The 72,089-nt window shown below is 38.0% G+C and overlaps 2 protein-coding genes across 3 annotated transcripts; both read right to left on the minus strand.

Annotated features, from left to right (window-relative positions):
- Positions 1–14,142: 14,142 nt before the first annotated feature.
- Positions 14,143–23,804, minus strand: LOC110680518 (serine-enriched protein-like). 2 transcript variants are annotated; one of them, XM_021856316.1, is made up of 4 exons: positions 23,724–23,804; positions 23,263–23,384; positions 14,892–15,238; positions 14,143–14,436 (listed from the first exon to the last, which is right to left on the minus strand). In XM_021856316.1, the coding sequence occupies exons 3-4, from the start codon at positions 15,219–15,221 to the stop codon at positions 14,380–14,382; spliced, it is 387 nt and encodes a 128-aa protein (XP_021712008.1). In that variant the 5' UTR covers positions 15,222–15,238; positions 23,263–23,384; positions 23,724–23,804; the 3' UTR covers positions 14,143–14,379. The 2 variants fall into 2 exon arrangements, with proteins under 2 accessions (XP_021712008.1, XP_021712007.1); XM_021856315.1 differs by having other exon boundaries at positions 14,146–14,436; positions 23,017–23,384.
- A 42,186-nt stretch (positions 23,805–65,990) lies between these two features.
- Positions 65,991–67,814, minus strand: LOC5568575 (alpha-amylase 4N). The gene is made up of 2 exons (XM_001652354.2): positions 67,126–67,814; positions 65,991–66,855 (listed from the first exon to the last, which is right to left on the minus strand). Exons 1-2 carry the CDS (start codon positions 67,777–67,779, stop codon positions 66,004–66,006), a joined length of 1,506 nt encoding a protein of 501 aa, XP_001652404.1. The 5' UTR covers positions 67,780–67,814; the 3' UTR covers positions 65,991–66,003.
- Between the last annotated feature and the right edge of the window lie 4,275 nt (positions 67,815–72,089).

Raw genomic sequence — 72,089 nt, forward strand, 5'->3', positions numbered from 1 at the left:
GATCATCTCGAGGAATATGATTTACCCACTTCTGGTAGAATTGATTTACCCTCTCGGGAATTACTTTACCCCTCTCGGGGAATTGCCTTTACCCTCGTCGGGGGATTACTTTACCCTCTCGGAAGGAATGTTTTCCCTTTCGGGCTGGAATTGATTTACCCTCTCGGGGGAATTGCTTTACCCTCTCGGGGAGTTACTCTACCTCTCGGGGGAATTGATTTACCCTCTCGGGGAATTGGCTTTACCCTCTCGGGGGAATTACTCTACCCTCTAGGGGGAATTGCTTTACCCTCTCAGGGGAATTGATTTACCCTTTCAGTGAGATTATGCATTGCCTTGATGTATTTTGACCTTATAACAAATTATTAGGCATAACACAATAAAGTCGGGCTTATTTGAAGGATTCGCGCAATATCATTTTTACATTGTGTTCCAACTTAATCATTTACATTACACTGAATAATACCGGGTAATTCATAAATATAAAATAACATTTTTTCTTATCCAACATTTAAATTCATTACAAGCAACAAGAAAAACAAATCTTAAAAACACATGAATCGCGACCTCTGAATTCCCATCAAAGCAATCCAGCAAAAAATCAACAAACAAAATTTACCACGAGAATATGACGTCACTATTGTGCTTATTCTACTTGCAATACTAACACAAATGATTGCAATGGAATAATTCATCTTCTTGGTTTACATCAAACGACAATGCCAAACAAAACTGAAAACATTCAAAGTTTTTACCACTTTTGTACCAGTAAATGTCTTCCATTTCCGGCCGAGACTTTGAATGTTTGGGAACGCACAATATACTTACCAACTGTGCCATTGTAGTGTCCGGAAGGAGGAACCAGCACATTCAAATCTAATGGCTCAATCAGCCGAATTGCAACAGGAGCAATTCTATCGCTCGAAACACTTTACAAGACTGAAGTGTCGTTCGCCTTTTCCCGTTTGCTTAGGTTTTCATTGTAACTGGAACTATATGCCCTTCTGCATATTTGATTTCTGCATACTGCTCATAAAGGCATAACTGTCCCATATGGAAAAAGTAGGCATTGAGAAAATAACGTTCAAAGTTTGAAGTTTGCCATCGCATACAAATCTTTATAATTCTCCAAAAAATGTCTGCATGCCATACTTATATAGCTCCAACGCACAGATAACTCATTTTGCTTCTATTGATCAGCAAAAAATATGAACTTGAACATAAATCAAGTTTCACAGTTGCTGTTGAGATTGAAGATTCATATAGAGACTGTTATGCCTTTATTTTTCCATATGGGACTACACTTTCTTTATATTTTTCCGCAACATTTTCAAATAAAATGTGTTCATTTTTATATGTATAGTAAAACATACATTAGAACATGATTGTTGCGATGAAAAAAGGTTCGAAAATCAATATGGGACATTTCAAAAGCAGTTCACTGTTCATATTTTTTCTGTTTCCATGAGCGCGCAAAATCTTCTTTTCTACCAGATGGATCAAAATGCGGAAACTCGAAAAATTTCCTATATTTAGAGCGTGAGCATTTAGCATTAGCATAATTTGTTTTCATTTAAAACAAGCTAGTTTTATCTCAAAAAGCTTAAATGATTTTTTTTATTTTAAATTAATTAACTCATTACGCGTGGTGAAGATGGACAAATTATGGGTGATATTATGAAAAAAAAAATGGATGGATTTGAACCCAGCACTCTTGTGTGCTAGACGAGCGCTTTACCAACTAAGCTACTGAGGCACTTGGTGACCCAATGACTGAGTTAATTACAAGTTGTAGAATTCAAATCCCCTCAGATCACGCAGACCCCTTTCATAACCCACATCCATATCCATCTCATGTTACTACACTATCTGTTAATCTCATGTTACTAGAGCTATCTGTTAATAAATAGTGTTTTAGTTATTCTTTTAAAAATATACTCGTTCTTTTAATAAATTAGTGCCATTAATTTAATCGCATTAACAACTGGATTTTTCACAATTAGTGAATTCTTTATTCCTTAAGAAAATTGTTCCTGTCACGAATTTTCACTCTATAATTTTTATTCACTCTATAATTTTAATGGCTGAAATTCGGCTGACGATTGTGCCATTTAAAAGCAACTTGGTTTTTCAGTTTTGTTATAGAAGCATTTATTGATATCATATAAAAAGTTTGAAAAGATAGTGAAACGTCTTTGCAGTAATTCTGCATGGAAAAATATCAACTATTCCAATCTAAAGAAACTGAAACTGAGAAAAGAAAAATTGTTTCTCATCGGTCAAGATTTAAGAAATCGAAACCTTCACAAGATAAGGAAGATCAGGAGTCGAGTTGGGTTTCTTTTACATTTCGCTAGCTTAAAAAGGGAGTAGCTCCGGCAGCTACAATCGATGAACTTCCCATAAGACATGCTCTGACATACGGTGAGAACTTTCCTTTTATCATTCTACTTTATAGCATTTGAAAGTGTTAGTTGTATTGTTTGCAAAACCATTCCTTATTTTTATTCCGCATTTCAGTTCGTTTCATGCTTGTGATAACATTAGTTTGTATCATGGCAATGTTTCATTTATTAAATCACTAAACAAACTATGAATGGTTCATCACTGTAAGTGTCGGCATAAGGCCTTATTCCTGTTTTACAAATTTTGAGCTACACGAGTATATTCTTTTACATATTGGTTGCAATAACTAAAAACTACCCTTTGAATAGTCCGACAATAAAATTGTCGACGACAGTTAGATAACTTTTTTTCAAATTGAGGCTACATGAATCGCATCACTTACCAAGGTGAATCCTGATTATGTAACTTTTTAACCCTCCCACTAACAATCCTCCTTCCTGTGAAAACCATGGAGATGCAGAGGCAGGCCCGGATTTAGGGGGGTGCCAAGGGGGCAAATGCCCCGGGCCCCCCGATGAAGGGGGCCCCCCGAGGAATCAAAATTAAGAACAAAAAACATTTTGAAACACCTTACAATATTTTCTCTTTAGACATTTGGACATATAATTCTAACGTAAGGTTAACTTTCCGTATTTTTTTTCTTTGCCTAATCTCACAGTATGATTTGGTCAATTATCATGCTTCAATATATTACAAAAAATATGAATATTGGGCCAACATTTTCTAAACTCAATTCTAATTAGTTTTTAAAAAAATATTTGAATTGAAAATGCGCTTAACGTTTTTTGCAGGATCTGAAGAAATACGGCTATAGGGGAAGACGGGGTAAGAGCGCCCGCCGGGGTAAGACGGACCACCTCCAGTTTGGCATGAAAATGGTGGTTTTCTTGAAAGTTCACCAAACACTTTGCATAAACACATGATTGTTGACATTCCAAAGCATTTAGGGTGGTACCAACATTATTTTTTCAATGACAAATATCAAAAACAAAGTTTTTGCTCATAGATACTGAATTTGATGTAATTTTAACAGATGCTGACTTAAGGATTTCGGAAGGGTTTTTTTGTCAAAACATATCAAATTACTCGTCCACGCTTTAACATAAATGTGTAATATGCTTCAGTGAAGTGAAATATGAATTTTAAATATTTAGCCTAGAAATAAGGCCCTACTTGTGAAAATTGCGCAAGCGGGTTAAAACCGACCACTGTTAATGGGGTAAGACCGCCACCCCTAATTTATACCAAATAAAATGTCGAAATCATTTTAAAAGTTGTAACTACGTTGTACATTACTATTTAAGTAAAATAAAATCAATTTTGTAAAAAATACAAACCAAATCAGCATATTTTTCCAAAATATGGGTATCTTAAGGTAATGATAAGTATATATCTCAGTTTTTTGACCGAATTAACCTTAAAAATTATTCAATATCCACGTTAATCAATATAGAAATCATAAAACAATATACTTTTTAGAATAACAGGGAACTGATATATTTTTTCGCAAAATTTTGAACGAAAATCGAGGTGGTCGCTTTTAACCCGTGGATGGGCGGTTTTACCCCGTCGCTAGAAAAAATCGTGATAAGAAATCACTTTTTCAAGCTTCATGAAATAAATAAATTTTAACGAATACAACACCTGTGATATATTTTGATCATGCCCAAGGCCTCAAAAAACGACATGCTGCGTCGAAAAAGTATTTGTTGATTCTTGATTTTGACACATGAATTTAATTGCTTAGGCGGGCGGTCTTACACCGTCTTCCTCTACCTGTAAAGTACTGCTCAATTCAAAGAGTTTATCTAGTTCCTATCAGAACCTTAAAATTTAAACATATTTGCAATTCTTTCAAAAAATTGAAGCGTAAGGGAAATTCTTATTTTTGAATACTTTTTTTTCCGTAGTTGATGAAGTTTTCTTTGAATTTAGTAAAAGCTTAGAGTAAAATTTGAATATAATTAATAGAATATACAGTTTTTCCATGAATAACGTACATGAAGATCGATTTTCATTCAAAAATGCTCAAGTTTAGGGAACGTTATACAGTTCTATATGGTTATACATCTTTTAACGTGAACTACGTCTCATAAATAACTTGAAATTTGATTTATTGAAAATTAATAAAATTATATTCAAGAGTTTGGAGCTAATAAAAAAATATTATATTGAGAAAAATGAAAAAATCTTTCAAATTGGAATATTTTTGAAATGTGAATATTTAACAAAAGGCATGTTTTCTGTTTGCAAAATATCTAAGTATCAACATTTTGACATTTTTGTCAAAATGGGTGGAGTTCAAGTACTTAGGCATATTTGCATAGAATTTGATGATTTGTTTACAAATCTAATTTGAAGCTACATATTTCCAACATGCAGTTCAAATTTCAGGTCAATCGGCCTTGTGTAGTTTATTTTTGCTAGTAGGGGTAAAGCACTAATTTTCGACCTACAAGAAATCTGTGCCAAATTTCGGACTTTCATTCAAAGTAGGCCAAAATCGTATTGGTACTTTTTCCCTACTGTATTTTTTTTTTTTTTTTAGAGAATGCGGCAACCAGAGAAAACTGGAAACTTGTTCTGAATAGAAACAAACGGAGCTTTGAAAAAAAAAGCTTTTAAGATTTTAATAGAGTTTTAACTCCATGCAATTTATATAAAAGTCAATCTCCTACGAATTATTATATTTTTCCCTTTGGATGCAAAAATCACATCAAAACATTATTGAAAAGCTTAAGAACAGTCGAATTTTCAATTTATATAGCTAACAATCGAAAATGTCACGAACACTACTTTGAATTTGAGCCCTCATATGTTTGGACCGACCATCTCGTTCAAAACGCAAATTCAATGCGTTAGTTTGTGGAATCCCAAAACGTGCTGAATTTTGCATAAAGGGGCCCCTTCATGAGATCTGACCCGGGCCCCCCGAACCCCAAATCCGGCACTGTGCAGAGGTGATCTCGGTCTCTAGTAACAATGGATGTCATACTAACATTGCTTCCCTTCCTCGATGACCGTAAGGACGTGGCCGGCGCCGTTATTGACATTACTATTTTCAGAGTTCTCGAAAATGTACATTGAATATGGTATGCTACTCCCAAGCTATATCTGTTGGTTCCCTGTACAATTTCGATGATTCTTGTCAATCACGGAGTAGCAACGAAATACACGGTCATCAATGCTCATGCTCATGCTCACGAGGGCTCATAAATTAAGTATGAACAACAGTCAAGGTTCTAAAGAAGGAAAACCTCAAAGGGATGCTTTGTCTTAAATGCTATAAAAATAAGTTTATACACGGTTAGTAATTCAGTATGGTAATTCGCCTATTGTCGAAATATTCAGAGAGTGTAACACAGACCTGCTCAACCTTGTTGGCTCTTTTTCGACATAAATATTTGGTGCGTTCATAAGAATAGACCAATATGAACAGAACTAGTCTCAAATGAAAGCTTTGTAGTATATTTGTCTAATCCATGCTGCAAATTTTAAATTTATATCAACCTCTTTGCTACCAATGCAATTAAGAAATTAAGGACTGATTTTTACCTTTGCTTGCATCGCTAGCAAAGAGTTTGATATAAACTTAAAATTTTCAGTATGGATAGATATACTACCATACCATGCTTTCATTTGAGACTGATTTCATTCATTTCAGACTTTCTTTGCGAACGCACGAACAATTTATGTCGAAAAAATGACAAAAATGTTGAGCAGGCTTGGTGTAACAGTTCGTTAATCATAACAGTTCATTGCTGCCGTTATACGCATAATTTTCCCATGTTCCAAAATATGCGATCGAGAAAAACGCGTTTAAAGATTTTAACACATTTAGGCCTCGTATTGACCAGGTGTTTGGTAAATTAAATTAAAATCTTTACAGTAGTATAAAGAATAGCGTGTTCATTAGAGTCAAGAGTTTGTGTTATGGGAAAAATGTAAATTTAGCTACGAAATTCATAGTGGGACTGTTATGCCTAGAAATACGGGGTTTTTGGTGAGTTTCTACGCATAAAAGTCGCACAGATAGTAGTGATCAATTATGTGCTAAGCATACTGCTGTAGATGACCGTTCCTATGTATATATTGTACCGAATGTAGAGGACGTATATCCTCAAGACTATGTTAAGGCACCTAATGAAGGCTCAAGTGACATGTGCTAAACGGAGCCTCGTGTAGGGAAGTGAAGAAATACGATTTTATAGTTTGGGATGGAACGCAAAGTTTTCTGTTTGTGTGATAATGAGAAAATGTATGAGTTTGTGAAAGAAAGAGTGGATGAATAAGTTAGAGAGTTTATAAGGTACACCGGGCAAGTTGAAACGCATGGGGCAAGATGAAATGCAAAGTTTTCAATAGGATACCAATAATTGTTAGTAGATATTTTTTCCCTAAAAGTTTGTTCTATCTGTTAACTGAATGTTTCTCTAATTGAATTCCTCAACATTATGAAATTTCACTATGATACCTTGTCATTTCATCTTACTCCAGCCGTTTCAACTGGCCCCGGTGTACCTTATGATGTAATAAATTCCTATATCGACACTTCCAGCTGCAGGTTTTACAGAAACTCATCGGCGAATTCATGGTTATTTAGCGGAGTAAATATTCATCTCAAAATTCAAGACACAAATATTCACCCGATTTGATATTTCTTTGGACTTGGTTTACAAAATCATCGCAAATTGAGTTTAAGAACCGCCAACATATTTGCCACTTGCACCGAAGAACCAGTTATCCAGAATAACCACGTCATCCAAAACCTCTTGAACTATTCTTCTTTTGACTTGATTTGCAAATTCATGAAGTTTGGGAACTAAGTTTCAGAACCGACAATTTCCACATGGGATGTAACATCGGACAATTATGCGTGAACGAGGAAAATGGGTTGTATCAGCTCTCTCTCTCTCTCTCTCTCTCTCTCTCTCTCTCTCTCTCTCTCTCTCTCTCTCTCTCTCTCTCTCTCTCTCTCTCTCTCTCTCTCTCTCTCTCTCTCTCTCTCTCTCTCTCTCTCTCTCTCTCTCTCTCTCTCTCTCTCTCTCTCTCTCTCTCTCTCTCTCTCTCTCTCTCTCTCTCTCTCTCTCTCTCTCTCTCTCTCTCTCTCTCTCTCTCTCTCTCTCTCTCTCTCTCTCTCTCTCTCTCTCTCTCTCTCTCTCTCTCTCTCTCTCTCTCTCTCTCTCTCTTTCCAGGAGCTGGCCCCCATGTAATCCTCCAAGAATTCCTCCAGGAGTTCTTCCAGGGATTCTACCAAGAGATCCTCCAGAAGCTCCCCCCGGAGTACCTCCTGGAGTACCTTGAGAGGTTCCAAAGGAGATTTTCTAGGATTTCCTCCAGGAATTCTTCTTGGTATTTCGTCGGGGATTTCTTCACAAGGATTCTCTCAGGAGTTCCTTTGTGGATTCCTCCATAAGTTTCTCTATGGTATCTTTCAGGAGCTCCTGCAGAAATTCTTCCAGGAGTTTCTTCAGGAATAATTCCAGGAGATTCATGATTCCTTCAGGGTTTCTTACTAGAATTCTTCTCCAGGTATATCACCAAGATTTCCTTCAGGGATATTCCTCTAATGGAGTTCTCCCAGGATTTCCTCTAGGAGTTCTTTCTGGTATTTCGTCGGGGAGCTCCTCCAGGAATTCTCTAAGGAATTCCTTTATGGATTCCTCCATAAGTTTGTCTATGGATTCTTCCGGGGGCCCTGGAGAAATTCGTCCTGAAGTTTCTTCAGGAATTCTTCCAGGAGCTTCTCCAAGTATTTTACCAGGATATCCGTCATGGATATTTCTGGAGAAATTTCTGGAAGAATCCCTGAAGGAATAGGTGGTAAATTTGCAAAAAAATCCTGAAAACCCCGTAGAGGAATGCGTGGAGAATACCATGGAAGAATTCATGAGGAAATACTTGGAAAGAATTCTGAAAAATAAAATCATGTAAACATCTGGAAAAAATTCTGGAAGAATTTCCCAAGGAATCCGAGTCTGAATGCTTTGAGGAATCTCTTGAACAATCTTGAAATATCCTGGAGGAGGATATCTCTGGAGAAAATGCCATAAAAGTTGCACTAGATATTTCTTTGGAAACTACTTAAGATTTTTTTTTCCAATAATTCTAATAATTCTAATAAAGCATTCATAGACATTCCGCAAGTTATTTGTTAGGGAATTCCTCCAGGAATTCCCCCAAGTAGTTCCCTAAGAAATCCTTCAGATAATTATTCAGGCGTTTATGTAAGGTATCCTCGATGATTTCTTGATGGAAATGCTGGATGACTTCCTGAAGAAGACTCTTACATTGCAGAAGGATAGTCTGGAAGAATTCCTCAAGAATTTTTTGGAAGAGAAATTATTGATAGATTCCCTGAAGAAAAAAGTAGAAGGAACCTTCCTCAGCCGAGTGTTTAGAGTCCGCGGCTACAAAGCAAAGCCATGCTGAAGGTGTCTGGGTTCAATTCCCGGTTGGTCCAGGATCTTTTCGTAATGAATATTTCCTTGACTTCCCTGGGCATATCATTGTACCTGGCACACGATATACGAATGCGAAAAATGGCAACTTTGGTAAGGAAAGCTCTCAGTTAATAACTGTGGAAGTCCTCAGAGGAAGACGAAGCTGAGAAGCAGACTCTGTCCCAATGGGGACGAAATACCAAAAAAAGAAGATGGATCTTCAAGATTTGCATGGGACAAGAAATGTAAGACCTATTTACTTTCCTCAAATAAATTAATTCGAAATCAAATTGAATTTCCTAATTAAAAACATTTTTTTTTTCAATAAAAAAAATACAAAAACGAAAGAGATTTTTGATATGATCTGTCCAAGTGTTCAGCTAAAGAATAGAACAGAGAACCCAAAATTGCGATGTGTAATCAAGAAAAAGATGAATAGTGTGAAGAAGAATAAACTTCAAGAATGAACTAGCTTCAACGCTCTATGGAAATGTTGTCTGACGAAAGCGTAAATAAGCTGTTTCAAATGGCTCATGATGAATGGAAAATTCAATAACTGATACAACTAATTGATTTTTTTTTTTTTTTTTTTTTTTTTTTTTTTTTTTTTTTTTTTTTTTTTTTTTTTTTTTAATTTCTTTATTAGTATCATTCCAAACATTACATTCATTTCTTATATCTAGGTGTTCTGTGTTATTTGACAACACTATCATCCTAATTTGGTAAAACAAATTTAAGATTTAATTAACATTTTGTTAACAACATATTACATTTCATTTGCCGTAGCAGTTCAGTTTTTTTTTACAGGTGAGTTGATTTCACCTGCTTATAAGAGAAAAAAAAATGTTTTTAATATACTTAACCTAACTTAACCTAAACATATAACGCATTAATCGTGGCAATAGAAGATTGTAACGATTTTTGCCTGAAATTATTAATGATTGTATTTGACATTTGTTCCAATGTTTCAACATTGGATATTCTATGTAACTCATTGGTACTATACCAGGGAGGAAGCCTCAGAATCATTTTCAAAATTTTATTTTGAATTCTCTGCAGAGCTTTCTTCCTGGTATTACAACAGCTAGTCCATATTGGTACAGCATATAACATGGCTGGCCTGAAAATTTGTTTGAATATCAAAAGCTTGTTCTTAAGACAAAGTTTTGATTTTCTATTAATAAGGGGATAGAGACATTTTACATATTTATTACATTTGGCTTGAATGCCCTCAATGTGATTTTTGAAAGTTAAATTCTTATCTAGCATGAGCCCTAGATACTTAACTTCATCTGACCAATTTATTGGAACCCCTCTCATCGTGACAACATGTCTACTTGAAGGTTTCAAATAAAGAGCTTTTGGTTTATGTGGGAATATTATTAGTTGAGTTTTGGAAGCATTAGGAGAAATCTTCCATTTTTGCAAGTATGAAGAAAAAATATCCAAACTTTTTTGCAATCGACTACAGATGACACGCAGGCTTCGTCCTTTGGCGGAGAGGCCTGTGTCATCCGCAAACAAAGATTTTTGACATCCCTGAGGTAGCTCAGGTAAGTCAGATGTGAAAATATTGTATAATATTGGTCCCAAAATGCTGCCTTGAGGAACACCAGCTCTTACAGGAAGTCTTTCAGATCTGGAGTTCTGATAATTAACCTGAAGTGTACGATTTGACAGATAACTTTGAATTATTCTAACAATGTATGTTGGAAAATTAAAGTTTTTTAATTTTACAATCAAACCTTCATGCCAAACACTGTCGAATGCTTTTTCTATGTCTAGAAGAGCAAGACCAGTAGAATAGCCTTCAGATTTGTTGGAACGGATCAAATTTGTTACACGTAAAAGTTGATGAGTGGTCGAATGTCCATGGCGGAATCCGAACTGTTCATTGGCAAAAATTGAATTTTCGTTGATGTGGGCCATCATTCTGTTCAAAATAACCTTTTCAAAAAGTTTACTGATGGAGGAAAGCAAACTGATTGGACGATAGCTAGAAGCTTCTGCAGGATTTTTGTCTGGTTTTAAAATTGGAACAACCTTAGCATTTTTCCATTTGTCAGGAAAATATGCTAATTGAAAACATTTGTTAAATATATCAACTAAAAATGATAAGCTACTTTCTGGAAGTTTCTTGATGAGGATGTAGAAAATTCCATCATCGCCAGGAGCCTTCATGTTTTTGAATTTTTTAATAATAGTTCTCACTTCTTCCAAATCAGTCTCCCAGGCATTTTCGAAAACGTTCTCTTGATTGAGAATATTTTCGAACTCCTGAGTAACTTCATTTTCAATTGGACTAGTAAGTCCTAAATTAAAATTGTGCGCGCTTTCAAACTGCATAGCAAGTTTTTGAGCTTTTTCGCAATTAGTTAGTAATAATTTGTTTTCCTCTTTCAATGCCGGTATTGGCTTCTGAGGTTTTTTCAAGATTTTCGATAATTTCCAAAAGGGCTTAGAGCCAGGGTCCAATTGAGAAATTTTATTTTCAAAATTTTTGTTTCTTAATTGAGCAAAACGTTTCTTGATTTCTTTCTGCAAATCCTGCCATATAATTTTCATAACAGGATCGCGAGTGCGTTGAAATTGCCTTCTCCTCACGTTTTTAAGACGGATCAAGAGTTTAAGATCATCGTCTATAATCACGGATTCAAATTTTACTTCACATTTTGGAATTGCAATGCTCCGGGCTTCAACAATGGAATTTGTTAAAGTTTCAAGAGCATTGTCAATATCAAGTTTAGTTTCTAAAGAAATGTTAACATCAAGATTGGAGTCAACATACGTTTTATATATATTCCAGTCGGCTCGTAAATAATTGAAAGTGGAGCTGATAGGATTGAGAATCGCTTCTTGGGATATTTGAAATGTAACAGGGACATGATCAGAATCAAAATCAGCATGAGTAATCAGTTGGCTACAAAGATGACTAGAGTCGGTTAAGACCAAATCAATCGTGGATGGGTTTCTAGAAGAGGAAAAACATGTGGGGCTATCAGGGTATTGAATTGAGAAATATCCTGAAGAGCACTCATCAAATAAAATTCTGCCGTTGGAATTACTTTGAGAATTATTCCATGACCGATGTTTGGCATTAAAGTCACCAATGACAAAAAATTTTGACTTATTGCGAGTCAATTTTCGCAATTCAGTTTGGAGCAAATTAACTTGCTGCCCAGAGCATTGAAAAGGCAAATAGGCAGCAATGAAAGTATATTTACCAAACTGTGTTTCAACAGAAACACCTAAAGTTTCAAAAACTTTAGTTTCAAATGATGAAAACAGTTGATGTTTTATACGCCTATGAATGATGATTGCAACTCCCCCACATGCCCCATCAAGTCGATCATTACGATAAACAAAAAAGTTAGGATCTCTTTTGAGTTTAGATCCAGTTTTTAAATACGTTTCGGTAATAACTGCTATATGCACGTTATTAACCGTAAGAAAATTAAACAGCTCGTCCTCTTTACCATTCAGAGAACGAGCATTCCAATTTAAAATATTTAAATTATTATTTGGATCCATTAGAAAAACGTAATCCAATAACAATTTGATTTGTAAATTTTACACCTACTTGGACTGCTTCAGTCATAGTGGTGGCTTTGAACATTGCATCAATCATTAGATTCAATTGTTCAGTTAGAAAATTAAAATCAGAGGCAGACATGTCATGTGATTTCCCATTGGAATTTCCGGTAGACGAAGAAGCGGAGTTACCTGTGGCGGTAGGGGTTTTTCCATTTGATTTGAAACAAGTGGAATGGGTACCCATGGATCGAACAGGGGAGGAGTTCGAATTTCCTGCTACGATATCGGCAAAGGATTTACCGTGGGTAGATACATTCGAAATAGAAAGATTCGAACGGCTACCCGACGGATTAAAATTAGTTTGTGAATGAGCATGATTATGATCTTCCTGATGGGTATGATTCATGATCAAGCGATCGTTAACTGAAAAATGAGCATTGTTCGATACTCTACCAGGCAAATTCCGGAAACGACCGTTATCGTAACGGATATTATCTTTCATCTGCCTGGCACGAGCCTCAATGACCTTTTTGCGTGAAGGACAATTCCAAAAATTGGACTTATGGTTAGCCCCGCAATTACAACATATGAATTTGGTGGTATCTTCCTTCACTGGACAGGCGTCTTTGGCGTGAGAAGAACCTCCGCAAATCATGCATTTAGCATCCATGCGACAATTTTTTGTACCATGACCCCACTTTTGGCACCGACGGCACTGAGTGGGGTTCTGGTAATTTCCTCCAGGTTTCTGGAAATGTTCCCATGTCACACGGACATCAAACAAAAGTTTTGCCTTTTCTAAAGCTTTAATATTATTTAGTTCTTTTTTGTTAAAGTGAACTAAATAAAATTCTTGAGAAAGCCCTTTCCGAACAATGCCAGATTGGGTTCTCTTTTTCATAATGATTACTTGGACTGGGGAAAATCCAAGTAAATCATTTATTCCATTTTTGATCTCTTCAGGTGATTTATAGTCACTTAAGAGACCTTTCAAGACAACTTTGAACAAACGTTCAGTTTTGTCGTCATAAGTAAAAAATTTGTGCTTCTTCTCTTCAAGATGTCTGAGAAGAAGCTCACGATCTTTAAGAGTTTCCGGCAAAACGCGACAGTCTCCTTTCTTTGCGATTTGGAAGGAAACCTTGATTCCCCTAATGGAGTTCAAGATCTCCTGCCTAAATCCCCCAAATTCGGAACAACTGACCACGATAGGCGGCACTCTTTGCTTCCTCACTTGAATCAAAGAGCCTGGGCTAGAAGCTGCTTCGATTTGGTGTTCGGAAAATTTGTCTAGAGCATCGAACTGATTGATCATTTCGATACAATTATTCATTTCACCCTTGGAAGAAAGTTCGCATTCCGGAGAAACGTCCTTTCTTCCTTTCTTGCCACGTGTAGTGACAGTTTTAAAACCCACTTTTTTGGAAGGAAGTAGTGAATTCAGAGATTCACCCTTCCTTTTGTTTGTTGTTGATACCATGTTTAATTAATAAACGAAAGAAGACGTGACCTTCGAAAGGTTTTTTCCCAAGACGGTGTCCAAGAAGGATTACCACCGCTAGCTTTCGCCAACGGGTCCAACGAAAAATCGAAGGCACGGGTCCAAACAAGGATCGTAAAGGGATCAATAGTAGAAAAATAGTACTGAAAAGTACTGTTTTAGTAGCACTGAAAAGTACCGTTTTTAATTTTAGCACTGAAGAGTACTGTTTTTGTAGCACTGAAAAGTACTGTTTTATTGCTTTAGGTAGTTTTTAAGAAAACTTCCAAGAGCAGAGAGAATTCGTGTACGCACAGCACGAAGGTACGATGCGCACTATACAACTAATTGATGATTTATCATACGTTGAACCGATAAAACGAAACACTGAGACATGCATTACTTAGCCAAGCCAAAGAGAAAACAGAACAACTGCGCCTATCTATAGCTAGCTAGCCGAAATGATTAAAACACCATCAAGAGATCTAATAGCTCTGGGACTGTACGGACTCATTTCTAGGATTTTTCTTTTACCTCGGCGATTGGCGCCAGCTGCTGATTGAAGCCACTTCGCTAGATTTGGTTATTTTTTTTTTTCGGAACAATGATGACGATTTTATTATTTTGTTTCAAAAGTGGTTTAGTTTTCAGGATTATTTTTTACAGAAACGATTCGTTATTCGTTGCACCAATAAAAAAGGCATGGAAAAAACGGGGAAACAGAAAAGTGAACAATGAATGATATTATTTCGTTCCAGCAACATAACACACGCACAACGATAAGATATGTAGCTTTTGGTGGTTTGGTGATTATGTACAGGATTGTGTTGTTGTTTTCAGAATTGTTCAGAATTTGTGGAATATCGGTCAGTATTACATATTTACAAGTGATGTTAACTGTTATTTTAAAAATGTCTGGATGGTGTTATGTGGTTTATTGATCATTCTGTAAGCATTTGATGAATTCTGCATCTATTTTGAACTCCAACATTTTTATTTTTATACTTAAGAGATAACTCAAAACTCACCTGTTGAGCCGCATTCTGCAAGTTCAGCAATGGTTCCGAGGATCGTTTCAAAAATAGTCGCAGTTTGTTCTCCCTCGGGGGTGGTTCCTTTTTTCGTTGGGGTGAAGGTGCCTGGTACAGCATCTTCTGGAAGACACGGGACCGTGCTGCCAGGACAGCTTTTACGGCACAGACCGGTTCCCGGGTTTCACCGACCAGAAACGTCACATCGCATAGCTCCGGCATCGAGGCAAGGAACTTCATGTCCTCCGCCAGACCTGACTTGTTTTCGAACGTGGACAGATCCGGCTCGGCATCAGCCATGCCAGAAAGTGGCAACACTTCAGGCATAGCTGTTATTTCTATTGCTACAAGTACAGAGAGAAGAGACTATAATTAGATTCATGAAAAAGCCATCCACCGAATTCTCATTCGACCGAACAACAGGACTGATTGGGCGCTACGCAACATAGCAGGCCAATCATTTTCCCATTATGTCGTCTGAGTAGGCTATACATCTAAACACCGTTGCCCTTTTGTTGATTCAATCGTGAAAGCGGTGCGAAGAAAAGAAAAAACGGAAAAAAGGATTTCCAGGTAACCATGCCAACTAAGGGTATGTGATATGCATTGTATTCATATCGAAATGAAACGAAACGATACGATACACGAGATTGCTGGCATTGCTTATAACGAAACGATGCGAAGCATGAAAGTGTATCGTGTAATTCTATACAAAATCCTAAAAAGGTCAATTTTTTTCTGAACGGAATGAAATTTTTACCTTGGTTCACGGAATATATTTTCATCATTACATGTTTAGATTTTTTTTAGAATGGTTTGAGAAAACATGGATCTCCCTAACTAAAAAGCATGCAAAATAATATAATACATTGGACAGATAAGGGTTCTGATTAATGTCTATAACTCATATAATGTACACAATTTTTATTTTTTCGAGCTGTTCATGGATTCTCGAAAAGATAAGATTTCAAAGTTTTCCAAAGGTATTATAAAAGGTTATTGGGGGCATCCAATAAATTCCTCAGGGTTCTTAAAGTATGCCCAAGAGCTCCTGACAGATCTGCAAAGGTAACCATGGAAACCAAAGGGTTCTTAGAAGTTGTCAGGGATTCCTGAGGGGCTTTCAGGCTCTCCCTACAATCGGCTGACCATACGTACCGTATTTAACGGGACAGTACCGTATTTACTACCTCAACGAGCTGTCCCATCGTATTATCCTATGCTTAAATTGTCCCGTATTGGAAATAGATAATAAGGACCAGGGTTGGGAAAAAATCTGAAATTCACTCTACAATAGTCAAACAAAGCCAATCACAGTCGGCGAAGCCAGTGAAACTCACGCCCATCGCTGCTGTAGGCAAAGAGCCTTGAAAATTGCAAAACACCCGTTGCTAAGGGCAACCCAAAATTACTGTAGAAAAATGTTCTATTTCCCGCTGCATTTCCCGCATTTAGAGCTTTCAATGACACTACTGATTTAGAGAAATTTATGTACCCAATATAGGCTACTTGATGAGATTCACGATTTTAAACTACTGTAGTGAGAGAGCCACGTGATTTTCGCGAAATTCAAGCCTACTACTATTACCATTCCCAGCACTGATAAGGACAGTATATTAAGGTGAAGATGAATCGAAACCAAACCTCAAATTTTCAAGAGCACGAATCTGGAGAACCGAACATCTGTTCAGGCTGAAAACTTCATCGATTGGTCACTAGCTGGTGGGGACCATTCGATTAAGTTTTCAGCTGTTCGGTTCTCCAGATCCGTGCTCTTGAAAATTTAAAGTTTGGCCTCGATTCATCTTCACCTTAAACAACAATTGAATTAAAATCAGCATGATGATTGAAACATTACCTCTCACGATGAGGACCTGGGAATCAATACCAAAACCGTTGATTCCAAGATAAACTATCTCTTTCCTAATGAATCTCATTAGTAAAGACAGAAAAAAAATATCATATAAAACCAAAAGAAATATTTTCCGAAAATTGTTGATTCAAACTTCATATGAAAACGGAATGTTTCCCGAACTCGAGTCTAAAATTGAAGTTAACTTTTCTTAAACTTAACCTTTATTCCATGATCCTCCGATTTTCTAGTGTTCGTCGAAAATCTGAATCTAATTATAGTATGATTTTTTCAACAGAGATTAGAATGAATTTATATACTTATTTGTCATACTAGACTTAAAAAAAGTGACCCGACGAAAAAAAAACTATTGATAAAAAATCAATAAATTATCGATTTTCAATGATTTTTTTTAAATGATTTTGAATAATGTAGATTATTAGCAACAACTTTTTTCTCTCTCGCAGTTTGATAGCTCAGATCTTTTGATCCATGAAGCCAAGGGTTGTGAAGATAGTAGTGGTGTTGAAACTTTAAAGCAACAACTTTTGTTCAAACACTTTTTCAAAAAACGCCGTTATGACAGCAAAAATGTCGATAAAAGCTGTGGGAATGAAATGGTTAAGAAGACCAATTTCGGAGATGAGGATAACAATCGAACCTATTTACAATCTCCTTTCATTTTTTTTTTGGCAAAACTTAGAAAGAAACTGAACAAAAACTTTTTTTGACTAAGATTATTATTGTTTGTTGAATGTTGAATGTTTTGCTTGAATCTGTATGTTAACTGTATTTACACTTAGTCGTTGTTTTTGTTAAATGTGGATTGTAACATGTTATTAGTTTGAAACATATTTTTAAGAATCAATCTGTGCGGCATGGCACAGAGCCTCCACAGTTATTAACTGAGAGCTTGTTATGTTTTGTTGTCAATTTTTGCATACGTATATCGTGTGACAGGTACGCAGATACTATGCCCTCGGCCGTCAAGGGAAACTTTATTACGATAAGGTGTAGGATCGAATGGGAATCGAACCCAGACAATCTCAGCATGGCTTTAGTTTGCAGCCGTGAACTTTACCACTAAGCTACGGAAGGTCCCTATGAGAGCATTATTAACGTTTTTAAGGGTCTGTCTCAATTCCGTTGTTAAAATGAGTCCGAACTTGAATTTGACAGTTCGGAAATTATTTCCCCTCTTATTTCAATCTGTTAAAAATAAGTCTGCTTCAGAGGAGACTTACTTTTGACAGAGCGCAAATTATTTCACTAGTGCGTGTTTTGTTATTATGAATGCCGGTTACGTTTTTGTTCCCGCTTTGATTATCGATGTGGTCGGTCTGATCTTCCAGCTGCACCAAGGAACTCTTGTAAGTTAGAAAATGCAATGGATCATTAAAATAACCAAAACGGTCGCTATGGAAAGCATAGATAGCGCCACCGTAGCCTTGTGTGTTTGACAGAACAGCAATGCTGTCACAATGTTAATTCCCATATACAGTGGCGCCTTTGTTTTGATGCGGTGAGCACTGACAAAAACTACCTTCAATGATCCATTCGCCGGATTTTTGTCAGTATCCATGCAAGATACCCTGCTTCGGAAGTACGGCGCATCCGGATGCGAATCGAATGCACCACTTCCGAAGTTAGGTATCTAGCATAGATTCCGAGAAAAATCCAACGTCGGAAAGGAACCGTTCCTAGCTTTTTAACCGAGAGATAAAACTTCCTTGGTGCGAAAAGTTGTTCAATCGGGATGGTCAAACAAAAAAAATCTGGGTGGGATGAAACGAATAGTTGCAGGGCTGTTAGCGAGTCACTTTTTCCTGGTAATTGAAAAGTCACTATTTGCGACAAAATTCACTTTTACAGGTAAAGCTAATTATTCTGTTTCGCTCAAGAAATCCCTTTACTGAATGGGTCAAGGAATGTTCTAAAGAGAGCTTCATTTTACAATGACATTTTTTTTCAACTGCGTACTGCGATCAAAGCAATGTGATTTTATTGACCATTTCATTCAAGTAATTTCCCACGCATCGGGATAGGCGATTACTTTTTTTGTCTATGATAAAGAAAGTATAAGATGAGCTAGCTCCTCAAACTCAAACAGCAAGACAATATTCATAGCAATAATGTTTCACAGATTTTTGTTATTTTAAGAACATCAAATTTTTTAGGGAGAAAGTACATGATATTGTTATGTATGACAACAGTATTGTCGTTTAAATTGAAAAATTTTTTGAGGGCGAGCATTTTGCGGCATTCCAGCAAGTGTCGTGCAGTTTTGTCAAAATTTGTGAAAAAGAGAAAAAAAATCATGAACCTTGCTTCAATTTTAAATAAAATAAAACTGATTTAGAACATTTGTAAAACGTTGATGTTTATGTATTTTTTTCTTTAGATAATATTAGCCCACTCAAGAATTTTGCGCTCACACTGGATATATGCAATAATACAGCATAAAACGTAGAGAACTTCATCTCGCGTTTTTTTTTCTGGTTTCACACTAATGGCATTATGAAAAACCATTATGGATACGTGCAGATTTTCTTTGATTCTAATAATAAATTCATAACATATTTGTCCATTACGCATCCTGTAAATCAGTAATGATTATTATCGATCAGTAGAGGAACAGCAACCACAAACTTGTAAAGCAGAAAATAAGTATAAGTAAATGCAAGAATTACGAACTGATCTTCAAATAATTTTTTTAATGATATGTATTATGAATCAGGTAGAAAAAAAAAGGCAGACACATTTTTTAAATTATTATTTTTTATCTTTGTTCGAGCATCGCAAGTAATATGTAATAAGTGCGCTGTGTTCATTAAAAACGTAAGGAACACCCTTGAAAAATGATTTCGAAGCGCGTCGCGAGTGAGCTGTTCGCTGTCCGGTTTGGTGGCGGTGCGACAATATTTTGTGTTAACCTGCTTGCACTTGTGGTTGGAATTTCCTGAATCGGCAACGATTGCGAAATGGACCAGACACAAGGCTTCTTCACATGTTTTATCGAAGATGCAGTATTTGTGGTATTTTGTAAGAGCTTATCTGCTGCATTTCTTAAAAATCAGAGTACCTTAAGGTAAAACTTGAATTATAACTAAATATATATGTTAAATAATAACACAAATCATCTCGGCTTATTACGGTGATCGAATAAAAGTAACTTCTTTGGCATGCAAGTTCCAGATAAAAAGTAACAAATGGGTAAAATCAATCCCTACATGGACTTGCTTTTATTCCAAAACAAAGTATGAGAACAGATTGAAGCCGATTGCGATCGATAAAATGGTACTTGACAAATTTAAGTACCGTTAAGTCACCAGTCACCGTGCGGCCTCCATTCACCGTGCACATACAAACAAATTTCTACACAATATTCATACCATTTTTACAAATTATTCTTTTGTCAGCAAAATAAGATAAAACTCATGAAATGAAGTAGTTTTTGTCACAAAGCATTTTGAAAAACCTAGTTTATGTAGTCAAAATCATGTGAATTCTGTTTGATAATGATATTTTTCAACACTCTTAGTAGAAACGCGAAAAAATCACATTTTTTCATTTTAACGATAGAGTATGAAATTTTTTAAAATTTCAACAAGTTTTCACTGTGGATACTATTAGTAAGATGTATTTCATCGTATGAGCAATAAGATTTTATTTCAAATTAAAATTTTTTTATTTTGTTCCAGTCGAAACCCAAATGCACGGTGAATGGACCCTTTTCAATATATATGGTTCCTATTACCGTGCATTAGTGTAAAAGGCATGAAACTATTCGGCAATATTAGATTTATTGTTATGTTGTCATTGAACTACTTCATATTTAGTTTTCGAGTGAATATGGAATGGTTTGGACAATACAGTCAAACCTCCTATAACGGTTTTAATGAAAAAATAATGACTTAGACAATTTTTTTATTTTTTTTATCGTTTTTATTGTAAATGATGATTTGAATACTCTTAAAAATGAGTGCGCACACTACTAGCAACATAGTTGCACCATCAACAACGTATCTTCGAGATACAAAATTAAATCACGACGAAAACTATGCGCACGGTGAATGGTGACATAGAACGGTACGAGGCGACCTTAACATAACATTTTCAAACACAATTTTTGAGTAATTTTTTGTGATGCATCACTAGTTTTAGATTTTTCCCTGAATTATTATATAATTGCACGCTACGTAGTGGTATTCTAGTGCACTTCAAATTATTTGGAAAAGTTAAATAATTTTTTGAAGTGCAATTTTTTCTTAAATGCACGGTGAATGGTAGCTTGACGGTAATTTAACAATTAAAAATAAAGGAATAACTTCATAATTTTTCAACAAAGTTGAGGATTCAAATGAGATGAACAATTTTGCTGTTGACACTTCTGGGTTTCATATATTTTGGATAAATCGTTTGGAATTTTTGGTCCAAAATTTCACTTTAGTCTAATTTTTATTACTAATGTGGTTGTGATTGGAAAAACTACTCAAAAATATATGTAGAAATTCAAGTAATACCTCACGTACAATGAAAATATCACTAAAATCGATCAGTGAATAACTGAGATATAGCCTGCCCAAGTTGATCATTTTGTATGGATAATTGAGAAAGTTGCAAGTTTATTGTCTTTTACTATATATCGTAATTATCAGTCCAAAATAGCGTTGGGCAAATTCGACCAGAACATCGATGTTACTGAATCGATTCAAATTCAATATGTCGAATCGATTCACTGATTAAATTGAATCAATCAAATCGATGTTGTCAAGCACATATGAAAATTTACAAAAACAAGCTTTCAAAATAAGACCAAATGAAATTGCACAATGATTGTTAAATTCCTCCGATTAAATAACGTTTGAAATTAAAAATTATATATTAAACACTTCAAGGCTGATTCAAAACTATGACAACTCATTAAAAAATTCTAAGCAATTACAAAATTTTGAATCGAAACAAAAAATCGATTGAAGAAATCGATTCACTCGATTTTGAGTGCTCCTAACATCGATTCAAAACCGCCCATCGCTAGTCCAAAACAAGAAAAAATATGAGCCCATAATGTTTGATTGTGGCATAAAATATGTCAAATACATAATTTAAGTCATTTAAAAGAGAGTTTGAAGTTTTGGCCGACTTTTGTTCCAGATCAAACCACTGTGCACCGGTAATCAATTCCTTCTCTCGATGATTTTCTCTCCGTATGTCGATATGGCCAGTATCAAAGGTTACTAGACTGCATTTTAGGGATTCAAAACTATTTTCGAAGACGAAATGACGTCTTTTTGTTTTCAATGTTACTGGTAACGGAGTGATTTTCAATCTAGTATTCGTTAAAAATTCTTTCTCTCCCTATCTCGATGGCCCCTTTGATATCGAGCTGTGGAGTCGACTGTATAAGTCATGAGTGACTATCTTGGAAAAGGGAACCCCTAGTAAAGTTTGAGATCATATTGATAATTAATGTTGATGCTGTGATGTCGCCAATTTTGACGGTTTAACGGTTAAAATACCAAAAAATAGAGCAGAAAAATGATCGCATGAAATCAAATTGAAAACTATTAATGAGAGCAAATTTAAAACTCACTGAGATATACATATTTGAGTTTGATAACAAAACGAGCCTGCGCCAAGATAAATGTTTTATTTGTGTATTTTCATATTCTTTGTAGCTGCCAATAATGTTATGATCATAGAAATTTAAAACATGACAAACATTTTAAATGATAGCAAAACGAAAACAAAATATGAAATCAAACATTGTATTGAAATATTGCTATCAAATTATGAGGTCAACTTGATGCTGAAAACAAGATATGTTTTCAAATTGCGTTCGTTTTGATGTTGGGCTTTGCTCGGGATTTGATCACAGCTCATCGGCGTGAGAGGTACGTGTTCTAACCACTGCACCAGATCCCTCCCCTTCAGCTCTTAGTTGATAACTTTGAAAGTGCTCATAAAACACAGGCTCTTCTCCAGTGAGGACGTAATGTCAGAAAAAAGAAGAAGAAAATTCATTACAAATTCGTTCTGTGTCTAGCTCTCCTTATATCCAAGATTCGTTCGATATCAACATGTGAAGAGTAGACTCTATTTAGACGGAACAATTCGAAATATCGCATATCCTTAATGCCAACCCTACGCGTTGGGTTTGAAATGACATTATAACGCCATTATCAGACTATTATTAGGAGTTCATTCTCACACCGAGCTTTAACATATATAAAGATAGATAGGTTCTACAGCATGCAAACGTAAACAAACCTGTTGCAATTTTAGTAGCTTTTCTGCGAACGGTTTCTCAGGAAAGGGGGTGTTGGTAGTGGTGGTAATGGTGGTGGAGTTTTTGTTTTGGATAGTTTTTCAAGTGATTCTGCGAGGGATGCAGGCGGGGGCTGTCTGTCTAAACTCGCGCCGTCAGCCCCGGGGGAGGAAATTAATGCTCACGCTCTCTTCGGCCAACGGGAGAGAGAGAGCGAGTAAAACCAAGTGTTGCGCTTCCACACTCACACTGCTAGGCGAGCGAAGCTTTCCACACGCACACTAACGCACCAACGAAGCTCCTACTGCTTTTCGAATGGCCTCCGAATTTTCCACTTTTCCACCTGGATTGCTTGAAGATCAATTTTGAGCTGAAAACATATGAAAAGAGACGCTACTATAGAAGCTTAGAAGAAAACTGATGGATTTTTATAGTTATAATGCTAAGAAATCACAAAACAGGCGTTAGACTGTTTCAAAATTCCTTATGGAGAACTTTTCACTAATGTCATAGGTCACTTATCGTTCACCAATAAAGTAAGAAATTAAATTGAATTCGTTCATCCCCAATCAACTTTACATGTAAAACAAGCAACTCAACACTTTGAAATAGAAAACAACCATTTTTGTTTAACAGAAAACGCATAAAACTGTAAAGAAAATTTTCCACCTGTGACCTCAGCCCACTAAGAAAAAAAAAAATGACCCACCTCAGCTGGCACAAGAATTTTGCTGTTAACAACTCGATGGTGATAAGAGAACTGACAATGGTCAGCTTCGCATCCTCGCGTGGAAGGGTTTGGTGGAGAATCGATGCCAGTTCCGCCGGGCGCATGTCCGCTCAGTCTCTCTATATGAAGGCCTCTCTGTTGTCACCCATGCCGTGTTGCGTTGTCGGTTTGGAGCTTCAATCGAATCTGTTTGTCAACTGTACCATGTGATTATAAGCTGGTGGGTTAGAATATGCGATCGGAGATGGGCGGCTGTCAATCGCAGCATGCTGTGGAGATGAATGTGGTGGATACTTTACGCGGTTGTTTTTTTATTCGTGCAATTTGCGTGACAGACTTTTACACAAACTTCCCCTTTTTAATGCTTTATTTGTCTCCCGCTGGTCACGTTTTGTTGGAGTAGAAATGACTGCCTCGCGGTTTTTCAAAATGTAAATGATTTTAACGGATTTGGGGTTCTCTTGCGCTTTTTCTATCTTTCTATCAGCTCACCTTCTGTGGAGGCGCATGTGAAGTAGGGCAAAATGGTCCAAAATGCCACTTTAAGGATTTGTGTCGTTTTCTCCTAATAAGATCCACATTTTAACGCCATTCGAAGTCCTTACAGTAACTTTACAATATTTGCTAGCTACCATCGTGAAAACATTTCCCAAATTTGAGTTTTTTAACGGGTTTAAATCGTGTAGAAAAGTTGGTTGAAAAATGGGGGTGGTTCAAAATGACCAAATGGATGGGGTAGAATGCCATTTAGTATGGAGAACTACTAGTTAGCAACCATGTTTCTCCATGAGTTTGCTCTGTGGTATGGAAACGCTTATTCCTTTATGAAATCATCGGAAAACCTTAATGTTTAGGCAAAAAAGGGAAAAATGTTGAATTTGGAAAAATCTATAAGTTTATGTACAAGGGTTGTGGCGGCAACTCTTAGCTAAACATATTTTAACTTCGTTTGGCAAAGAATACAAATTGAAACGATCTAGGAATGATTTAATGACGTGGGCCATTTTACCCCATCAGTGCGTCTTGGACCATGTTCCCCTACACTGTGAGGCCTTCTATGGAAAATTTTGTGAACATTCCCATGGAGTTTTCTGTGGAGATTGTTATGGAGACTTTTGTTGAAATTTTTGTGAAGACTGTTGAAAAGAGTTTCATTGACTTCACTGGAGACTATTGCGTAGTAGAAAAATGTATGGAAACTGTTGGATAGCGGAGTTGAATTGAATAAGTCGTTTTGAGTTTGTATTAACTTTGGATGTATTCGCTTTGGTGGTTAGAATAACAATGACCTTTAGTACAAATTCATAAATCAATAAACATAGTTGATTACTGCGATGCAATAAGCAGGAACATTAGGGTGCCAATGGAATGTATGGGAAAAATTTTGCCATCGAATTTCAAAAAATGGTAGTGCTCAAAAGTTTTGTCTCCTCGAAAAAAGTCCCCATGCAAAATTTGAGCTCAATCGGACTTCATTAAGTGGATCCCCAAAGCGGTCAAAGTTTGGCTTTTTTGACCCATGAAAAATCTCCAAAGCGGGGGTACATGAAATTTCCGAAATCGAAAATTTTTTTTTGATGCCGGATGTCTTAGAAATACATAAAACGTCGAGATCTGGTGTTATTTGGAATTTTTTTGTTATTTTGGAAATATTCAGAACAGATCTAACAAATCAACTTTGTATGTATAGTTTTGAATCATGATTCTTCATTGGCATGCAACTCTTCATTAATATATTTTCATTAAAGTTTTCTTTTGAATAGTTAAAATAAAACGTTCCAATAACAATAATCAGTGAATTCAGTGAAGCACAACTCTAACTGCCATAATCAAAATACAGATAAAAAAGGAATGAAATATTTTTGACGTATTCAAATTATGATAATAGCTTGATGGACGACGATGAAGGGCAACAAAAGTGTTTAGTTTATATTTTCAAAAGAGATTCTCAGCCTTGGGCTCCTTCATTCCCGAAACAAAAGTACGTTGCCTTCTGCTTGCTATAGTACACGCGATTCGGTTGTGACAACGTAGGCAATTCCAGTTTTAACTATCAGTTCTCGTTTATTCTTCAAAGATGTATCAAAGTTCCTTATAGAAATTTCGTCGGGATTTCATATGGATTTTTTCGTTGGAGTTTTCAACGGAATTATTTTTGGAGTTTCCTTTGGAATTTTAATCGGAATTTCCTTCGAAATTCCTTTTAAAATTTTATTGGACTTTTCTACGAATTTTCCTTTTGAAATTTTCTACGGAATTTTCATTAAAATTGGAAATTTATCCTGAATTTGCTTCGGAATATCCTGTGGAATTTTCTTCGGTATCTTTAGAAGTGCCCTTTTGAATTTTCTGTGGTATTTCCTTCGAAATTTCCTATGAAGTGTCCTTCGGAATTTCATTCTGAAGTTTTCATTGGAATTCTCTTCGAAATTTACTTCGGAGTTTCTTTTTGAGTTTCCTTCGAAATTTGCTTTGGAATTTTCTTTGGAGTTTCCTTCCGAATTTCTTCTAGAGTTTGTTTCGGAATTTCCTGTGTAATTATCTTTGGAGCATCCTTCAGAATTGTATTCGAAATATTATTTGGAAGTTCTTTCGAAGCATTGGAATTTCCTTCGAAATTTTCCTTGGAGCTTTCTTCGGAATTTTATTTGGAATTTCTTTTGGACCTTTGAAATTTAGTGCGGAATATTCTTAGAAATTTCCTTTACAATTTTCTTTGAAATTTCTACAGAGTTTTCTTGAGAATTTCCTTACAAATTTGCTTTGGATATTCCATAGAAAATTTCTTAGAAATTTTCTACGAAATTTCCTTTTAACTTTCTTTGTTCATTGCAATTTGCTTCGGGATTTGCTTTGGAATTTTCTATGGAATTTCCTTAGAAATTCCCTATTGAATATGCTTTGGATATTTCTCAGAATTGTCGTCGGAATGTCCTTTGGAATGTGCTTCAGAATTACTTTTAGAATTTTATTCAGATTTTTTTTTCGGGATTCTCCTTATATTTTGAAAGTTTCCATCGAAGTTTCCTTTGGAATTTCTTTTGGAGCTGTGATTTTTTCTTCAAAATTTCCTTAGAAATTCCTTTTTGAATTTCATTCGGAATTTGCTTTGAATTTTTTTATGGAATTTCCCATGGAGTTTTTAAAATTTCTTTTGGAATTTTCCACGGAATTTTCTTCGGAATTTCCTTTGGATTTTTTTCGGAATTTCCTTTGGAATTTTCTACGCAATTTTCGTCAGAATTTCCTCTGAAATTTGCTTCGGAAATTCCGTTTGATTTTTCTTAGTTTCCTTCGGAATTAACTTTGGAATTTCCGTCGAAATTTCCTTAGGAGTATCCTTTAAAATTCCTTTGCAGTTTTCTTAGAGGCTACTTATCAAATTTTCTTCAGAATTTCCCTTGGAATTCCTTTATTACTTCCTTCAAAATTCTCTTTGAAATTTCTTTCGGAATTTTGTTTGAAGTTTACTTCCAAATTTGTTATAGAGTTTCCTCGGAAGTTATTTATGATTTCTTTGGAATAACTTTCGGAATTTCCTTCTTCAGTTCTTCAAAATTTTCTTCGGCGTTTCCTTTGGAATTTCTTTCGGAATTTCTTCTGGAATTGCCTTCGGAATTTCCTTTGGAATTCGCTTCAGAAGTTCCTTTGAAATTTTTTATGGAATTTCCTTTGCAATTTCTTTTAGAGCTGGCTTCGGAATTTCATTTGGAATTTTCTGCGCAATTTTCGTCCGAGTTTTCTTTGGAATTTGCTTCGGAACATCCTTCAAAAATCCATTCGGATTTATTTTTATGGAATTTCTTTTTGAATTTGCTTTGGAATTTCGTTTGGAATTTCTTTTGGAGCTACCTTCGGGATTTGATTGGGAATTTTCTACATTATTTTCGTCGAAATTTATTTTTCAATTTGCTTCGGAATTTCTTCTGAGGTTTCCTTCGGAATTCCTTTTGGAGCTTCATGCTAAATTTGATTCGGAATTTCATTTGGAATTTCTTTTAAAGCTTTGAAGTTATTTCGGAATTTTCTTCGGAAGTACCTCTATAATTTTCGTTTCCTCTGGAATTTCCTTCGGAATTTTCTCTGGAATTTCCTTCGGAATATCCTCTGGATATTTCCTTCAGAATTTCCTCTGGAATTTCCTTCGGAATTTCCTCTGGAATTTCATTCGGAATTTCCTTTGGAATTTCCTTCCGTATTTCCCCTAGAATTTTCTTCGAAATTATCTCTGGAATTTCCATTGGAATTTCCTCTGGAATTTCTTTCGGGATTTTCTCTGGAATTTCCTTCCGAATTTTCTCTGGAATTTCCTTCAGAATTTTCTCTAGAATTTCCTTCGGAGTTTCCTCTGGAATTTCCTTCGGAATTTTCTCTGGAATTTCCTTCGGAATATCCTCTGGATATTTCCTTCAGAATTTCCTCTGGAATTTCCTTCGGAATTTCCTCTGGAATTTCATTCGGAATTTCCTTCCGTATTTCCCCTAGAATTTTCTTCGAAATTATATCTGGAATTTCCATTGGAATTTTCTCAGGAATATCCTTCAGAATTTTCTCTAGAAATTCCTTCGGAATTTCCTCTAGAATTTCCTGCGAAATTTTCTCTGGAATTTCCTGAGAAATTTCGTCTGGAATTTCCTTCGGAATTTTCTCTGGAATTTCTTTCGGAATTTCCACTGGAATTTCCTTCAGAATTTCCACTGGAATTTCCTTCGTAATTCCCTCTGGAATTCCCGTTGGAATTTCCTTCGGTATTTCCTTCAGAATTTTCTCTGGAATTTCCTTCGGAATTTGCAAAACTAAATTGGAATGGTCACTGAGGCTCAATGCTTGATCTCTGAGATGAGTGCATCTGAAATCACGAAGTAGCAAGCGGATTTTGTATAAGACGAGGACTCCGAACTGGTTCAGCTTAGTGAAGTGTTGCATTCCGAATGAAAATCACGCAAAACTTTTTCTCTATCTCTATCTTTATTAACGAGATTTTTAGCCCTGGGCTAGTTCATCTCGGGACCTACAGCTTTACTTCCCTTCCGAAGGAAGTCGTCACCACAATTTTTTTTGTCAGTGACTATCTCGGGGATGGGATTCGATCCCAGGTCCTCGGCACACGCAAAACTTTTCAAAAGGACCTTTCTAACAATGAGAGGCTTTCTAGAAAACTCTTTTGTTGTTAACTAATTTTAGTTTACCTTTACATTTTTCGTCGAACATTACGCAAATATTATGTAGTAGTCCACACCATAATCTTTCGGTCTGTAGATATTAAGGTTGAAATTTTTACAATGACACCATAATTAAGGAAAGTGGACGAGACTTTTGCGAGAAATCATGGTTTCAAACTGTACGAAAAATGATGCATCCAAATGGAAAATGAGAGAAACTCCCTAATGAAATATGTTAACAGTGTCCTACGATGATGTCGCATATCAAATGGAACTAGAGGCGCATGAATTCAGAGGAATTTAAAGCCTCTCTAAACATAAATGAAGACAATGGCCTACGATTATAAAAGGGGTGTTAAAATACTAAAAGGATCAAATTCAAAATTTCTTGATTTTTTTTTAATTTTCGGCAAACACCAATGGAAAATAAGTGAGCCACCCTAATAAAATATCACGAATCTAATGAAGGAAATGCCCTACGATGATGAAAGAGGTGATAAAATAATATTGTTTTTAATATCCCATTCAAATTGAGATTTTTCGACAGAAAGGCCCACCCTAATGGAAAATAAGTGAACCACCCTAATAAAATACCACATATTAAATGTAGAAAATGACTTACGATAATGTGAGAGATGTTCCAATACTATTGTCTTCAATATTCAATTAAAATTCAATTTTTATTTTTTTTATTTTTTAACAAAAAGGACCACCCTAATGGAAAGTAAATGAACCACCCTAATGGCCAACAATGATATAGGATATGTTTCAATACTATTGCCTTGAATTTCTCAGCAATTGAATTCAAATCGTTCATTCAAAAATTCAATTCACTCCCCAACTCAAAAATTTACTAAGTCCCTAGAGGTTGATTTAAAAAAAAAAAATCCAAATAACACCAGATCTCGACGTTTCATGCATTTCTAAGACATCTGGCATCAAAAAAAAAATTCGATTTCGAAAATTTCATGAACAACCCCCCACCCCCTTTGGAGATTTTTCATGGGTCAAAAAAGCCAAACTTTGACCGCTTTGGGGGTCCACTTAATGAAGTCCGATTGAGCTCAAATTTTGCATGGGGACTTTTTTCGAGGAGACAAAACTTTCGGGCACTACCATTTTTTGAAATTCGAAAAATCGATTTTCATTGGCACCCTAATACTCAGTCTACCGAACTGATCGGAGCCCGCTTTACAGCAGAAAAACTAGAGGTGGTGGGGTATTAATAGCCGTTTCGTCCTGATTGCAATCCTGTATTGATCCATCTTCAGTGAGCAGGTCATTGGAGCAAGTCTGGGTGAAGGTTCGTTAACGAGGTTTTGCTGTTAGTGTCGGAGTACTTTATTTACCACCCGACCGCAAAAATGATCTGCTAGACATTCAGCAGCATTTGGAATCTGTTGAATCCGTTATGTCAGGTTTGGAACAACATGATATTGCCTTTCTTTTCGTCGACTACAATCATCCTGCGATGCTGTGGTCTCCTTCTGAGGATGGAGGCTTTAAAATTGACGCACAAGACTCAGTGCCTCTAGTAGTGCGCTGTATCATGGTTTCTGCTTCCACAGCCTGACACAAGTCAATTCGACAAAAAACGCGAACAACAGGATCCTAGATTTAGTTCTGGTGAATGAAAGAACGTATGTCGTCTCTCTCAAGCAGTTGAATCGCTCGTGGTACCCGACACAGCTCACCCAGCCTTAGAAATCGGCATTAGGATAACTATACCGGTGAAATTCTCGAATGCAGAAGATTCGATTTTCATCGAGCAGATTATGATGTGCTCTCCAATGAGCTTGCATCAATCGATTGGCAATTCCTCGACTCTGTTCGTAGCTTAAATTACATGGTCGACACATATAGCAATGAAGTTCTGCGAATCATCGAACAACATGTTTCGGTTCAGCGCCCTTCTTCAAAACCACCTTGGACACATCCTTACCTTCGTAAACTTAAAAGACGTAGGGGATCAGCACTGCGGAAATACAGACGCAATCGCTTGCCACTTTTAAAACGAAGTCTAAGCGAAAGGAAGATGGACTACCGTCTGTAATGCACTACGAAGGACCTAGAACCTCTCTTGTACTTTCTGTTTATCAACGATGTTGCCTTCATTGTGCCTCGCGGAGAACGAGCCCTCTATGCAGATGACGTGAAGATTTTCATGGTGGTCAATAGTATTGAAGATTGTTTGGCATTACAGGCGACCTTAAATCCTTTCGAATGCTGGAGCAGGCGTAATAAACTTGAATTCTGCGTAAGTAAATGCTACTCAATCACTTTTAGCAGAAAACATAATCCAAACCATTCCGACCGTTTCGAGGCTATGCAACGGAAGTTCGTGCGACTGGCTCTCAGGAATCTTCCGTGGCGTGATAGAATTCATCTTACTCCGTAAGAGCCCCGGTTCATGCTGCTTGGGTTGGACACTTTGGAAAGTAGGAGAGTTTCAATGCAATCTAGTTTTATAGGCAAGATCTTCAAAGGCGAAATTGAAGCTCCAGCTATACTCCAAGAGTTGCGTATCATTGTCCCAAAACGCCCTTTGAGACGACGTAACTTTCTCAGTATGGATGCGCGCAATAGCCGATACGGGCAACTTGATCCTATTAGACACATGGTTGCTCGTTTTAATGAAGTTTTCGAACATTTTGGTTTTATTTAATGTAATTATCTTGTAATATTAGGTTTTAAACACTTTTTTGTTAGTTGTAAGTGTTTGATTTGTCAGTTACTAGTGTTAAGGTGATTTTGTATTCTGTTTGTACGTTAAAACGACAGGAAATATGCGTAGTAGTTGTCTAGGGTTTTCCCTCAGTAGCACTAGGCATACAACTTGGGCAAATGTATGTCAGTTAACCATAACAATGCAGGCTTCCACCCACCACCAGATGTCTGGTAGCATAGCGTTCGGGCGGCCATGAGGGGTAGCGAAATGGGGGCCATCGTAGATATTCCGAACGAAAAAGTTTAATGACCGACGACCTAGGTCAAGAACCTCTTGGGAAAAATGCAGATGACTGGTCGTTCACTTGCCCGGATACAGCTGAGGAGAATAGTCGTAAAGCTACAGTTTGGATATTGAAAGTTACAAAGTTAGACGAAAGATTTTGTGAGAAAGTAGTGGAGCGGAGAGTGGACACCAGGACCCCGCCGTTTTTAGTATAGAAAGCACAAGATTTCTATTTCTGTCCTACGCCGTTCTAGACCCTCATTCCGGGTATATTCCGGCACCGTCGTTGGCCGAAGACCGATCCGTCAACATATCGGTAGTCTAGGATGCATAGGAGGGTCCCAGCAGGCTGCAGCCGAACCCAACTAACAATTCAGAGCCACAAACAAGCATGCATGTTTAATTATTGTTCAATAATGGTAATGACAGCTGAATTAAAATTTTGCTCTATAAAGAGTTGAGAAGGTGCTTTTTTAACACAAACTTAGGTCAATGTTCAACGTTATGCATTAGAATGAACAAAAGTTGAATCGCCACTTATTAAACGTTTCCAAAGATTCTCATTCGACTAGTCAAGATTGTTTTACTAATGAGCTGAACAAGACATGTTTCCCCCAATTAAAAAGCCAATATTCCACTAAACAAATGTATATGTATAAAAGGATATTCAGAAGACGAACTAACATTTTACTTGCGTCGCACTTCAGCTATTTCCACATGTTTAACACAAGCATGAATAAGAGCTGAATTAGAATCTCATAAAATCCTAACTCAGCTTCAGTATATTATAAGAACAGTTGATCTAATAGAGGCCAAAATGATGATTAACAAACACATTGTTCAGCAATAAATAAGCTTTGTAAAAGGGATCACACTATAGCTAAATTTCATAAAATGGACAAAATATCCGAAATTCGTGTAGAGTTCCGAATGCATTTCAAAGTTTATTACTTATGCTTTCTCGAAACTTTTTAAATAGCTGTTCACAAAATATACATGGTCAGCCTCCAGAAATGTAGGATTATTTTGAAAAACACAAAAAAAAACATTTGAGCTAAGTATTCCTAGTAGGAGCGAAGTACTGACAAACAAAGCGTGATTTTGACTTGATTGACATTTAAGATCTGAAAAAAAAACATCAAAATTTTGTATGTTCTTTGTATGTAGTTAATTTTAGATGTCATTTCCAGATCTTTTATATATTATATCTATAAAGTTAATATCACTTTTAGCTATCCATATTATAATTTGCTATTGCTAAGCTTTTTTCGCCTGTGTCATGTCTACCTATCTTAAGTGATATTAATTATTCTACCTTTTGACTCTTGTACGTTTTACTTGTTCGTACCTACGGGATTTCTGAGATATAAATACTGGTTGCTGAAGCTGGAGGAGCTAGACTTCCCGAACTGTGGACTGATTAACATATTATTTTATTCTTTATTTGCAGGATATAAAAGCCTGCTCGGGATGTTGTTCCGTACAAGAAAAGTTGAAACTTCTTTCAGAGAATTGATTAAATAAATTTCTATAGCGAGTTACATTTGAAATTACATTTCTTTACAACTGAATAGTGCGATCTAAGAAAAATGATTTACTTGGCCATTTCTGAAAAAAATCCCACGCGTCAAGGTATTCGAACATTTTTCTATTCTGGCGCATAGTCCTCAGAACACTTCAAATGATTTAAATATATTCATACAGAAGACTATTTCTTTGATGCATAATAGGTTTATGAAAAATACTAATCAATAATATAATTTATAATTACAACAATAATTTATAAAATAAATGAATTTCAATTTAAGTTGATGAATCATTCAAATTTAAGTTTTGAACAAACTAAAACTTATTATGAAATTAGATTGAGGTGAAAGTGCATCGAAGCCAAACCTCAAATTTTCAAGAACACAAATCTAGAGAACTATATATCCGTTCAAGCTGAAAACTTAATCGATTGGATACCACCAGCGTGTGATCAATCGATTAGGTTTTCAGCTCGAACTGCTGCGCTGTCTGGTTCTCTAGATTTGTGCTCTTGAAAATTTGAGGTTTGGCTTCGATGCATATTCACCTTAATCATTTCAGACTGATTTCACTTCGTGTAAATAAAAATTAGTTTTGACCATCATTGACATAAATTTTCTCACTGTGCGCTAAAAACAGCCGACTGGACTCAGCTTGGATCAGCACTAAACAGCAACTGAATAATATGCTTGTTCAGTTGTTAATTAGCATACCATGTGTTGATTAGACGATGTCGAATAGAATTTATTAATCAATTCTAGGATGGCGCAGATGGCAAGGCATACCGCTGACGATTGGAAGGTCTCGAGTTCGAATCCAGTATCCAGGCGATTTTTAAATATGGTTGTTATATCATGATGATTGTGTGCACTACATTTGAAGCGCCTAGAAAAATATTGTTCTGGTTTTTATTTGTTTTTAATTATTTTTGGACCTGTCGTATAAAAGCTGAACTTAGTTCTTGTGAAACGTTTTAAAAGCTGAAAAATAAAGTTGGAATTCAACGACATGCTTTAAAGTTTCTCCAAATTTGTGTGAACAACGCCTGAACAAAGGTTGGCCATGAAAATTAATAAAATGTTATTAAACATGATGCTGAATAAAACTGCTATAATGGTGCTTGTTAAATGGAAGAATGTTAGTTGGGAAGTTCCCCAAGCCAACCCGAGAAGAGCGTGGCCAGACGTGGCCGAAGCAGGAGAGCGCCGAATGCCGATACCGGGTGGAGAGGAAGGAGTTTGGTGGTAGCTGAGAGAAGAAGGGGCCCCTAACGGGAAGACAAAGGTCAGATTAGTGCATAAGAAAGTGGGAAAGAAGTGGATAGCGAGGAGTAGGTTGTAGCACAAATGAAACTGTGTTTGTGATACAGAAGGAAATAAAGTTCGAGGTTTTAGTGAAGTGCTTGGGTTTTCCTAAATTTCTCGTGCGAAGAATCCCTGTCTGCGGTAGACTTAGGTGAGCGTGGCGACCCTGAGGCAGTTGAGTCGGGGAGTCTCCAAGACGCTCCCGATTGGCAGACCTAGACTTACATAGTTTTAGATTCTAAGTGTCCTTTGTTGTAATTGGTTGTGTTACTTGTTTCAAAAAGATGCGGGTTCTATGACTATTTCGGACTTACTTCATTAGGACCTTCTGTGCCTGTGTTCTCTGCGCCATTCAGGTGTTCATTGTAGTGCTGCTTCCACCTTTTGACCACCTCGCGTCCGCCCATCAAGATGCTCTCATTCTTATCCCGGCACATTTCAGCTCGCGGCACGAAGCATTTGCGGGATGTGTTGAGCTTCTGATAGAACTTCCGCGTTTCTTGAGAACGGTACAGCAACTCCATCTCTTGGCATTCCACCTCTTCTAGAGGGCGCTTTTTGTCCTGGAATAGGCAGGTTTGCTGTTTCCGCTTCAGTCTGTATCGTTCCACGTTTTGCCGCGTACCATGCTGCAGCTTACGCAGCATTCTTCTCCTCTAAAACCTCCTGGCACTCTTCGTCGAACCAATTGTTTCTTGAACTCCGTTCCACATATCCCACAATGCTTTCGGCAGCGTCGTTAACGGCTGATTTGACTGTCCTTCAGCAGTCCTTAAGAAGGGCCCTATCGAGCTCGCTTTCATCCGGCAACGCTGCCTCAAGATGCTGCGCGTACGCATCGGCGACATCCGGTTGTTTCAGTCGGTCGAGATTGTAACGAGGCTGGCGTCGGTACCGTACGTTGTTTAAGACGGAGAGTTTTGGACGCAGTTTCACCATCACCAGGTAGTGGTCGGAGTCAATGTTAGTGCCACGATAGGTTCTGACGTCGGTTATGAGCTTGAGCTTGAGCTTGATTGGCCGTCCGTGGATGCACTCCAGTATCGCCAGATCAGCTGCACTTACACAAGGAATCAACCGAATGACTGCTTGGGACTATCAGGCATCCTCAGTGTATAAGTGCTGGTGATCTTCTTTTTTTAGGCAACAATGGCACCTGCCACGTCAGAATGCAGACCAATGAGGGGAAGGGGGAGGAATTAATGATGCATTGAACTGGCTCCCACGTAGACCGTATATTCCACTGCATCCACGCCAGTTCATGCGGGAGTGTATGGATTGGGGGAAAGGCATGGCAGAGAGGTTTGCTTTTGTGGTTAGCAGACTGCCTATGTATCAGGCGTAAGAAAGGCGTGCGCGTGGAAGTAGGAAGCGTTAGGGAGACGATTTCTTGTCCGTCTCTGGTTCTAGCGTTTGCTATGAACGAATAGTTTGAGTGTGATATATTTCCTTTTTTCCTTCTTTGTCGGGTGTTGAATCACTGCGTCCAATTAACTTGAACTATTGTGATATACCCTTTTACTGTATGTATAGTACATACATCATCCAGTGACATGTATGTCACTAAATGATCTATGTACTTCTGAGCTCATGAACACCTTATTATTGAGAAATAATGGTCCTAAGCTGCAGTGTGAGGATTCCCCCAGTCTGGTGCAATTAGCTTAATAAAGCCTATAACATTGCTGGGGGTTGCGATCCTTATATCGGCAGGCTCTAAGAAGGGCTTACCAAATATCCTGGACCTACAATGGATTTGTGCACTGCAATAGCAGATGAGGTGTTCTGATGTTTCTCGCTCATCGTCACAGAAGCGACAGTTGGAGTTTTGAACAACACCGATCTTTTGTAAATGGTATCTGCTGGGGCAGTGTCCTGTTACTAGACCAGTGTATAAACTGAGATCCCTTTTGCTGAGACCTAATAGTTGTTGGGTTTTCTTTGGGTTTATATTTACAAGCCTTTTTGACTGACTCGTATTAGGAGATGCATCCCAGTTTGATGAGGTCTGGCTAACCAGCCAGTTGTTCAGTTCCATTTTTAAGAAACTGTCTGATATTCCGAAGAATGGCTCGGGGCCAGTGAACCTATTAGCAGATCCGTTTCTGGCCAGCTCATCAGCAATTTCGTTTCCCTCTAGACCCGCATGCCCTGGGATCCAATATAAGTTAACTCGATTGCAGAGAGCTAGTTTTTTCAAAGCTAGAATGCATTCCCACACTAGTTTTGAGTTACACGTGTAAGTGTTAAGCGCCTGAAGAGCCGCTTGGCTGTCGGAGAGAATACATATACTTGCGTGTCTGTATTTCCTCTTCAGGCATAGTAACGCACATTCTAAGATAGCATATATTTCTGCCTGAAATACTGTAGACCACTGTCCTAAGTGAATTGAGGTTTTTGTTCGGGGTCCGTAGACTCCAGAACCTGCCAGATTATTCATTTTGGAACCATCTGTGTAGAATTTAATAGACCCTGGAGGGATGTTGGGACCACCTTCTTCCCATTCTTGACGAGAAGACATGATCACCTTATAGGGTATGTCATAGTTGACTACCATTTCCATCCTGTCACTACACTTTTCTACAATTGGATTTATAGAAAATTCATTTAATATACTGAGGTGACCCGTAAGATCACCTGATAGTAGGGTTTTTGTTCGTTTCAGCCTCAACGCACTTTTCTCAGCGTCCAGCTTTATGAATTGATCCAGCCCACAGTGCTTTCAAGGGCCTATATTCGTGATCGAAAATGTTTTGCACCAGAAAAGTTAGTTTTAGAGGTATGGTGTCTTCGGAGAAGTTGTTCGGGATGTTGAAGCCCTTCTTAAGAAAGAATTATTTTTGTGATGAATCCACCTAGCAGTGAGATAGATTTTCACTTTTTTGAAAAAGTAGAGATACAACAATGGTGTCTTCGGCAAAGTTGTAGATAATTTCACTACATGAAAATTTGCTGAAGACACTTTTGCTCTATCTATTGAATTTTAAGAGATATGGGTCATTTTTTGTGAACGACCCCTTAAAACTAGTTTTTTCTTTATATCTCTTTCTGGGTATTTTTGAGATTTTTCACATGTTCTACAAAGTTGTTTTAATTGATAAAATACGCATTTCTTTAAAAGACATAAAAAATGTATCTCTTATATTTTCGGAGTTATATGATATTTTATGTTGAAAAATCGGCTATTTCACCTTCCTCTAACATTTACAGGGGCAAATTGGGGCAACATTTTTAGCTTGCATATAAAAGAGTAACTTAATAGCTATCAAATCCATGGTAACTGACACGTGGCACTGCGTTCCTTGCCTACAAAATATGTTCTGTAAAATATTGAAAAATTAAAATTATGCATTTTTTAATACCGTTTATTTTTTAAATGCGCCATTTTTCAGGGCTGAGTGACAATTTTCAGGTCTTTTACGCAATGATATATTCGGTTTGGCTAATGGTGATATTGCCTAAGATAGGATATCTTGAAATCAAACGTCATACTTCTCATTTACAGTGAAAACTAGATGTATGAATTCTTAGAGATAGCCTTTATTACGTAACATCAGCTCTATACTGAACGTAGTATAAAGCACATAGAATAATGTTAGTAATTTATTTGCCTTAAAACGGAAGTCATCCTATTTAAGCTTAAAATAATAATAGTAGTTATAATAATAATAACAATAATAAAGGAAAGAATGTTTTCTTTAGTTTTGGTATTTTGCTCTTTTGTATTCACAAGAGAACATAATTTTTATAAATCTATCCGTCTTTTTATATAAATAAAACTAATATGGCGTGACATACGAACAGAATAGCTTTCAAACGGACTATAATTTGTTACCATAAACAAGCTATAATTTCGCTGATATGTGTATTTTTAAGATTTTAGATACTACTTTTTGAGTATGTGAAGAAGAAAATTTAAAATAAGACCCTTTTTATATATATTTCTGTGCGATAATACAGTCGACTATCCACATCTCAATATTATTGCCTATGTAGATTATTTCTTTGATCCTCTCTCTCAACAATTTCTTTCTCCATAAAAATACTATACTTTAACTATTATTATTACAAAAGCGTTCATATGATGATATGTAGTCTTAGGCGAATTGATTATTTACATTATCCACTGTGCTTAAAGTGAAACATATTGGAATCTAGAGATGGTCATCCCAATGGCCGACTTATGTTATATCTCTGTCCGCATTTTAAAAGCACTTAACTGAACAAATATTGAATTAACAAGCATTATATTCTTATTTTATGCTCTTACTAACGCACAAAGCTAAAATAAAAATCACTGTTGTTCAATGCCTACATCGCCAGATTTGTGTCTTAAAATTTTTAGTGCAATATTTACTTAATATAACTAACTATTTCACGTTAACTATATCCAAAAATATTTAGTATTTGAGAGATCACGTTTTACAGTTATAACCGAATATATTATATCCTAGAAGACCTGATAATTTTCCACTCAGCCATGAAAAATGGGAACGGTTCGTCTAGCTTGAAGCCATTTAGCATATGGTCATTTGGCATAACCCCAATTGAAATTATGGCCATTTATCATAACGGTCATTTCGCATAATTAGAATAAAATTCTTTCTTTCAAAATATACCTGTTCTTTATGAATGTGTTTATGTTAAATTACCATTGTGCCAAATGACCGTTATGCCAAATGTCTTTTATAACAAACGGCTTGATGCCAGATGAACTTATGCCAAATGGCTTTATACCAAATGACCCAGACCCATGATAGATGGCGTATTTAAAAAATTCACGGTATTAAAAGCTGCATACTTTTAATTTTTCAACATTTTACGGAACATATTTTGTAGTCAAGGAACGCAGTGCCACGTGTCAGTTACCATGGATTTGATAGCTATTAAGTTACTCTTTTATATGCAAGCTAAAAATGTTGCCCCAATTTGCCCCTGTAAATGTTAGAGGAAGGTGAAATAGCCGATTTTTCAACATAAAATATCATATAACTCCGAAAATATAAGAGATACATTTTTTGTGTCTTCTGAAGAAATGCATATTTTATCAATTAAAACAACTTTGTAGAACATGTGAAAAATCTCAAAAATACCCAGAAAGAGATATAACGAAAAAACTAGTTTTAAGGGGTCGTTCACAAAAAATGACCCATATCTCTTAAAATTCAATAGATAGAGCAAAATTGTCTTCAGCAAATTTTCATGTAGTGAAATTATCTACAACTTTGCCGAAGACACCATTGCTTTATCTCCACTTTTGCAAAAAAGTGAAAATCTATCTCACTGCTAGGTGGATTCATCACAAAAATAATTCTTTCTTAAGAAGGGCTTCAACATCCCGAACAACTTCTCTGAAGACACCATACCTCTAAAACTAACTTTTTTGGTGCAAAACATTTTCGATCACGAATATAGGCCCTTGGAAGCACTGTGCAGCCGGGGCAGATTAAGCATCGCGTCTAAGGCAGAGGTGGGTGTACTGCGTGCTGCACCAGTAATTGCCATACAGGCAATACGTTGGATTTTATTTAACTTTGCCCTTGCCGTAGCCTCTTTTGTTTTAGGCCACCAGATAAGAGAAGCATAAGTTATTCTAGGACGAACAATGGTTTTATAGATCCACATAATCATACTTGGTTTCAGGCCCCATTTCTTACCAAGTGCTCTGGAGCATACCCAGAGTGAATTGAGGCCTTTTTGCACCACTGTTTGAAGATGTGAATTCCAATTTAGCTTGGAGTCAAGTATGACACCAAGATATTTGGCTTCCTTTGAGCAAGTCAATTGTGTTTCGTTTAGGAGAAGGGTTCTCAATTGTACCTTCCTACGTTTTGTGAAAGGTACGATGGTGGTTTTGGAAGGGTTTATTCCTAGTTGCTCTCGTTGACACCAGGAAAAGGTATGATCAAGAGCTAGCTGCATCCTTTCGAATATAACGTCTTCAAATTTGCCTCGTACAATAATGACCACGTCATCTGCATATCCTACCACTTCGAAGCCTCTCCTTTCTAAGCTATCTAGAAGCTCGTCCACCACCAGTGACCAAAGCAACGGTGAAAGTACCCCACCTTGTGGGCACCCCCTTGTAGCCTTTACAGTGACGCACGAACCACTTAGCTCAGAGGAGATCTGTCGATTGGCTAGCATAGCATGTACCCAGGTAGCAATGCATGGGTCGAAATTCCTCCTCAACATTGCCGATCCTATAGACGAATAAGAAGCATTATCGAATGCACCCTCAATGTCAAGAAATGCTACAAGAGCGATTTCTTTAGCTTGTAGTGTTTTTTCGATCTTATTGACTAACGAATGTAGTGCTGAGATCGTGGATTTGCCACTTTGATACGCAAATTGGTGTTGTGAAAGAGGCATTGCTTTCATAAATTTAGAATTTATGTATTCGCACAATACCTTTTCCATGATTTTAAGCATCACGGATGACAAACTGATCGGCCTAAATGCTTTGGGATTTGTTTTGTCTTTTTTACCTGTTTTAGGAATGAAGACAACTCGAACTTGACGCCAATCATCTGGAACATGCCCTAAAATCAAGCTCGCCCTAAAAATCTCTACCATGTGTGGGATTAGCGTTTTCTCCGCTTTTTGGATTAACGCTGGGAAAATCCCATCCATGCCAGCAGATTTGAATGGCTCAAAAGATCTCACAGCCCTTTCAACTCTGGCACAAGTAAAAACTTCTTTGGCAACCTTAATTGCGTCTCTTTTTGTCCCAGAAACCAAAGATATGGTTTGTTGTGGAACTGAAACAACAATCTCAGTACCTTCTTCACTTATTCTTGATTGAGGAATTGAGTCAGGGAAGTGAATTCTTAACATTTCACTCACTGTATCGCTTGGCTCTACAGTGAATGAACCGTCGACTCTACGGATACTACCCAGACCATTGGAGTGTTCTTTTGAGAGTGTTTTTTGAAGCCTGGCTACCACGGGGGTCATCTCTATGTTCTCGCACATACTAACCCATGATTTCCGTTTTAAGCGCCTTAGCTCCTTATTATAGTCTGTTAGAGCTTTTTTGTATAGGCTCCAATCGGAAGTACGCTTAGCGCGGTTAAATTCTCTACGCGCTGTTTTTCTGAGCTTATCTAGAGTTTTGTTCCACCATGGAACATCTCTACTCGAACTAGTTGTTCTAGTCGGACAACTCTCTTGAAAAGCATTAAGAATTTTGTTTTTAATGCAGGTGGACGCCGATTCCAACTGCATTATGGATTTAATATTATTTTCAATTATGTATGATTCAGATTGGAGAATTGCTGAATAGGTTTCCCAATCAGTTTTCTTAGGATCTTTAAACGTTCTTTCTATCGTTAGACCCCCTTCCCAGTCGAATATTATGTGTTTATGGTCTGACATTGATGTTTCATCAGAAACATGCCAATTTTTTATTTTGTCAGAAATAGATGGACTACATAAAGTCAAATCCAACACTTCCTGTCGAATGGAGTTTGAAAATGTAGGCTTGTCGCCAACATTGCATATATTGATGTTTTTGGAGGAAAGAAACTGTAAAAGATACTCACCTCTGGTGTTGATATCTGTACTTCCCCATACGGTGTGATGCGCGTTCGCGTCGCAACCAATGACGAACGGGATGTTGTGGATACGGCTGTAATGGACAATCGCAGCTATCTCTGGTGGAGGAATATTCTCCGCATCGCCAGGAAAATACGCTGAAACCATGAGGATCTCAGATTTTCCCCTAGCGGTGGGCACCTCCATCCTGACTGCCACGATGTCCTTTTTAATGAATTCTGTAATAGGAAAACATTTAGTGTTATTGCGTATTAAGATAGCCGCTCTTGGAGATAGCTGGCTATCATCATATACCAACTTACATGAGTTTAGTTGAATACCTAGTATCCTAATTTTATTGACCCACGGCTCCTGAATAAGCGCCACCGTCAATTTTTCTTTTGTGAATCTCCGACAGAGTACATCTGTTGCACTCTGTGCGTGGTGGAGATTCACTTGAACTGCCTTAAGCGCCATATTTAGGAGTTCCGCTTTTATCCAGGCGAGCATCGCCCTTCTTTGGATGTTGCGGATCATCACGGTTTTGTTTCGGGTTAGGTTTCAGAACTTTGTTTTTCCCACCCATCACATCCAGGCCTGCGAGTTTCGCCCCTGTGGTCAAGACTTCACTCATTTCTTTTCCAATGCTAGTTTTAGATACCTTTGGGTTGGTACCACTTGAGCAGGGAATTGAAGCTGAGCTCGGAACTTTTCCTTTAGGAGCGGACACGCTAGCCTTCATGGTGGTCTTTGGGCGAGAAATTGCGTTCCTTTTACCACTGTTTGAATCAGGGGCTTCCTCAGAATTTTCTTGGGCCAGCTCCTTATTCGGCTTGTGGTTGGAAACGGAGGGTGTCCTCTTAATTTTCCTCAACTGGATTTCTCCAAATCGGTAGTTGAGGATGAACTTGGATTTCGACAGCATGTCCATTGACGATCCATCTACCGTAAAGATCCATTCGACATGGATGTCATTGAGGATGGACCTTTTCACGATACGCCAATTCGTTGTTTTCAACCCGTTCTGGCTCTCTATGAGAGCCTTAATGCGTTCGTCCGCGAAGGTTGAGCTTTGAGGGAAGAATGCTCGAAGAAGCTCTTGGCGGGGAATGTCTTCCTCGTTCAGTGCAACCAACTCAGCACCTTCCCAGGAATTTACTGAAGGTGTTATTTCTTTCACCCACTCAGCTGTCTCTTGATCCTTGCAAATTAGAACCATGTAGCCAGATTTGTAGGCAAGGTTACAGAATTTGGGTTTCAGTGGCTCATCACGCTGTTGTTCCACTTTAAGCAACAGAGCATCCTGTAGAACGTCTAGTTGAGCCGTCGTGAGCTGGGCGGTTGGAAAGTCTTTGGGTATTATCCCGACCTTCACACGCTTGGTCATATCGCTGTAGCTCTGACCAGTGGCTTGTCGTTTGGACCCACCATTTTGTGGCACTGAGCTTGAGGATTTTTCAGCGCGCTCTCGGGGATCAAACTGATGTTTCATCTTCTTCGGCTTTGAATCCTCTTCAACCGTAGCAGATTTATCAAGGTCGTTTCTCGTTCGCTTAGAAGAAGCAAGCACAGTACCCTCATTTGCCAGGATTTTGGATAAAGCCTCGTTTCGGCTTAGTCCGCTTTCCCGGAGAGCTTTGAGCTGCTTCCTTTGTGAGCGCGTTAGGTTTTTTCTGGGAGTTACATTGCCTTCAGCTTCCTCACCATCCATAGGATCGTCCATTTTGGGTCCTTTTTTGGATGGTACAGGTTTAGGGGTGTTGATAACGACCTTGATTCCATCATCATTGTCGTCGTCCGTGTTCACCGATTCAATCGACGAGGGGATACCAGGATCTTCTGAATGTCCCGCGCTGGACTTGCCCGGTGCGTTGGGTTTCTGGGACGGAGTAGATTCCATCTCCTCTTGAGAACTGCACAGTAGCTGGTCTTCTGTAAGCCCAAGCTGGCTTAGTGAATTCTCCACTTCCATCTTTTCCGACTGTGTGAGGCAGTCGTCACCTTTGTTTGGTTTGCTAACACTGGTATTCATTTTGTTGGTCCCACGAGTCGCTAGGGAAATAAAGGTCAACTGCATCATTACCCTGCCATAATGCAGCAAGAGCTGCATACTGAAGAGTTCGCCCTGGTGCTCTTCAGGCTCCGTGTGTGATTGAGCATTTATGAAACCCCCTCAACCATTCTTCCATCGGCACGGGTCGCATCACACCTTGGCGTTGGGGTTCATTGTGGGGGGCCGAGATTCGTACGTCTACGATTTCGAGACTAAACGGATTTCGGTCCCCCACTGTATCCATTTTCTTTACATGATGGCCATGGATAACAACCATCACAACCATCCACACTTTATCCGGGCTTTGGACCGGTAGCTCTGGTTCTCAATAGTTTCATGTTCATACGGACAAGTTACTACAGGGATCCGTCATAGCGTCAGCGGTGTTAATATATTTAGAATGGAAGATAGAAGCAAGTGTGAGATATACAACTACAAAGTACGAGGAAAGGGACGGGCCTGGGATTGAACCCATGACCTTCTGCATATGAAGCAGAAGCGGTAGCCATCAGACCACCAACCCCGTCTGTAGGTTCTGACGTTGGTTATGTCGGATAAATTCCGTGCATCGATCAAAACGTGTTCGATTTGTGCTTCCGTCTGCTGTGGTGATCTCCAGGTGTATCGGTATGGCAGGCTGTGCTGGAAGTATATGCTACGAATGGCCATATTCTTGGAGGCGGCGAAATCAATTAATCGTAAACCGTTTTCGTTCGTCAGCCGGTGGGCGCTGAACTTTCCAATAGCCGATCTGAATTCCTCCTCCTGGCCAACCTGAGCGTTTAGCTCTCCTATGATGATTTTGACGTCGTGGTTTGGGCAGCTGTCGTACTCGCGTTCGAGCTGCGTGGTGTATGCTCAGGGCTTCCGGAGAGAGGGCTTTGCTGAAGTTGAAGAACCGGCCTTTGATCCTCAACTTGAACATTCTCTCATTGATCGGCCACCACCCAATCACGCGCCTCTGCATATCACTCATCACTATAAATGCTGTTCCCAGCTCGTGTGTGTTGCCGCAGCTCTGGTAGATGGTATGATTACCTCTAAACGTTCGCACCATTGATCGCTTCCGACACACTTCCTACAACGCTACGATGCCGAATCCACGTCGGCACGTCGGCGAGTATGCGTGTGCTCCCGATGAAGTTGAGAGACTTACAGTTCCACGTACCGAGCTTCCAATCGCTAGTCCCTTTACGTCGCTGTGGTCTTCGCCGATTGTCCCGGTTCGTATTCTCTCGTTTATAATTCGTTGCTTGATTTTTTACGGCTGGCTTGCAGGGCCTGACATCAACCCCCCAGATTTCCGGAGGACCATTCCCCCTAAATGTTTGGAGGGCCATAGCGTGCAGTTTAGCTTAGAGTCCTTCTCTGGCACTCGGACAATGATCAGCCGCCCCTGACATGGGGAACAGACGCTGTTGTGAGCCGCTCCTAACATGGAGTACAGACGCTCCAGGTTTGCAAAAGCAAACCCCTCCTTCCCTGTCAGCATACGACCATAGTTCTCAACGGGGTTGGTTACCCGATCTTCCCCAAGGTAACTCGTACCCCGGCCAGTACCACGAGGAGGTAGGGATAGGAGTTGCTGAGCAAGAGGCTAAGGACCGCACAACGGGGTCTATTTTTATTCGTGCAGGTTCGCGAGGTACCAATGGTACGCCATGCCCAGCCATCTACCAACCCCCGTCTTCCCTTAGGAGTTGTAATTGTAATCCAAAGATCGCATCACCGACCAAATGTGGCTCCCAGATTTTTTTTCCTCCCTTACTAATAAATACTATTCTCGTGGTGATTGTGGAGATGCAGAGGTATTCTCGGTCTCTAGAAGCAACCCAAGTAGCACACATTGTTACAAGTCAGTCACAGCAACGGCTGCTTAAAATATACACAATATATACAGACACAAAGGATACATTGAAACATCGATAAATACTGCTGTCAAACCGTAAAAGCGCAAAAAGACTAAAGCTCGTCTTTTGGACGTTACATAAGAAGGTTACTGACGGCTGATATGCAATATGTTGATTACGCATAATAGAAACGGCGATGAACTGAATGTTTCATCCTGACAGTTTTGAAATCTAACAACCATTTTAGAACTGATTTTTAGCATATATTATACAAATTCACCTCCAATGTACATTGGCGTAGCTAGGATTTTTTCCTGGAGGGGGCCTAGGGGGGCCCTAGCAAATTTGTTGTTTTACCGAAGTAATGTCGCTCGCAATAATCACAAATTTGGTAGTTTGCATAAATTTTATATATTTGTGATTTTGTCTCACATCCTGTATATCGTTACTTGTAAATTTCAATTTTCATTACGGAAAATATTCAATCTATGTCTGATCCAGTAAAAAATCCTTCAAGAATTCTTCCAAAGAACTCACGAGGAATATCTCTTTGTAATTCTTGCAGGAACTTTTCAGATATTGGGGATCTCTTCATGAATTATTTCCGAGCCTTTCCAGTACATTCTCCCAGAACGCGTTTAGGGGAGAGATCTGTATGACCGGACAGCCTCTATATCCGGACACTAGCCGTTTTTTTCAGAAATCAAGAGTAATTTAAAAAGTTTAACACCATAAGACAATACCTATTGGGAAGTTATTTGGTTACACAGAATATTACGTTTCTGTCTTCACAGATTATGAAATCAGAGAAATATGTTTTAAAAGCCGGACACTTATATGGAAGTTTTAAGCTTAATTTTGGACCCCTGGAAAACACTGATTTTGTCGATGAAAGTGCATAAAACAAAAATCAATTTATATGAAGCAGAAAAAACAAATGTTATATCTTCAGTCTATGGTATTGGTTTGAATTTTCATCAACTGGTTAACTTGTACGAGTTAACTGAATTTAGTATCCGGGCATAGAGGACACCTAAAAATTTTTGCAAACTTTTACAAAAAGTGTGACAGCTTTCAAAAACATATTGTGACGGTTTAACGAGCCACACATATTTTATTCTTCTTGTTCAATCGTAGATCTTTCAATTAGTAACAAAATTCACGCCAAAAGTAATGTACTTTTAGAACTATGAATTTTCAACGAAAAGTGTCCGAGCATTCTGGACTTACCCCTACCAGTTTTCACTAAGTTCCTGCTGAAACTCCCACGGAAAATCATTTCCGGGATTAGAAGTTATTATTTAACAGATTTTTCCTTGGAGTTTCTTTAGGCTTTCTAATCTTACCATAATTTTTTTTCGAAGAATGTGTATCAATTTGCTCTTGGAGAATTCCAAATTTTGAACATTTCTCCATGAAGGTAAACTACGTACTTTTTACACATAGAATTTAATTTTATGGTTCAAAATATAATTCAGTTGTTCACTAATAATTTGTTGAGGATTTTCTGGATATATTGAGGATTTCTCCAGAAAATAGTACAATAAATACTACCAAAACTGTCTTCAGGATCACCAATACTGGACTCTTTCCACAAACTCATCAGAGAGTGCACTTGAAGGTTTTTCAAACTTTGCCTTCGTGATTGTTCCTAAAGTTTCTCTTCAGATTCATTCACCAAATCTTTCAGAAAATCTCTCATAAAATTCCTCAGAAACTCTTAAAGTTTGCTTGAAAAATTCGCAGCAAATATTATCCAGGACTTCCTGCAAAAAAAAATTGGATGATTAATTCAAGATTATAATATTCTACCAGATTTTCATAAAATACAATTGAGAAAATGTCCTTAGTGATTTGTCAGAGAAGTTTTCCACAAATCTATCTGCCTTATTTTCACAGAAAATTTAGGATTTGTCTGAAAATCAATTTGAAATTGATCCCCGAATTCCTTCAAAATTCTCTCTCGCAGACTTCTCTCTAATATTTTAAAATTTGTTCAATCACGCCTACCTATTTTTTTAAATTCAATCTTTCCAAAATTTTTAGCGGAATACGTTCAGCTATTCTTTCAAAAACTCTTCCGTAAAAATACTCCAAAAATTCCCGGGAAATTTGTTCAGAGATTTCTTTAAAGAGTTATAGTATTGCTTCCCCTGGGATGACGTCGATTATTTCGATAAATTCACCAAGAATTTTCCAAAGATTTTCTATTTTAAACAGCATTATCGATTCTTCTGGAAATTTTAAAAACATTTTTTTCAATAGATTTACAAAAGGATTTTAAAATTCATTCTTGAACATCTTAAAAAATATTCTCCAGAAATAACATAAGGTATATATATGAAAATATATTTTCATTTTTCAAAAATCACACCATATTTTTCTCCGAATGTTTTCATTCATTCAATGTTCATTCAAGGATTCTTCTATGAAGAATATCTGAAATCCATCCACTTTCCATATTTGGCTAAAAAACTGCTCCAGAAATGCCTCAAAATCCTTACAAATTGCTCTACGAATTTTTCCATTGACTTCTAATTTTTTTAATTATTGAAGTTCAAATTGAATTTGGAAAAAAATCTGAATTCTTGTCAGGAATTTCATGAGTTCACCATAGAATTTTTGATACTTTTTGGTGAAATTCCTGACGATGTACCTCACAGAAAAAGCTTTTGTGGTTTCTTGTGTAAGATTAACTACAAAAAATCTTGTTCATTTTTATCGTCTTTTGTATGGGCAATGATGTTAAAACGAATGGAATTTTTACTGAAAGTGTTTGATTCTAACATGTTAGAAAATGTTTTGCATGAACTCCGAAACTTCATGGTAGTATGGCTAACTGATGAATCTGAAAATTATTTTTTCTACTTGCAGAAATTCCAAACACACTTTATTGAGGGAATATTTTTAAATTTAGAGGAAATTTGTTCATTACTTTGGAAATTCGTTGAAGAATTACTGATGGACTTTAAGAAATCAGGAACCATACGTATAAAAATCCTGATTTTATTCAATACTCCTAGAATATTTTTTTTTCCTTTGGATTGTTTAAAATGTTGCTTTTGGAGAAAGATTTTTAACAAAGTTTCTCGAGAAAGCGTCATGCCAAAGAAGGAGAAACAACAAAATGTTAAAGCAGACAGAAACAACAGATGGATGACAAAACAACCATAGATAAATGATTATCTATATTTCTTCTTCTGGAGATGAATAACTGCAGGATAATTCTGCTCCATCAGATTCTTCTTTAGAAATTATTCTTGAAATCCAGAAGAATTCCTTCTTTGACTTCTAGGTTCCCCATAATTCTACCAAAAAGCCTTTAAGAATTCCGCCTTGGAATTACACAAGAATTCAATTCCAGAATATGGATTTTTGCAGAATAATAAAGGTATTCCTAAAGTAATGTTTCAAGGAATGTCTTTATTTTTTTTAAATTATTTCCTGCCTCCTGCCTAGGAGTTTTCAATAAATTTTCTCTTAAGTTTCGAAGCAGAAAGGCATTCCAAAAATACTTTTTGTAGATAATTCCTATATAATCCGAGGATTTGAAGAAGAATTTACAGAAAAAAGGAGAATTTGTGACGCAATTTACTATGTATTTTTAAAATATTTCTGAAGAACTTTTATTGAATTTTGCGATAAAGTTTTTAATAACATTTTTGGGAAAACTATATGAAGAAGTTTGACAGAATCAATGATTGTTTTTTGGAAAATTGGCTTAGGCAAAGTTTGAACTTTTGAAAGGTTAAGTATAAATATTTTAGTTGAATCCGGGAACACATTTCGGGATCAACTTGAACATGAAAAAAATTCACAATATTATTTGACTAATTTCTAAGAGATTTGTAGAAAAAGGTCTAAAGCCACTCTTTGATATACCTTAACGAATTTGGTTAAACCAAAATTCTTGAGACTGTACATTTTTTTCTAGGTAAAACGTAGTATAGAGCTTAAGCAATTGAATTAAATTCAAGAAATTATTAAAAAAAAATCAAAGCGAAAACAAAGAAAGAACATATTGTGCGATTAAGAAACTATAGCCGATTTTTTTTCCAAACTTTTGGTACAAGCCTCAACTAGGTTGAAATTCTTGAAGATATGTGTTATGAATAAGGTCTTGTTTTTTGTCAATAATTGCAGCTATCTTATGTCTAAGAAGTTCCTTTAGTAATTTTGCCTTTTTATTTATTTACCGTCAGCTTTAATATCTATTAATTTTGTTGAGTTGTATTAATTTTATACGAGTTGTAATTATGCATGGACCCTCCAAGTAGTAATTATTCAGGGCATCTTCAAGAACAATCATATTGCAGGTCGAATGCTGCTCTATGCTAATTCATTTGAAATATTCAAAAATTCAAAAAATACGAATTAAAGGAACTGCATTTCCTGCATACTGACGGTCTTTAGTAGGTCTTGATTATCTTCATTGAAATCTATTTCTCGATTACTTTTTCAAATCGACGTAAGTAACTTGCATACGATTTTGAGAAAATTAATTCAGAAGAATCACAACCTGTCTTCTAAAACTGGTTTAAAATGAACCACTTTTTTAACATTTTTTCGACGTGTACATTGCTTAAATTTTGCATACAATGAGCTCGCGTTCAGAATCTGTGGAGTTCCTATTATTTCACACAAGATTTTTTAAGACACAATTATAAGCCGTTTTATTAAGTTACTTGCGACGTTTTTCTACCAGTGTAAAATCGACTCAAGTAGTGTTTTGTTTTGATTCGTGGTTAAGTCACTTTGTCTCTCCATACAGCGGGGCGGCGAAAGTAGTGGTTAGGTTGCGAAAGTTGAAAATCTTACTTTCGTCGTTTTGTAAATCCAGAAATTAAAGTAAGTTTGCATACTTTTTGACTTGAGTCTGTATGAATAAGTTTTCGAGATTTCCTTACAACGAATAATTTAAAAAAAAAAAACAATCCTCTAATATAACGAAATTTTTGTTCAATATATCATCAACCCAATCATTTTTTTCACATTTGTTATAGTAAATTTGTTTTTTATGGTAAGAACAGCAATAGTAATATAATTTAGTCTATAAGAAACTGGAAACCAAAACCAAGGAAAATGTTTATTTAAAACTTTTCCAAATTACTTTTGAGCGCTACTGTATGTCAAACTGTTAGAATAGATTATCCTTTCATTTCAGTCAGTTATCAATATCAAACTTTGTATTGAACTTCTTAATTCCAATTTTTTGTTTCAACCCAGTCACTAAGGAAAACAGATAAAAAAATATAGGGGGGGGGGGGTGCTCAATATGCTACGTATTTTCCAGGGGGGAGTACCAGCATTTGTGACGAAAAGCTACGAGGGGGGAGGGGGGTGTAAAAAATCAGTGAAAAAATGCTACGTCATTTATGGAAGGCCCCTAATAATTATGTTTTTGAAAAATGCAACGTCTATATGCGGAAATACTGATTCGGGATATTCGGCAAAGTTGAAGCATGGGTTGAGAACTTTCCAAAACGGCCGTTCAAGTTTTCATATTTTGGTAATAGATGGCAACACTGCTCGATTGTTATCAAAAGAGCCAATTTTATGGGGGTGTGATATGCAAATACCAAAAAAATTCAAAGATGACGGTGCCGAATGTTGACCAAAGTTGAAGGAAGTGTTGCGTGCTATACAGTCGGCCGAATCACAAATGTTCATGTGGCTGGCAGCACTGTTCAAGAAGAATAAAGAAAAGATCAAAACCATAAAACTTGAGCGGAACAGAAAAATAGAATGCTTAGAAACATAGCAATACTCTTCAACTGTAATCCAGTTTTTCATGAAGGGTTCAAAATTTTGTCGTAGCTGGATACACTGCTTAAGTGAAATTGCGTCACCGGCAGTACAAGTATGCATGCAACTTTTGTTTTGCGGATATCTCAGGATCCTGACCACTTAGAAAGATGGCGTCTTCGGCAAAGTTATTCAGTAGCTCAAGGATTATCATTATTCTGGCCAAGAGACTCACCCCTTCGAGAAGGTGACATTGGGCCAAACAAACTACACTCAGGAAAACGAACTATCGATAAACATAGGAACCCCATATAAAAATTTGCCACAAGAAATTGGATTGAAATTCATAAATTTACGTCATAGAACCGAAATTTGAAAACAAAAATAGTTTTCGCGGCAACCTGGAATCGAACCAAGGACCTTGCTTAGTTTTGTCACAAAAACTAGCCAAAAACATGATTTTTTAAAGAAAAAATCGAATTTCTTTGGATTATTTTTAGGTTTTTTTTGCCGAATATTACATGTTTCATATAAAACTTATGTTTCTAAAGCATTTTGTTTGAATTACAAGTTGAATAGTGTATTTTTTTAACATGTGCAAATATATCATTGTTTCAAAATTATTTAAAAAATGTTGCCAAGTCCTTTTCAAAGGTTTAACAAATAAGGAAAACCAGTTTCAGCTTTAAGAATATTGTTTAACTGATAAAAATTAAAATGTTGAATAACTTGGTCAAAACAGTAAAATGCGGTGTATGCAAAGTTTGAACACAATTAAATAAGCTTCAAAACCATGCAAAAAGATTTGGAATCGGTTGAGTATTCATGAAATTATGGTCAAACAAAGATATTTTTTCAGTAAAATAAAAAAAATTGGAGTAAACTACTTTTTATTGAAACTAGTTTTGATTTTACACAAATTTGATGTTCTACAAAGTTTAAAAAAAAAATTTAAGGTCATGGTGCTGAAATTACCGAAGTTATGGTGACTGAAGACCATTTTTTATAACTTGAAAATTCACCTCCAAGACGCTTGCACCTCTAAATTTTAATATTTTTGGCTCAAACTTCGAGGTTTCTCTACTAATATGATTCGAATTCAGAAAAGTACACGAATTTTTGCTTTTGAGAACTATTGAAAAATAATCCGCACCCTAAATAGACTGTAGCGCATGTGCGAGTAGCAAATAGGAGCATGCATGTAACACATTCAAACGCAACTCTGAAATTCAAGTAATCCGATAATCGCGTTCCGTGGATTTTTCTTGCAGACACAATATTATGAATCAGTTAACCATGACGTCACGCTGAAACTTCTAGGTTGGATTCGCACCTGCTGCAAGTTTATTACCATGACATGGCAATTTTTAAAGCCGAAATGCTGCCATAGTGAGATTGAATACAAAATTTATTCGAAAATGAAATTGGGCAGTGTCCATTTATGACATAACGTTAAAATGTACAATTTTCGACCATTCCCCCTCCGCAACGGTCCTTGCATGAAATAAAAAAAATTGTGTTCGAGCCGCAACGTTTGAGCCTACTCCCCCTCCCCCTAGAGCGTTACGTAATATGTGGACGGCGCCTTAGTCTGCATAAATTTAGTGGCATTGTGTATTCAATTTGAATCTCCGCTATTTTATTTCTAACTGCAATTAATTTCTCAGTGTAGTCTGTATTTTTCTGCATTGGCCCTTTCAACGAGTAGAACATAATGAGTGACGTTTGATTTCAGGAATTGTCAACAAATACGAAATGTTACCAATACATAAACTAGTTTTTGCGCAGTTTTGGATTGCCGAAGTGAACATTTTTGTTGCCGACAATAGTAATTGCATTGCCGATAAAAGAACAAGTGCCTCGTGACTTTGGTGAGGAAAAATAGAAGATTAGGAGAACAAAATAGTGTTTTAAGTATAACAATCAATAAACGAAGAGTGCTCAAGTGTAGTTCAGGTGTCTCCTGCTAATTGTTGTGCTCCATTGTTGCGTAAAATTGCCTTCTTAAAAGTTCAGCTGCTTAGGCTGCCGACAATACGTAAGTTCCCCTATCACAGTATTTTTTTTTTTTTTTTTCAACGAAGTTGTCGAGTGACAGCCGGACGATTAATCTTTCGATGGTCGCACGTTTCACCGAAGACAGAACCGTCACACTGATGCTGTGTATGACAAGCGAGGTTTTCCCACTATTGTTTAACAGAATAAAAGAACGTAACTACTGAATATTTGTCAATTGTATCAGAAGATTTTTCTTCACTCTAGAATTATGTAAATATTTTTTTTTAATTTTAATATATATTCTGGAGGGGGCCTGTATGACTCTGGGGGGGGCCTGGCCCCCCTGGCCCCCCCTGTTCCTACGCCAATGCCAATGTAAATCATTCATGTTGACGGCTAAGGTCTTCTCGATGAGAAACGAACTGACGACTCAATACCTAATACCTAATAGATGGTGCGCTCTCGCCTAGGGATTGCATACACAATAGAAAGATTTTATGTTGGAATTGAATTCGGATCAACTTTCGTGGCGTAGCGGTAATGTGCCCCGTGTAAATAATTGGGATTAATGGGAGCTAGGTCCGACTAATAAAGCTGTTGCACGAAGTTGAAAAAAAAAACTTATTTGTGACCAGATTATATGATAATATCATTTACTGTCTTTTAAGCCATTTATTTGCGATTTGTGGTGAAATTGTATGAAATATTATTATTTTACGTCCATCACTAAAGAGTAAACTAAAGAGCGTGCAAAGTTGGCTTAGCATACTAAACACATTATATTTTCATAATAAAGAGCATAATTGTGAGTTGAGTGGTGTACAGACATGGTTCTATACAATCAAGCGTAATAAATTCAATATTCTTGCATTGTTTTAAACATTGGTTTATTATATTCTTATGAAGTAAGTTTGACACCACTCCGATTTCAAATAATTGCAAAACAAACCCAAATGTATTGAGGTGTCTTAAAGGGAGCTGTTTTCCGAGCTTTATGACGGAAGACAAATGTCCATAGAACTCACTGGATTTGAACCGTACAATTTTCTATTTCCAGTCTAACTTGAAGCCACTAACTTGTTGATTACTTCAAATAATAATAGGACATTTGGATTCATCTCTTTTAGGTTTTAGGGATAACACATCTCCAGTATGACTAGCGGCCCTCAGGAAAAACGTCTCCGAAAAATTTAGTTTTTGCCTATCTCAGTAACAAGCAATCATTTCGAATTTTTTTAAAGTGGTATTTTGTGTTAACATATAGATGTATTATAAAAGGTACATGGACATTGATTCTTCATTGTTTTCAATGCGAGATCATCTTTCCAATATTTTGCTGTTCGGATAATTTGCGGACACCCTGTATGAACCTTTGATTGCCACGCTTGAGGTGTGAAAAGTGTCCCGAATCGCGGTCAGCACTAGTGATATTCCTTTTGTTATCTAAGTAGCTAGCTCCTGCGGGAGTCATAAAAAATAGAATTAATTTTGTTTCGTGTCGTTGTTCATCCAATTTGGGAGTATCACAAATCGTTATTTTTCAGTTGTGCTGCTTGATCTAACAGCTCGTTTCCTCATTAATGAATTTAGTATTTTTTTATATAGTACTAATAATAATTTCTCTTTCAGAAATGATCAGGTAACCCGAAAATCAATAGTTATACATATTCTTATAATTATTTGTTGCCTTGCGCTGAACTAACATTCCTTCTCTTCCTCACCAATTGTAAGAACCTTGCTAGGTGTACAATGAGTGCATGTTTTGTGTGTTTCTATTGCGTAGAAAAAGACATTCAGTTCAATATTTTGTTATGACACTTCATATAAATTTCTCAAAACCGACAGTGCTGAATATTGTACAGCCACCCACGATTTGTACAGTCACTAACGCTATGTTATATGCATATTTACTAAAACACACAAACTGATTATCATTTTTCCCTATTTTTGTGAACGAACTCTGGCTTTTAATTATTCTTGATTCACGAATCTTCCAAGCACATTTATCAAAATGATAACGAAAACAAACGCAGAAATCAGTCCAATCACTGCAATCAGGAAACGATTCGCCACCATCCCTGGATCTAGTCTCGACTTGCCGTTGCACCGTTTAATACGTCTCCAAAAATCCCGGAAATCACTGCCATTCGTACATGAGCACTGTGTCGTTACTCCATCGGAGTTTTTCATAAACAGCTGCGAGTAGTAAGTGCGCTCTCTATTGCATTCCTGGTTGAAATCCAGAACACGGGTCTCGCTTATGATCAGGATGTATAAATCTTCCTGCCTAAGCAGGCCGCAATCCAAGTAGTCCACAAAAACTCCATCTAAGGCAATGTCCACACATCTTTGCTGATGATCGCGAACGAAGGATAGCATGGCTTGCTCATCCTCACAGGATAGTTCCATTTGGATCGTTTCCTTGGAGTTCTGTTTGTTATAGGGATCACTCACCCGGATTCCGATGCTGGCCACGTAAAGTATAAGCGACAGCAGATCCAGTTGGAGTTCACGAGAGTGGGAACACTCCTCCATATTCCATGATGTTGTATAACGCTCGAAGAGCAGTTGCTGGTTGCCGGCGAACAAATTTTCTCTGGTGGCTGTGTTGTTCTTACATGGGGCGAGCCTACCTTGCGGTACCTGCGAAAATGCCATCGTTGGATTTGTAAATGAGGAAACTTTAATCCTAAAGCATGACTCGTTACGGCGCGCCGAAAAAAGTATGAGTTGCTGCCTGACTGCACTCGAAATATATAGTTGATATGAAGTAACTTTACAAAGTTCGAGAATCATTAGCGAAGCACATACTCATACAATCATTGCTTTTTGATAAAGATTACGACAAAAACTTTATCGATCAAGACACAGAAAGTTAAGGAAATTATTAACCGACATACAGTCAACTCTCCCTTACTCGATATTACATATCTCGATATCGAGTAAGAGAACCATAGTAAAAGTTGGTTTTCATGGCTCCCTAACTCAATGGTCCTTTTAATATCGAGTTATGGAGAGTTAACTGTACATACTTCAAAGTGGTTAAAATGAAGGAGTAGACGATTCCACGTGACGAGGAATTTCTGTAAATGGTGAAATGGGTGATGTTGAAAATATTATTGCTGTTTTATTAATAACTTTCCGTTTTACACTTGAACAGAAAGCTACCGCAGCTGCCTCAGGGAGTGAGGCATTTCACATAATGACGATTCGCATAATGAGAATATCCTGCCTTCTTTAAAATGCTACCTGTTATTGTATGAACCTTCTTCTTCTTGGCATTAACGTCCTCACTGAGACAGAGCCTACTTCTCAGCTAAGTGTTCTTATGAGCACTTCCACAGTTATTAACTGAGAGCTTTCTTTGCCAAAGTTGCCATTTTTCGCATTGGTATATCGTGTGGCAGGTACGATTATACTCTATGCGCAGGGAAGTCAAGAAAATTTCCATTACGAAAAGATCCTGGACCGACCGGGAATCGAACCCAGACATCTTCAGCATGGCTTTGCTTTGTAGCCGCGGACTCTAACCACACGGCTTTATGCGAAACGTTCTTTTTGGCACAGACCTTATGGGAAACGTCCTTTATGCGAAATGGGTAACCCCTCTGCCTCATTGTCGCTTTTTACAAAGCATCATCGAATGGTTGTGATTATATCTTGGAAACCACACTTATAACTATTATTTTCCAGTGTGCATCTTTCTTTCGTACTGTGCGTACACAAATTCTCTATGCTCTTGGAAGTGTTTTAAAACTACCTAAAACAATAAAACAGTGCTTCTCAGAGCTCAGCGCTGATCCCTTTACGATCCTTGTTTAGACCCGCGCCTTCGATTTTTGCTTGGACCCGTCAGTAAACGAAAGCGGTGGTAATCCTTCTTGGACACCATCTTGGAAAACAAAAACTTTTATAAGGTTTCTTCTTCTTTCGTTTATTCACTAATCATGATTGCTACCACGAACAAAAGAAAGGTTTAATCTCTGAATTCACAACTTCCTTCCAAAAAAGTTCAAACAAGTGGGATTTGAAACTGCCAGTAAACGTGGCAATAATAGAGGAATTTCACTTTAACAAAAAAGATCTAAATAATATTAAAGTTTTAGAAAAAGCAAGACTTATGTTCGATGTCCGTGTGACATGGGAACATTTCCAGAAACCGGGAGGAAATTTCCAGAACCCCACTCAGTGCCGTCGGTGCCAAAAGTGGGGCCATGGAACAAAACATTGCCGCATGGATGCCAAATGCACGATTTGCGAAGGTTCTTCTCACGCTAAGGACGTCTGTCCTGTGAAAGAAGACACCAAAAAGCTTGTATGCGCAAATTGCGGGGGAAACCATAATTCTAAGTTTTGGGATTGCCGTTCGCTCAGGCGATCCGTTGAAGCTCGTACCAGGGAGATGGATGGTAAAGTTTTTTTGTTTCCGGGAGTCCCCAGGCAAAAACTCCAATAATGCTCATTTTTGAGTTCCCATCAGGTGAATTTGAATCATGCTTATTCGCAAACTAATATTCGCCCGTCGGGTACCGTTCGAATCTTTTAATTTCGAAATGGTTTACCCCACGGCATTAAAATTAACAAGGAAGGCTATTTACTCAGCAGCGTAGCTAGGGGGTGCGGTGGGTGCGGCCCCGAGTTCTAAAGGGTTCCGAAATCATGGTGAAAACTTCTCATATCTTACAAAATTAAGTTTTCAACAAACTGAAATGTATATATAAAATGAGGCAAGGCAAATTAGGTTTTGAGGAGACCTGAATTGGTAAAGGGAAAGGGACCCTATATCATCCAGTATATTGATAAAGGTAGCATATATAAACGATATAGAACAATTGTTTTTAACAGAACTACTTGGTTTTGGATTCAAAAATACATTGTTCTGTTAATCATCCAATATCTGGAGGCCCTCTATAACTTAGGTCTAAGGAGGCCAGAAGCTGGTTTGGGAAATTTTTTTAACAAGCCACATCCTGAACCAAGCCGAAAAGCCAAAATGAATATTTGTATACAATATTTCATAATTCTTGAAAAGTATTAAAGCATATTTCGACAATGCGAACGAAGGTCCCTAAATAATCTATTTTACACAACACAATATCTAAAGTGCCTTTTTTGTATTGTAATGAATCTTAATGTAAATCTTGAGGTTCTGCTCCATAAGTTAAAAGATTTTCATCTTAAAGAATTCTTTTAGCAGAGTGAAAATGAAAGACACCTTTACTGGTTGGTGGTTGACAAAGGAATGAATAAATTTATTTTCAGGATCTCTTACATCCAATATCAGAAGGTTGCTATGATCGATTGTACTTCAACATCCCGCCTCAATTGATCAATCACAGCATCGTTCGCAGTTTACTGAATCTCGGGGCAGGAAGGCCTTTCGTCATCAGATCCGCTAGTTGGTCCTCGGTTGGCTGATACTGTAATTTAATCTTCTTCTCTTGGATCAGGTCTCGCAGGAAAAAGTACTGGATATCGATATGCTTCATCCTTCTATGCTTTCTCGGTTCTTTACAGATGGCAATGCATGGCTGGTTGTCCTCATAGATAGTCACTGGTAAGGCAACTTCCACATCAAGCATCTTCAAGAGGTTCACCACCCACATGGCTTCGCAGCTGGCTTGGCAAAGAGCCATGAATTCCGCCTCAGTCGTCGACAACGCCACCGATGTCTGCTTTCTGGTTGCCCACGAGATCGTTGCTCCATGCAGCTTCACCACGTGCCCCGAGACGGAGCACCGGTCGTCCAGATTATTACCCCAGTCCGCATCGGCATATTCGGAAAGTGTTTCCGACTCCATCGACCTCCGGAAAACCAAGTTGTAGTCGACAGTAGCTCGCAGGTACTTCAAAATCCGCTTCAGGTGAGCCCAGTGTTCTTCAGTGGCACAACATTGGAAACTCGCAAAATAGTTTACCGCCGCGCAGATATCAAGCCTCAATGTGATCATCAGGTACATCAAGCACCCAATCAACTCCTTGTAAGGCTTCGTCGTGAACCGCGTCGGATCTTCACACTTGAGCAGCTTCAGATGAGGGTCCATGGGAATAGCAGACGGCCTACAATCCTCCATCCCAAAACGCTGCAGAATCTTCATCACGTACTGCTTCTGGTCGATCGTCATAACGCCGTCGGCTCTGTTTCGGTTGATATTCAGTCCAAGAATGCACCGCACCTCGGCCAGGTCCTTCATCTCGAACTCTCTTGACAGCTTTTGCTTCAAATGTTTGATCGCCAGAATCGAATTCCCAGCAATCAGGATGTCGTCTACGTATATAACGAGGTAAACGACTGCCTCTCCCTTCGACCAATGGTAAAGACACAGATCATGCTGACTTCGTTGGAATCCGATGCTCGTAATGAACGTGTGGAACCTCATATTCCAGCTCCGGGATGCCTGCTTCAGTCCATAAATCGCCTTGTTGAGCTTGCAGACCAGATCGTTTCCCGCCTAAAAGCCTGATGGTTGCCGCATATAAATTTCCTCAGCCAGTTCGCCGTTCAGGAACGCGGTCTTCACGTCCATTTGATGCACGTGCAGGTCTCGCTGGTTCGCCAGTGCCAACAGAATCCTCAACGTCGTCATCTTCGCCACAGGGGAATACGTTTCCGAATAGTCGAAGCCCTTCGTCTGCGTGAAGCCCTTCGCAACAAGTCGGGCTTTGTATCGGTCGATCTTGCCTTCACCGTCTTGCTTAATAGTGAATACCCATTTATTGCCTACAGGTCGACGCCCAGCAGGCAGCTCCGTCAAGCTCCACGTACGGTTCTTCTCCAGGGATGCTAGTTCAGCTTCGATTTCCTCCTTCCACAGCGGCCAGTCGTCACGCTTCTTCAACTCCGCTATGTCGCTTGGAATGTTGTCCACGTACTCCTCGGCACTCAAAGCGAACGCCGAAATATTGTACTCTTCGTGCCAGATAGGAGGTGCACGAATTCTACCGCTTCTACGTACCTTCTTTTCATCAGGATTACCGCCAGCAGCTTCATCAATCAACGTTTCATTCAGTTCTTCATTGTCGGTAGCTTCGTGCTCATCGTTGATCTCAGGCAAATCTTGATTTCCTTCCTCACCGACGATTGGATCCTGGTTCACAATCAGCTCTTCATCTTCGCCATTCTTGCTGTCGTCTGATTGACTGTTGCTAGTCTTGCCTTCGTTGAACACGATGTCTCGAGCCACAAATACCTTCTTTCCGTTCCATTCGGTGCGTAGCCCACGAAGGTCGCCTTTTCGGACTTCATATCCAACTTCTTCCGCTTCTGCTTCGGGACATGGACGAAACATTCTACACCAAAAATTCGAAGGTTACTCACGTTTGGCTTTCTTTCATTCCAGACTTCATAGGGAGTGCGATGACCATCCACAGCAACAGTCGGACTGCGGTTGATTAGGTACGCCGCTGCATATACTGCTTTGCCTCACAGGTGCTTCGTAACATTGCTTCCAGCCAGCATTGCCCTTACCTTCTCGACGATGGTTCGATTCATCCGTTCGCTCAGCCCATTCTGTTCCGGTGTGTACGGAACCGTCATCTCCAACTGGATACCTCGTTGCAGACAGAACATCTTCATTTGCTTGTTACTGTATTCGCCACCGTTGTCGCAGCGAAGACGAGACATCCTAGTTTGGAAATGTGCCGTTGCCATAGCCTCGTACGTCTTCAGACACTCCAGCGTTTCATCCTTCGACCAGGTCCGTCGCACTCGGGCTCAGATCGGGTACCACTTCTAGTACTGCATTCGGTCCCTCGGTAGTGCAAAAGGTACCCAAGTTTGACAGATCGCAGTACACTTTTCACGGCATTCTAGATTACCTTTTGAGCCATAAAATTTTGGGCAACTGCAAGAGACATGGAGGTCTTTAATTTGTCTTTGCTTCGACTTCATCAGGTAGACGACCGTTAAGTGGGTGAAGTCGTCCGTGAAGGTGATGAAATATTGCATGCCATCCCACGACACAGGCGAGATGGGACCACAGACGTCGCTATGCACCAGCTCCAACGGACGGGTTGTCCGCTTTCCCTCACGGCTGACGAACGATTCTCGAGTTTGTTTTCCAGCAAGACATGGTTCGCAAACCATCGACTCCGAACATCCAGGCTTTACGCTGCTTTCCAGATCGAGTCCATCCACCATTTTTCGGTTGATAAGCTTCATCAGGTTTCCGTTGCCAAGGTGACCATAGCTTTGATGCCACAAGGCAAACTGTTGGAGATGAAGCACGATGAGCGTTCGAATCTGGAATCCCACTTTCTTCGCTTCGATCAGTTGATTCGGGAGCTGAAGTCAACCGGTGCGAAAATGGACGAGGAATACATTGTGTGCCACCTGATCAAAGACAAATTAAAGACCTTCATGTCCCCTGCAAATGCTCAAAATTTTATGGCTCATAAGGTAATCTAGAATGCCGTGAAAAGTGTACTGCGATGTGTCAAACTTGGGTACCTTTTGCACTACCGAGGGACCAAATGCAGTACTAGAAGTGGTACCCAATCTGAGCCCGAGTGCGACGGACCTGACCTGATGCTCATTATGCCGGTTTCGTACGAGTCGGTGAACACGGCAATGGAGGCGGTTTCAGAGAAGCTAACCCTGGAATTCGTGAAAGGGAAGTATTTGGACGTTGAATCGAAGCGAAAGGGAAGAAACTCGTCAGCCAATCAAGAATCGAACAACGTTGCGTTTGCTGGTAAGTCCGGAGGAAAGTGCCGTCTGAAGTGCTTCGGGTGTGGCAAATTCGGCCACAAAAGAGCCGATTGTCCTGAATCTGAACTGCGTCAAGAGCAGGGTCAGAACCACGAGAAGAAGAAATCTACGAAGGTCAGTGCTGCTGCAAAAACTGTGTCGTTTGTTGCCGGGTCCGGGTCAGCTTCGGATGAGAAATCGCGGAGCTGGTACCTGGATAGCGGGGCTTCAGACCACATGGCGAATCAACGAGAACTGTTCCAAAATCTGGAGGTGCTGAAAGAGCCCGTCTGGATCGCGACAGCGAAGAAAGAGCTGACGCTGAATCTGATGTCCCTGCGTCGGCTGGAAAGTTCGGGAAAGAAAGTGATTTTCCACAAAGGCAAGGTAGTCGTTGAAGATGCCGATCAAGATGTCGTAGCAACCGGCAAGCAAGTTGGTGTGCTATATGCGATGGACTTCCAGTACCTAGCAACGCCAAACAGTGCTATGGTAACAGGAAAGGTAACCAAGGAGCTGGACTTGTGGCATCAACGCTATGGTCACCTTGGCAACGAAAACCTCATGCAGCCCATTCCAGATTTCCATCGGACTCTTCTTGTCCTTGATACACTCCAGGTGACTATCCGCGACCGCACCGATCAAGACCGAACGACACTTGTTGTCCTGCTTCTTCCGGTTCGCCTCCTTTTCCTCCTTCCCTTTCTTGACAGCCGCCGTATCCGTTTCCGGGATTTCCCAAAAGTCTTCCTCCTCCGCTGCTTTCTCGACACAGTGCGCGATTTCCAACTGCTCCAGGAATGCCAACATTCGGAATCTCCAATTGTTGAAACCCGTACCGTCGAAAGGCTTGATCTTGAGGAACTTCTCGTCGTCTCCCATCGTACCGGATTTTAACTGGCTTCGATAATCTTCTTGGTTTGGGTTGTTCTGGGCCCAAAACCTTTTAGCAGAGTGAAAATGAAAGACACCTTTACTGGTTGGTGGTTGACAAAGGAATGAATCAATTTATTTTCAGGATCTCTTACATTCAATATCAGAAGGTTGCTATGATCGATTGTACTTCAACAAATTCTTCTAGAGATTTATTTAGAATTTTCTCCAGGGATATGTACGGAAAATTCTCCAGGGATCCCTTTCAGAAATTGTTATAAAGCTTTTTCTAGCAGTTCTCCCATTGATTGGTCTTAAAAATCCATATGAATAAAAATGGTGTGGTTATATTTTCTTTATTATTGCAAATTTCAGCGTTAGGCTGGTTCATCTCTTATGGTATGGTGTTTATATGTCAGGAAATGACTTCATGGATTTCACAATTCTTTCACTGACTCCGTTGCATCTTCCGTGTTTGAAAGGAATAATATTTGTGGAAATCTATCGAAATCTATTTCCTAAATGGATTTTTTTTTGCATAGCCTATTGGGTAATACAACGTTTGCCGGGACAACTAGCCCTTACATGCTATCTCAAGATATGCCTAATGGATTTTTTTCAAAATTTGCTCCAGAAAATCGTTCAGCAGTCCAATAACGGAATTACATAGAAAATCTTACAGGACTTCCAAGAATGGTTCCTTCAGAATTTCTTGCGCCGATTTCTCCAAATATTACACTGAGTTATCTAGAAAATATTCCTACACAAATTCTTTCAGGAAAATAACAATGATTTGTTTAAGTAAATTCGTGTAAAGATTGTAGAAATTCGTGTTTGATTTTTTTCGAAATATAAATTCCTCGAAAAGCTCTCATGGCCTAATCCTTTCAGGGATTATTCCACAAACATATAAGAAATTCTTCCAGAAATTTCACAATAAATTCATCCAGGAATTCCTTATAATTTTCTCCACAAATTTTCCTCCAGCGTTTTTCCGAAGGTTCCTTGATTTTTTAAGTGCATTCTACATTTATTTTTAAAAATTACAAAATGCTACATTCATTATTTTTGTAGTTCCTCCACGAGTTTCACTCGAGATTTTCAAGGAGTTTATTCTAGAAAATTTGGGTTTGAAATTTTTTCCAATAACTATTTTATTAGTCCTGCTAGAAACTCATACAAGACTTTCTCAAGAATCCAGCAGAGATCTGGAGATTTTTGAAAGATTTCTTTCTAGTAGGAATTTATCATATATTTCATCAGGATCTTTAGAAATTCGTTTAGAAATATCTCTCGGTTATTCTAGAATGTCCTTCAAAAATTTCTGAAATAAATCCTTGGAATCTTCTTGGATACATTCATAGAGAAATCTTGTAAGAATGCTTTGAGGACTTCTTTGGAATATTATATGGGTATCATAAAAACATCTTAGGATATCGTTGAAAAAAAACTGGATGAACTCCTGAAGAAATCCTCTAATTAATATGATGAAAAAAATCATTACACTCCCCCCTCTTGGAAACACGATTTGAGAGATTTCCGGTCGGATTATTTGATGAATCCTTATTGTTGCTATCAGCTTTGAAGTGGTCTTATCGGCATATTACTCGTCAAAGTCATTTATATTACTAAATAAAACATAAAAACGACTCATACAATAGATGAACACAAAGTCCATTTTTTTCAATCGCAAATCTTCATATTGATTGAAAGAATAGTATTTTGATTAAATGACTGGTCACACCACACACCACTGTTTTGTAGGGCCCTTGAATTTGACTCCGCACCGGGCCTTGAAAACCCTAGCTACGCCACTGTATTTACTGATGTAAATATAAAGATTGATTGTAAACATGAGACGTTACTCCTATCGTAACATATACCTTCCGGACCACTAGATCATTTTTTTCGCAAATTTGTTCGAGGTGGATAGGAATGACGTCGTCAGGTAGCTGTCAGTTTTCGGAATATATCACCTTCTCAATATAGTACACCGTGGCCCAAATGGAAGGAGTTGATATAGGCCTCTGAATTGTTTTGATTTTGTATGGGATTTTGACGTTTACTGGTCTTGTTGTTTACACAATTTACGGAAGAGTGAAAGAGAGAGGTTGAGTTTTGTGCAGAGCCCTATTGATGTTTGCATTTGACGTGCAAATCGTGTAGACCTGGGCTTCAAATGCGGTGGTAACTCAATGTTATCAAAGGACACTTAGCAAACATGATCAATTTTACCGCCAACCTAGAAAAGAAAATCAATCTTTGACATCGCCTTCCTTGTGAAAATTATTACCGCGTTTGGTGTTACCGCATTTGATATTTGCGTTTCAAACGCACACAGCAATATTTTTTTAGATTATTGATGCAGTATTTTCACGAAATGATATGAACAAATCAAAGAAATGTTGGATTGGGAAAAGAGAAGTGTGCATTTTCCTACTCTCAATTTTATTAATCAAAGCAACGTAATGCAAAGGATATTTTAAAGACTGATGAGGTATAGTTTTCGAGCTTTGGCTTTGTGATAACCAATCAAATTATCGTACTTTCTGTGTATTACAAATTACTTTTATATTTTTTCACTTGCCAACAGAACTATGAATGGTTCTTCGACTGCACTTGATATATAAATGTCGGCCCTGCCATCCCCACCTACCTTTACTGTCAATCCCGTACAAGCTTTGCCCTTCAACGCTCCACTTATAATGTCACAATAAGTGCCAGCCTTCAAGCAAGTAAAAAGATTGGCCTTCAAAGCCAACGAAATCTCCGCATTGATCGCAACGAATCCAACTTTTCCCCTGCAAAACGCTACCTGGTTCTGACCGTTGTCAACCCAATTGATTACCGGCTGACCGGACACTTCCTTCCGAAACTTCAACATCCTTTGAACGACCTTCCACCGATGCTCGCAAATCCATCCACCGGTGCACTGATCTTGGTCGTTCAGAATAATCTTGGAGATCTTCCCTCGTCCATCGCTCGGGGGTCCTTCGTCGATATCCGAGAACCGGAAGGAGCTCATGATCCGCGGAGTTCCGTACCGGTGGGCCATCATGAAAACTGTGGCTATCTTATAGATTCGTAGATGTTTGGAGGTTATGATCAGCGGTGCATCAGCCACATCTGATAGTCTTTGCAGGGAGGGTGTGTCGAGGAATACTACCGATCGCTCCCTGGGTATGTAACCCAGCCGTGTTCCAAGATTGACCATGTAGTGGAATGGCTTTCGTTTGAACATCACATCCGCCAATTCGTATGCGAATCGATATTCCGTTGCAAAACCCATCAAGGTGTATTCGTTTTTCCGGGAACCTCCCTCTCCAAAATCTGCAATGTCGTGGTAAATGAACGGGCGGCTACCTGCAGGGACTCCGGGAATAGACGATGAACTAAGATTCTCCAATTTCATATAAATTGCCTGAAATTTTCGAAAATGTTAGTCTGATCTACTAAACTCAGCGAAATCAAAATAGCACGACCCTGTTCTTCCAATTCTGCTTAGGGCTAATTAAATTCTTGTAATTCTAAGACTCGCGTGAATGCTGATTCCTAAACAAATTTCATAGCTGGTTTTGCTGTCGTCACGATGGACATTAACAAGACAATTTAAATAGTTGCCAAATAGCGATAAACAGGGAGGTGCTATTTTGATTTCGCTGAGTGTAGATTTTGTTCCATTTGAACTCACACCCAGATCATGCGGCCAAATATTTTTCGCAGAATTAACATAAAATCCAGCCACTCCCATCCGAATCAACTTGTTCATGAAATCGATCATTCTCTGCCTAACTCTAGCCAAACCTTGATTCAGATCGGGCAAATCATCCACTTGACAATTGCGCACTTCGTGGGGATCACTTCCATCCAGAACTGTACAAGCTTCATTGAAATCCGCATCGCTGAACGGCACGTCCGGATATTCACGTTTGCTCGGATTCGCCACCGCACCTCCCGTACCCTTAATCGGTCCACTTCCACCCGCCATATTGTTCAGCACGACCTCAACGAACACGCGAACTCCGGCCTTATTGCATGTCTGGACCATTGATTGGAACTGGGACTCGTTACCCGATCTGCTGGTCATCCGATAGGAAACAGGTTCGTAACGTTCCCGCCAGGACCGATTCGGCATGATGCGGACTTCGTTGATCGGAGACACTTGCACTGCGTTGATCCCATTCGGGGCCAAGTAGAGGACGCATTCAGACGCGACGTCTTCGAATGTCCACTCTAACAGATGCACTATCACTCCGCTACTGTCTTTCGGAAAATATGGGTTGAACTGAGCAACCAAAAAGGGGGGAAGTACAGTCAGTAATACTCCGAACGGTAGTCCAAGCATCGTGCAAATGCCATTCGTCGAGTTATGAATGGAAGCAATTAGCCAGCCGATGTGCGAACGTGTAGTTCAAGGTGATGGTAATGGCGAGATCGTGTTCCGCTTCCGTTTGATCAGAGGCGAGCGTGAAAGTTTCCTCTCATTTTCGAATGGCGTCGTATGCCGTCCATATGATTCTCTCTGCAGGTAGGTCGCGATAAGGGTTTACACCAATTGATTCAGATGACGAATAGCCAAGCAGTGGTCCTATATTAGGTAGTAGAGCAATAAAACAGTACATTTCAGTGCTACAAAAACAAGTAGGGTAAAAGCACCGGTTTTGGCCAGCCTAAGAGAAAATGTCAATAAAAAATAAATGGGAAGCCGTATTTATACTACAAAAAAAATCAAAACTGAGCTATAACCATTTTTTCGCTTTGAAAATCTCGTTGGTTAATATAGGCCAACGGAACCAGTTTCGGCCAGAGATTTCACTTCAGTTCCTAAATTGGCCAATCGCATTGATTTCTAATGAGAGTGGTCAAATTAGGAGTGCCTACCCTACTGTTCAGAGCTACTTTTTGTACCTATTGATTCCTTTTAAATCCTTGTTTGGATCCGTGCCTTCGATTGTTTGTTGGATCTGGTGGCGAAAGCTAGCGGAGGTTATCCTTCCTGGACATCCAGCCCTGTCGTCTTGCTTAGTCGACGACTAAAAAGCTTTTCTCAGATTTTTTTTAGACATTTTCACCAGAAGTCATGAAAAATGTAGGTAATGTGATAGAATTTTCCAAGATCAACAACAATCTAACGCTCCACCCCCCAAGACATCAATCGAAATTTACAACCTGTACTTACGCTCTGAGGTTATTTTAAGGACTGTTCATTTTATAAAGTGGACACTTTGTTTATGCTATATCTTTTAAATTTATTGATAAAATGTAATCGGTTTTCTGTGCATCGTTCAACTATTATTTTACAATGCTATGGACATATAAGATCTAAGAAAATGATTTTGGTTGAAGAGCTAAGTAGTTTTTCCAAAAACTCCTAAGAAAAGCTGTTCGTAAAAGTTTAGGATTATTTTTCGCGAAACAAAAATCCTATTTTTTCGAACAAATTGTATGTTTTTATCATTTACTATTCTACTAAAAGTGTAGCTTTAAAAAATAAATTAAATTGCAACATTCTCTGACATTGGGTAACTTTGGTGATTTGTCCATCTATGATCAAATTTGCTGATATACCATCCTTCCACTCCTGTAGGGTCTGGGAACACTTCTAGAGCTAATGAGACGAGAACACAGAACAGATAGCAAAGATGACAACAAAAACAGCTGCCAAAATTGACGTGAACACTAGCGCACCTGGTGGCAGCGGGCAAGCTTTTTACACAGTAAATTTTTCGAAAAATGTACTGAATTAGACAAGAAAACTCGTATATTTTTTTTTTAATTTTTACTCCAAGGTTGTTGGAAAAAAGGTAGTCTCCAGAAAGAGTGGAATATTTTCATTGAACCCATGATGACCATGAAATTTCAATCGCAATTCAGATATAACTTAAATTTTACTTATCTAAAAATTCACAATTTTTACACACATTTTTTTTTAGTTATCGCAAATATCAAATTTTGCAAAAAAAAAATCAATTTTTCACTTTTAAAAGATTTTGAAAAGAAGCAGTTTTACTGAAAAAAGTTATACTACAACCCAAATTTATGATATTTGGTATATTGCTCTTAATCAGTTCATTTAAGAATGATTGCTTATTCAAAATATTGTAATTTTTTTCAAAAGCCTGATTTGCTAAAGAAATTTCTCGCCAATTCCTTAAAGAAATTTTCTACAGCAACTCCCATTTGAACTGACAGTTCTTTTCAACTGCGTACTGCGATCAGAAAAAAAGCGCCGATAAATTACTTGTCAGCAGCGAATCAGGCTTAAATCTGAGTTTTGTTATAACTCAAAATTTTGATTATGCAATGTTGGTAATATCCAACTGAGCTAGTTCAAAGTTGCGGTTAAAATTTCAGGTCAAACGAAGCACTAAAATCCTTGATCCAATTGATTATTTTGTAAGTAAAATTGGCCAATGCGTAAATGTTGGTGCAGTACAACAGTACAACAGTACAACAGTACAACAGTACAATGTGTAAGAAAATAATATCATGCAATTTTCTTACAATATTCCAGACTTTTATTTATTTATTTTTAAGCAACGATAACGTTCCATCAAGTTTTTTGCTTCTTTTTTTTCTACGATAAGCATACAAAGAAGTGGGTAAACCATCTAGAGTAAAGAACGATTTCTTAACACCTTCCGTTTTTAGAATTAAAAATAAATGGTAGGTGGCTTAAACGCTTGATGTTTTTGTAATTCAAGAGTTTTCTAGATGCTTTTTTCTGAGATTCATAGGATTTTGAAAAAAAAAAACACTATATCAGATATTTTTATTTCTTATTCACTGTGTTGAACTATTATGCGGCTGTTACAGTAAAAATATTCTTTAAGTTCCAAGGAAATAATTTTACAAATTGAGATGATAAGTTTAATATCGTATTGTCGATTCAAAATTTAGAGCAAGACAAACAAGCCAGAATGCAATGCAATTTTGACTAAAAATAAATAAACAATTTTCTAAACCGAAAGTCAGAAATTTACTGAGTTTGCCATATAAGATCTACTAATTTGACAAATTCCGTGTAATTTCTTGGAATTTTCTATATTTCATGTTGAAGGAAAAATTTCGCGTATTTGGTGGGTTCCGTTAATTAAAATTGTCCTTATTTTTCTCATGTTGTCTCTTGATCTGGTTCATGTTCATCCATGTAATTTCAGTTAATTCACGTGAAGTTTTTTTTCTGGAATATTTATAACATACAAATATTAATTTTTCCGTTTATAATGATAAAAAATCAAGAGGAGATGGATTTATAGTTTGCGACCATTATGATAATCACAGATCATATGAGGATTCAGTTCTCACTGGCTGAGGGAAGGTTGTGCATTTTTAACGTGGTACTCAAATAGTGAAAAAATGTGGAAATATCAAAGTAAAATCGACGAAAAATACATATCCGAACGTAGAAAAGAGCAAAGTCGCGAGTGCAAGTTAAATTTCAGTTGGAAAATAGATTAAAAGTTAATAATTTAGAATTCAAAAAAGTGGAATTGCTGTGAAAAAAAAAATGATTGGCGACAGCATGTGCGGGGGAAGCGATTAGTGTATGAGTGAACGCGGTCTCAGTAATAGTGCTAGTGAAAGGTAGGACGGGTGGATGTGGTGTGGTGAGAGAGGTGAACGTGTGGAGAATTTTCGCTTGCGAGTCTTACCCACACCAACTGATTAAAGTGATCTTTCGGAAGCGGGAAAGAGAAGCGGGTATGAGCAAGATGACGGTACGATTAGAATACTGGGCATGTACAGTGGTGTTCAATTAGAGTGTTGCAAATTTAATAAAGTGCCCGTTCGATTTTGGCAACTCTACCGTTTGATCTTCTTTTGGAGAAGCCCAGCAAGCGGGTACAGTTTTCGCATAGCAGAAGTGTTATTTTTGGCTTTCGGTTCGTCGGAATGGAAGTTTTTTTTTCGGTTTTCGGGCAGTGCAGTTTGAGAAGCCAACAAGTGGATTTGATTTTCGTATCGCTTTATCGGAGGAGTGGAAGTTTGTTTTCTTTTCTCGGTTTTTGAACAGTTTCGCATAAATGATACTTAATAGCTAACGGTGAAATAGTTCGACGAAATCGTTGCAACGACCAGCTTCAAAATACAACAAGGATAAAAAAAACCGGTGAGATCTTTCCATGATGAATTGTGTTATTTGATTATATTTCCAATGTTATATGCATTTTGGGTTGGGTGGGACCATCAGGGCACCCGATTGAAGCGAGATGGATAGGAAGAGTGAAACTGTCAACTTCCTATCGCTAACATTTCGTGGAAAAAGGGCGGGCTCTTCTTCCCATCTATTGGGTCTTTCTGACAAGCAAGGGCTTGATTGTACGACTGTTCGTGTGAACCTACTTTTGGAAGGAGATTCTTTTTCCTTGCGGATTTCGCGTAAGTGTCTCTGCTTACGTTTCTCCTCCTCAAACGTCAGCCATTGCACTGAGTTTTATTTCGTCGATTTCATGCGCATTTTGAATGGCGCCCAAACCGTTGATTTTAGCGATATAGTTTGTTTGGAGAAGTTTCTTGGTATATTAAAGCGCATCTCCTGATGAAAAAAAGTTTTGTGATCAATCCACCTAGCAGTGAGATAGAAAAACTATGTTTTCAAAACATTTAGATAGACATATGGTGTCTTCGGCAAAGTTGTAGAATTGGCAATTT

Source organism: Aedes aegypti, unplaced genomic scaffold (assembly GCF_002204515.2).
Source record: "Aedes aegypti strain LVP_AGWG unplaced genomic scaffold, AaegL5.0 Primary Assembly AGWG_AaegL5_hic_scaff_152_PBJ_arrow, whole genome shotgun sequence".
In the NCBI taxonomy this organism is placed as follows: domain Eukaryota; kingdom Metazoa; phylum Arthropoda; class Insecta; order Diptera; family Culicidae; genus Aedes; species Aedes aegypti.

Bases quoted from the DNA above. Each gene is read 5' to 3' on its own strand.
- LOC110680518 (XM_021856316.1), bottom strand. From the start codon at position 15,221: ATGCCTGAAGTGTTGCCACTTTCTGGCATGGCTGATGCCGAGCCGGAT. The intron at 14,437-14,891 runs GTGAGTTTTGAG...AACCAAATCTAG, and splicing joins TGCAGAATGCGGCTCAACAG to CGAAGTGGCTTCAATCAGCA.
- LOC5568575 (XM_001652354.2), bottom strand. From the start codon at position 67,779: ATGCTTGGACTACCGTTCGGAGTATTACTGACTGTACTTCCCCCCTTT. The intron at 66,856-67,125 runs GTGAGTTCAAAT...CGAAAATTTCAG, and splicing joins TTTGGCCGCATGATCTGGGT to GCAATTTATATGAAATTGGA.